The sequence below is a fragment of the Salvelinus alpinus genome, chromosome 24 (genome assembly GCF_045679555.1).
Source record: "Salvelinus alpinus chromosome 24, SLU_Salpinus.1, whole genome shotgun sequence".
In the NCBI taxonomy this organism is placed as follows: domain Eukaryota; kingdom Metazoa; phylum Chordata; class Actinopteri; order Salmoniformes; family Salmonidae; genus Salvelinus; species Salvelinus alpinus.
Genome location: NC_092109.1, coordinates 26,164,535 through 26,225,865, shown reverse-complemented (window position 1 = coordinate 26,225,865; position 61,331 = coordinate 26,164,535). Strand labels below are relative to the sequence as shown.

General features: G+C 41.6%; 4 protein-coding genes and 1 pseudogene across 11 annotated transcripts in view; 3 read left to right on the top strand and 2 right to left on the bottom strand.

The window, feature by feature from the left end:
* Window positions 1-2,035: 2,035 nt before the first annotated feature.
* On the bottom strand, window positions 2,036-5,226 carry LOC139552417 (protein FAM136A-like). 2 transcript variants are annotated; one of them, XM_071364148.1, is made up of 4 exons: window positions 4,876-5,215; window positions 4,534-4,674; window positions 4,213-4,438; window positions 2,036-2,451 (listed from the first exon to the last, which is right to left on the bottom strand). In XM_071364148.1, the coding sequence occupies exons 1-3, from the start codon at window positions 4,960-4,962 to the stop codon at window positions 4,250-4,252; spliced, it is 417 nt and encodes a 138-aa protein (XP_071220249.1). In that variant the 5' UTR covers window positions 4,963-5,215; the 3' UTR covers window positions 2,036-2,451; window positions 4,213-4,249. The 2 variants fall into 2 exon arrangements, with proteins under 2 accessions (XP_071220249.1, XP_071220248.1); XM_071364147.1 differs by lacking the exon at window positions 2,036-2,451 and having other exon boundaries at window positions 3,819-4,438; window positions 4,876-5,226.
* A 161-nt stretch (window positions 5,227-5,387) lies between these two features.
* Window positions 5,388-10,150, top strand: LOC139551861 (prenylcysteine oxidase 1-like; annotated as a pseudogene).
* Window positions 10,151-11,226: 1,076 nt separating this feature from the next.
* On the top strand, window positions 11,227-16,443 carry LOC139552415 (tripartite motif-containing protein 44-like). 7 transcript variants are annotated; one of them, XM_071364139.1, is made up of 12 exons: window positions 11,227-11,392; window positions 11,799-11,852; window positions 12,125-12,160; window positions 12,344-12,376; window positions 12,502-12,540; window positions 12,677-12,700; window positions 12,801-12,833; window positions 12,957-12,989; window positions 13,183-13,209; window positions 13,313-13,330; window positions 13,516-13,563; window positions 16,295-16,443. In XM_071364139.1, the coding sequence occupies exons 1-12, from the start codon at window positions 11,338-11,340 to the stop codon at window positions 16,306-16,308; spliced, it is 414 nt and encodes a 137-aa protein (XP_071220240.1). In that variant the 5' UTR covers window positions 11,227-11,337; the 3' UTR covers window positions 16,309-16,443. The 7 variants fall into 7 exon arrangements, with proteins under 7 accessions (XP_071220240.1, XP_071220239.1, XP_071220241.1 ...); XM_071364138.1 differs by having other exon boundaries at window positions 12,954-12,989; XM_071364140.1 differs by having other exon boundaries at window positions 11,234-11,392; window positions 11,799-11,843; window positions 12,954-12,989.
* Window positions 16,444-16,561: 118 nt separating this feature from the next.
* LOC139552414 (sodium-dependent phosphate transporter 1-B-like) lies at window positions 16,562-33,063 on the bottom strand. The gene is made up of 11 exons (XM_071364137.1): window positions 32,767-33,063; window positions 30,716-31,430; window positions 30,448-30,588; window positions 29,343-29,428; window positions 28,959-29,055; window positions 23,054-23,173; window positions 20,262-20,531; window positions 19,585-20,110; window positions 19,249-19,434; window positions 19,002-19,086; window positions 16,562-18,722 (listed from the first exon to the last, which is right to left on the bottom strand). The coding sequence occupies exons 2-11, from the start codon at window positions 31,074-31,076 to the stop codon at window positions 18,567-18,569; spliced, it is 2,028 nt and encodes a 675-aa protein (XP_071220238.1). The 5' UTR covers window positions 31,077-31,430; window positions 32,767-33,063; the 3' UTR covers window positions 16,562-18,566.
* A 10,990-nt stretch (window positions 33,064-44,053) lies between these two features.
* LOC139552409 (stAR-related lipid transfer protein 7, mitochondrial-like) overlaps window positions 44,054-61,331 on the top strand; it is a 25,198-nt gene continuing 7,920 nt past the window's right edge. Inside the window, exons 1-5 of the mRNA XM_071364128.1 lie at window positions 44,054-45,008; window positions 52,465-52,634; window positions 58,091-58,140; window positions 59,285-59,395; window positions 59,709-59,791. Coding sequence (XP_071220229.1) covers window positions 44,554-45,008; window positions 52,465-52,634; window positions 58,091-58,140; window positions 59,285-59,395; window positions 59,709-59,791 — 869 coding nt within the window. The 5' untranslated portion in view covers window positions 44,054-44,553. The remainder of the gene's footprint in view (window positions 45,009-52,464; window positions 52,635-58,090; window positions 58,141-59,284; window positions 59,396-59,708; window positions 59,792-61,331) is intronic.

The following is a 61,331-nucleotide window of genomic DNA, read 5'->3' as shown; positions in this document are numbered from 1 at the left end:
TGTAACGCTCATTCCTTCGACGATTAACGCGAATCCGACCATCACCCATGGTGAGACAAAACCGCGACTCGTCAGTGAAGAGCACTTTTTACCAGTCCTGTCTGGTCCAGCGACAGTGGGTTTGTGCCCATAGGCGACGTTGTTGCCGGTGACGACCTGCGTTACAGCAGGCCTACAAGCCCTCAGTCCAGCCTCTCAGCCTATTGCGGACAGTCTGAGCACTGATGGAGGGATTGTGCGTTCCTGGTATAACTCTGGCAGTTGTTGTTGCCATCCTGTACCTGTCCCGCAGGTGTGTTGTTCGGATGTATCGATCCTGTGCAGGTGTGGTTACACGTGGTCTGCCACTGCGAGGACGATCAGCTGTCCGTCCTGTCTCCCTGTAGCGCTGTATTAGGCATCTCACAGTACGGACATTGCAATTTATTGCCCTGGCCACATCTGCAGTCCTCATGCCTCCTTGCAGCATGCCTAAGGCATGTTCACGCAGATGAGCAGGGACCCTGGGCATCTTTCTTTTGGTGTTTTTCAGAGTCAGTAGAAAGGCCTCTTTACTGTCCTAAGTTTTCATAACTGTGACCTTAATTGCCTACCGTCTGTAAGCTGTTAGTGTCACAGGTGCATGTTCATTAATTGTTTATGGGTCATTGAACAAGCATGGGAAACAGTGTTTAACCCCTTTACAATAAAGATATGTGAAGTTATTTGGATTTTTACGAATTATCTTTGAAAGACAGGGTCCTGAAGAAGGGACGTTTCTTTTTTGCTTAGTTTATAACTTTAGGAAGCTCATATTCTGAGCGAATCTGAACAACCCTTTAACTGGAACAGAATTTGGAAAATATGACCTTGGCATCCCGTAATCCGAACCATCAATTTATACATTTTAAGATTGTTCGCAGACTATATTTTACACCAAATAAATGTTTTACGACGAAATTGGCCCAAACCGCCAACTGTTCACTGTGTCCCCTAAATCAGGTAGGCACATTCCTTCATATGATGTTGGAGTGCCCTGCAGTTAAATGCTTCTTAGATAAAGTTACAAAATGTATTTCGAAGTGCATGAATGTAAATATTCAATGCTTTGCATCTACTATATTACTTAACGATGAATGCCCCTTGAATCTCTCAATCAGAGATGATTACTAGTCGCAGGCAGCACTGCCGCAAAAAAAATGTGGCTCTTAGATGGCTGTCACTTCAATCTCTCCCAATTCTCCAGTGGATACAGTTACTATTAGAAGTTATAACATGCCCTTTCCATGACATAGACTGACAAGGTGAATCTAGGTTAAAGCTATGATCCCTTATTGATGCCACTTGTTAAATACACTTCAATCAGTGTATATGAAGGGTGGGAGACAGGTAAAGAAGGATTTTCAAGCCTTGAGACAATTGAGATATGGATTGTGTATGTGTGCCATTCAGAGGGTGAATGGGAAAGACAACATATATAAGTGCCTTTGAATGAGGTATGGTAGTAGGTGCCAGGTGCATTGGGTTGTGTCAAGAACTGAAACCTAGTGGGTTTTTCACTCTAAACAGTTTCCCGTGTGTATCAGGAATGGTCCACCACCTTTGGGTGGTGCATTGGAGTCAACATGGGCCAGAATGCCTGTGGAACTGAACATTCAATTCTCTGGCAACAGCTCTGGTGGACATTCCTGCAGTCAGCATGTCAATTGCATGCTCCCTCAAAACTTGAGACATCTGTTGCATAGTGTTGTGTAACAAAAACGCACATTTTAAAGTGTCCTTTTATTGTCCCCAGCACAAGGTACACCTGTGTAATAATCATGCCGTTTAATCAGCTTCTGTCAGGTGGATGGATTATCTTGGCAAAGTAGAAATGCTCACTAACAGGGACATAAAAAAATGTGTGCACAACATTTGAGAGAAATAAGCTTTCAGTGCATATGGAACATTTCTGGAATATTTTATTTCAGCTCATGAAACATGGGACCAACACTTTACATGTTGTGTTTGTATGTTTGTTCAGTGTACAGTACCAGTCAAAACTTTGGAGACCGACTCATTCAAGGGTTTTTCTTTATTTGTACTATTTTATACATTGTAGAATAACAGTGAAAATTCTGAAATAACACATATGGAATAATGTAGTAACCCCAAAAAAGTTAAATCAAAATATATTTTATATTTGAGATTCTTCAAAGTAGCCACCCTTTGCATTGATGACAGCTTTGCCCACTATTGACATTCTCTCAACCATGAGGAAGGAATTTCCAACAGTCTTGAAGGAGTTCCCACATATGCTGAGCAATTGTTGGCTGCTTTTCCTTCACTCTGCGGTCCAACTCTTCCCAAACCATCTCAATTGGGTTGAGGTAGGGTGATTGTGGAGGCCAGGTTATCTGATGCAGCACTCCATCACTCTCCTTCTTGGTCAAATAGCCCTTACACCTCCTGGAGGTGCGTTGGGTCATTGTCCTGTTGAAAAACAAATTATAGTCCCACTAAGTGCAAACCAGATGGGATGGCGTATCACTACAGAATGCTGTGGTAGCCATGCTGGTGAAGTACGCCTTGAATTCTAAATAATTCACAACACCATCACTCTTCCTCCTCCGTGCTTCACTGTGGGAACCACACATGCGGAGATCATCCGTTCACCTACTCTACGTCTCACAAAGACAGCGGTTTGAACCAAAAATCGCAAATTTGGACTCATCAGACCAAAGGACAGATTTCCACCGGTCTAATGTCCATTGCTTGTGTTTCTTGGCCCAAGCAAGTCTCTTCTTCTCATTGGTGTCATTTAGTAGTGGTTTCTTGCAGCAATTCGAACAGTTGATGTTGAGATGTGTCTTTTGACTGGTACTGTATATATATATTTTTTTAAATATATTGTATTTTACATTGTTTGCTTTCAGTCCCACAGGAAGGGGATGGTTGGGGAGGGTGAATGTAAACGCATCCTCAGTTGATAAGCAAACTTGGATGTTTAGTGGGGTAGAAGGGGCTTTTTTTTTTTCAAACCCTAGGTTTAATCTCAATTTGGGATATAATTGTAATAAACATGCCATAATATATTGTAAAGTGTGTTTGACAAATATATTTATTTTGGCATAGCAGTATTGTAATGATCTACAGTGAATGCTTACCTTTATACTTGTCTTCTTTTTAACCAGGCAAGTCAGTTAAGAACAAATTCTTATTTACAATGACGGCCTAGGAACAGTGGGTTAACTACCTTGTTCAGGGGCAGAACAGATTTTTACCTTGTCAGCTCGGGGATTCAATGCTCCAACCTTTCAGTTACTGGCCCAATGCTCTAACCACTAGGCTACTTGTCTTTGCAGTCATTCATGATATGCTGTAATAGCCTCACAGATATACTATAATTTTTTTTTTTTTACCATTGGTGTCTGTGCATACATTTGTACATTATACAGAGATTATTCCACCATGATTATCGTTATTAAAACCTGCATTTTCAAAAGCTGGATGTTAATATGGTGTGTGTGGTGCATTACTATCAAGTTCAACTCTAGTGAAAAAGTTCTGATGAATTGCCAGAAGACACAGCTAGATAAAGGAAAATTCAGGCTAAAAGGCAATACAAATGCAATTCCATCCTTTTTTACCATCTGCTTTCATTTTTATATAAAAACTGATATAGTGATGAGGGAAAGAATCACAGAACATGCATGGTTCCCACAAAACAAACAGCACAGAGATCATGCTAGAGGAGAGAGGAACAGGTTACAAATATTTAGAGCACTGAGGCAGAATAAAGACTCTAATCATACAACAGCTAGGCTATCAGGACATGTAATAAATACCCTTACACACAGTTCACAGACACCGGTATTTTTTATGTTAGACAGTTCTGTAATGGCACAGGTCTGCTGAGTAAGTTCAGCTGGCCTGTCTGGTCTGTAGGTTCAACCAATAAACAGTAAGTGCTACAAAGAAACAGTCCATTTGCAGGGGATGTGTAGTTTCTTCTGACTCTGAGCTGAGGTATATCCCCCACCCTCCCCGACAGCATGGACTCAGATTAACCTTTTACCAGGACCCAAATCTCATTCCTGCAAGCTGTCCCTTTCCCTCACTGAGGTATTGGATCTGCCATTTATAACTCCCTCTTTTACACTGTGATAATAACAAGCCATCTTTGAGTCTGCTGTTTATACTTCCTCTGTGTTATTTGAGTCAGATGACAGTCACTGTAGTATAGAGGCCAACCTGTCTCATGCATCTGAAGTAAGCTATTCCCTCCTCCTCACTGTGGAATAGAGTCCAGGTTCTCTTTGAGTCTGTGCGTCATGCTGGGGATCAGGTTGATGTGGTCGTCCACACAGCTGCCCACGCAGTTCTCCATCATGGCCCGCACGGCTGGCTCCTTGGCACCAGAGTCAAACAGGTCCCTGGCCTTGTCATTGCAATGCATGGTGCACCTGGTCAGCCGGTCCTGGGCATGAGGGAGACAGAATGTTAATCACAATCAATCACTACAAATTCTATGTATCTATTTTCTCATCATAATCAACACCACATGAAACTCACCTGAAATTTCTCTAGTTCATTGGTCACTAGTCCTTGAGCCTGCGCCAGAGGAGCGTGGCAGCGTTCAATACAAGTGTGCACCTGCGACATGGAGTCTGTGGAGCGCTCACAGCACTCTGCACTGCACTTGAACATGAGTCCCTGGATACATTCACAAGGAAGATTTGAACTGTGCATCTGATATAAGTCTAAGTGTTGAAAATAAAAGTTGGCAAATGACAAATGCCTGGAGAAAGAGGGTGATTTGTAAAACCGAAGTTTGTAGATAATGCACTGCACAATATACTGGATTTCATTGTATGTATTGGACATAGCTGAAATTGCATTTCCATAACCACTTACTTGCATCTTGCGGATGTGGTCCCGTTCTAAACTTTGAACCATATCCTCTATGGTTTTCTGTACACGAGCTTGATGCTCCTCTGCCATTTCAAACGTTGCTTTCAGTAGCGTGGGTATTTAAACGGAATTTTAACTGTTAGAAGATACGGTTTGGCTACGTTGCAACGCTAAATAACAGCCACACCAATGACATACAGTATGCTATTGCAAGATTCCCAAGCCTTGTTACATTACTGTTTCAAACTGTAGGTCACCTCCGTGAAACCATGCCTCTTCGTTCTGGTGGCAAATACATCACATCCGCTCTAGCTTCCGGCATTATCTTGGTCATTTCCGGTTCCAAATAAGGTCGCGATGTGACCGAAGCAGAGTTAGTTATAGATGTCTTTGACCGAAGTCCCCACTTAGTTTGAAGTCCTAACTTTAAACTTTTACAACACTGTGCTTATTCTATATATTTTTCTCAACGACTTTGACTAAATTACTAGTTAGATGAGTAATTAAATAGCATGATGCGTTTTAAAGATCCTCTGTAAACTCGTAGTAAAACTTAATCGTGAACTCCTTGAGAAGTCTTTTCCTCTACTGACTTTTGAAATGGTGAGCAGTGCACACGTATCAGTCATTTCTAATTGTTTGATTTTAGCCAACTAAGTGGGGTGATATCATAGATGTTTTTAAAATATCACACATTTTCATTTTTTTTGCCAATAACCATGAAAGACTGCTCCTCAAAATATAAACTGTGTGCTGCCCTTTGACCCCAGACAGAGAGATTGAAATACTTGATAGACCTACTACCCATGTCACCACCAGCAGCAGGCTATGCTATCTGTCCTAAATTGACTCAGCAATTCACACAATCGTATTAAAGTGACAAGTTTCTGACTACTGATCAGTTGTGAATGTAGCCTATGTTATTTTTGTCATTGAATGATGATTTCTTTACTCTCTACTCAGATGTCATTGCTTGGAAATAATTGAAAGGACATGATGATTTCGAAAACCCTGTAATCAGGGCACTCCTGTTCTTGAGACTAGCGTCAGCTTCAGAACTCAGAAATCTACCCAAGACGATAGGTAAACCAATCCTAGTCCAGACTCCACATTCCATTTTCTTTTTCAATGGCATCCAGTGAGGGGGGTTCAAAAACAACCATGAATTTAGTTCCATTGGTCCAGAGAGTATTTCTATTTCAGAGAACACATATTTATGACAAATTTTTTCACTTGTGAATTGTTCATTTCACTCCCCTTGGACTTTGAATGACATTGTAGAGCTGTGGTTGGAGCGGGCATCGGTGGCACTGCAACAGCTTACTTCGTAAGACAGGAGTTTGGGGCAGTGGTGAAGTTCGACGTGTTTGAGCCAGGCACTGTGGGGGGGCACCCAGAACATCGGGGGCTATGAGTACGAGACGGGGGCGCAGTTCTCCACCCCCTAAACCTGCACATGAAGTACTTCCTTGAAAAACTAGGTGAGACATGTTAGCCTATCAGAAATACACTTGTTTGTTCCTGAAAGAGTGCTGTACACATGCACAGATGGACTAATATGACACCCATCGATATTTCTCCCCTGTTTATCTCAGGTCTTTCCCAGAGATGGGACGTCCCATGGAAAGGAGCTTACCTTTGAAGAGAGTGACTGGTTTATTGTGAACTTCCTGCTTCAGCGGTACAGGTTCAACTTCCTGCGGATGCAGATGTGGGTGGAAAGTGTTCTGGACAAGTTCATGAGGTGAGACTTTAGTTTCTGCTACCTGTTTATTTATAGCACGGCAGTCATAACCTTTATTATGAAATAAACATGTTATTAATGAGAGAATGCTAATTGTAGGTATGTGATGTTTTGATTCTTGTTTTTACAGAATCTACCAGCAGTTCAGCTACTCCTTCACCAGTGTGGAGAAGCTTCCTGCATGCAATGGGTGGTGACGGTTTCCTCACACTAGCCAATCAGATGCTGGAGGAGGCCATGTTGGGGGAGGACTTTTCTCAGAGCTTCCTCAACGACGTCGTGGCACCTGTGAAATATGGCCAAAGTGTCCGCATCAGTGTTTTTTTGGGTGCGTTCTTAACAAAAGACTTAAGTGCGATAAGTGGTTTCGAGTGCTCTTATGTGGCCATCCAATGAAAACTAGTGACAGGAAGTTCGGCCCTTTTTACTGACTCGAGTTCTTTCAAATTGTTGAGTCAAAAGAACGACTCATTTAGTTAATTTGATTCAGTATTGCCCAGAACACGTAGGACCTTCCTGAGACAATCATGATTCTACAAGCCTTGTTCACCATAGCATGGGTTTATTGGAGCTGCCATTTTGGCCTGAGACTTATGAAAGTGTGCTTCTAACAATGTAGGCCTACATTTGTGATTGCTAGCCATACACATACAATATTTATTGATACCTTTGAAATGAAGTCTATAGATGTGTCAGCAACCGGACTAGATTGTGAAGGACTCTTGGCGGAATGCAATTGCTTGACTGCCGCGAGGGATTAGTACAATATCGTTCGCTGCAGCCCCCCCAAACAATGATTTGTTCTCGAGTTCAAGCTTGTTGAGCAGAGAGGCAGGCTCTATGTTTGGTTCTACAAAGTTGTGTCCATCATAACATTCAATAATAAATTAATTGCAGTCATTCTTGCACCATGCAATCAATTATCAGTGTCTTTTTTCTTCTCTATGCTGCCTGCTGCATGATACATTTTCCTGTGCGCAATGATAGACAGTTGGTGGTCGGAGCACGTCTCTGGAGCCGCTGAGTCGTGGGAGCACTTATTAATCCTGCTGTATTCATTGCAGCCAGCAGGTCAAACAAACAACTAAAATGAACGATGAGTCAGTAAAAATAGTATTTCAGAAATAACTAATTGTTCACAAACTCACATCTCTATTGAAAACATAAGGGAACTGAACTAATCTTGCGAAATGTGTGGTGTGATGTCTCCAGAGGTGGTGTCTCTAGCAGGGGCAGACCCATGCCTGTGGGCAGTGGATGGAGGTAATAAGGTGTGCTCAGGACTCCTGTACCACAGCAAGGAAGCACTCATCCCAGCACGAGTCACTGCTTTCTCTGTCAAGCTGCAAACATTTAAAGCAGGTACACACTGTATATGCATATATAAATGCCTCAAATAACTAACAGCACAGTTCATTGTAAAATAAATATGCAAATTGTCTCAAATCTGTTCTGTAGATGCTAAGGCTCTACTCGCTCTCCCTTTTACCACAGCCAGTCTTTAGGAGGTGAACTATGTTTGGGAATCTGGCTTCACCCATTCCCTGATTGACATAGTGATTGTGGCCACACCTCTCCACCAGGGAAAGCGTGCAGGCTTCACCTCTCCACCTTTGCAGGCTTCTTCCCTCCTATCCCCTCCCAGTACCCTGGGCACCTCCACCAGACTGTCACCACCCTGGTCCCCGGCCTCCTTAACGTGCCCTACCTGGGGACCTCTGAGAAGCCCTCTACCTTCAGTGTGTCAGACATTCTCACCACAGACTCCATCATCAACAGTCTGAGCTCCATTGACCCAGTGCACATCCCACCAGGCTACTCATGCCCGCCAGTCAATGAGAGCAAGGTGTGGAAGGTGTTTTCTCCTCCGCCTCTGTCCCAGGAGCAGCTCCAGGACATGTTCCTATCATCGGAGACGAAGTATCCCGCTCACAGTCCACCCCACGGCGGGACCTCTCCGTTCATCCTTCATGAACGCCTGTACTACCTGAACACTGTGGAGTGGGAAGCCAGCACCATGGAGATGAGCACCATCTCAGCCAGGAACTTGGCACTGTTGGCACACCACCACGGGCAGGTTCGACCAGGAGGACCTGCACACGTCTGAGGGGAGAGCTATGAAGAGAGAGAGAGGGATAGCAGAGGCGGAGAAGAGTGAATCATGAGAGATGGCAATAATATAATTCTGATATATTCCACAGTAAAACACTCCTGTCAGGTGAATACTAGTCTGGGGTGTTCTGCTTCATTATGAATCTAACACTGAAGAAATCGTGATGTATTTTTTAATTGAAAAAGTTAACTTAAATAATATCAACTGCAACATTAGCGCACAATTTTCAGCAGATGATATTCTTGTACTGTACTGAATAGAATGATCACTGTGACAACAGCATAGGGAACTATGCTATACTACAGGGTAAAAGTAAAATGATTGAAAAGACAAGGTACTTGGGTTTTCAAATATATAGCTGCTTTAGATACTGCTAACTTTTAGAAATGAGTGTCAAATACATCTATATGTACCCTGTGACGAGTAAACCATCTAAACTAGTTTCTGTATGTCTTCCTGCTGTGTCTCAAGCGCTCTACCTCTGGTATAGTGTTGAAAAGATTGTAAAGCAAATTGGTTGGTGAAATTTGTGATTTTGCAATTTAATTGGCCAACAGATAATTGGAAAAGTGTTGGTGTTATACAATGATGAAAACACCCATGAAGAACAAACCCCTGTACTTTTTCTAGTTTAAAATGTTTTCATTTTAGAAATGTAATTAAAGCAATTAACTGCATATTCGCATTGATCATTTGATGTCGTTTGAACATGTACTGTAGTGTATTTAGATATTTCAAAATTGTGCCTTTGAAATTACTAAGCAATGCTTTTTACATCTGGGAATCAGCCTTTCTACTTGCTTTCAGAAAATATTTAGTCTCTGTTTTTGGAATGTTTTTGTCATGTATGCGATGAGCAAATTGTGCCATAAAACAAGTCTTCCATGTGGACCAAAGTGAAGTATAAGAACACAAAGTACATTTATTTTACTGTGAGTGACAAGTATCCTTCAGAAAATAATTGTCTTCTGTTCTGGGAGGTAAATTACACATTTCTCTGTCATTTGTCTAGAATTAGTTTGAGAATAACCATAGTTGGTTCAGCCTTTCTAATGCACTTTTAGAAGTTTTTAGGGTTTCTTTGTGATAATGTGTGATACTGTACAACCATAGTAGATAGTGCAGTTTGTTAGAATACTTTTACAGCAAAGTCCCTAATGTTTAGACGTGTAAAAACAATATTTGATGGAAGAGGGAGAGTATTTTGAGACCAGTTGATTTGAATCCCCAAAGTTGGCACAGATCAAATGCAAGCATTTGTAAACAATTTTGAAATTAGAATTTGTAATTGTGATATGTTTTATGCTCTATTTGACATGGTTTTCTATGGCTTCTCAGCTAAAATAAAATTACTTCAATTTTGTTTTGTTCATTTTAAATAATGGGAGACTTGAAATCACTGTTTCCAATCATAATAAAGAGCCAACACACTGAAGAGATGAATGTCATCTGTAATTATTCAATACATGCCCTGCCAGGCCCGAAGATGCAAATCGCCTCTTGTTTTTCAACAAACTGGACATTGAGAGCCCAAACCACATTTTTCTATTTGCAGATGAGGCCATTTGCTCTGTCACATTTGCAGTGCTAGGGAGTAGTTCCACTACATGTAATTCAACCAGTAATTTAACTAAATTCAAAGCTTCGTAGTGTTTTTATTAGTTAACAAAGCCGTGTAGCTTGCTACTACAACTACCCACTAAATCTCTGGCTGTCACACAGGTCGCACTAAACTGTTAACATCTGACTGCAGAGTTATGTGTTCATGCAGTCATGTTTCTTAACTTTGTATTATATTACATTTCAGATTAGACATGATAATTTGTCATGAGGTAGTTTTGATGTAGTGAGCTACTTTTTCAAAGTAACTTTAGTTTAACAAACTAGTATATTTTTATAAAGGGTAGCTTTGCTGTAGCTCAACTTCTTCAGTGTGAAGTAATTGGTAGCTTGGTAAACTATATTTTCAAAGTAGCTTTCCCAATACTGGACATTGGTCACTAAAAGCTGGGTCATATTGCTTGATAACACAGATGTGTCACTGTGAAAAAAAGTAGCAATGATACTGCGAGAGATGACAGGGGGATTCAAATGTCATACAGATATCCTTCACTTTTCCCAAACAAATTAGAATAAAAACGGAATGCTCTGTACCAAAATTGACATCATCAGGTCTGTGTGCACAATGGATGAATTGTCTCACTGAGGTGGTCTGTATCCCACATCAGAACACAGCCTCAATGATACACAATAAAATACAAAAATGTTATTCCAGAAAGGAAATTAGATTTTCTTTTGACAACATGGAAAGACCGTCCTACAAACACCCCCCTTTCCAAACAAGCACCAGCACCCCAAATAAAGGGGCACCTGACAGAAGAGCCGACAATGGGTGGCATTCACACCCTGAATAAAGACACGTCTGTGTTGTGGCCGGGATGTGCCACCCAGCTGTCCCTAGGTAGGGAGGGACAATGGTACCATAGCCGCCTGTCCATGCAAAGCATGTGATGAAAGTGAAAGTATAAATAGGCCAATACCGACAAAAACACAATACCCAGTTTGGACTGACACTATAGCACCTTCTATAACCAACCACGGAACCAAGATGAGAGTCGGAGTGCCCATATTCCTCTTTTTGGCTGCAGCAGGATTCCATACTGGTATGAGAATTGTGTGGTCTATTTTCTCAATGTCATAATGTTTTAAACTTCTCCAATATATTTTTGTTTAAATATCAGTCAGCTGTGGCATTCGATGAAGCCCTGTACTGCTGAAACTAGTTGCAATGCTGTTTCATGATGTATTGTGCGATGGTAATGTAAATAAGGCCCTCAGCCTTTTTTATGCGATTGGCGTTCAATTGAATCCTTACATTTAATTGATAACATGGCCAGAGGGAAATGTGAGTTGGCTGGATATAATAGTAAAGAACAATAAGGCCCGCACACTCTTTAAGCTCCCAATTCAGCGCTTTCTTTGGTGGGGGGGTTGGATATAATCACATCTATGTTGTGTTGGCTAATATAATAATCAAATTTGACATTAAATTGCTTCTGACATCCCCAGCTCTGACCGCATCCTTGGAATCGGCAGAAAAAGAAGACACATTTGGTGAGGAAGGTGAGAAAGACCATGATGGATGAAGATGATGATGTTGATGTTTTTGAGCGCAATGTCTCCCTGACAACTCATGAGATAAAATAAGATAAGATAGTACTTTATTAATCCCCCAGAGGGAACATTTTATTGCGCCAGCCAATACATACAGTACATGACCAGTAAATACACCATAAAAACACAACACACAGACATTAAACGCAGCACATTATCAATAGACATAAAAAAGTGTTTGTGTTAACAGAAAACTCATGTAACTTTTTCACTTTTTCCAGTGGGGCTGGAGCAGCTAAGCAACCTGCAAAAGAGAGGTACAATGATCAATGTCTCAGAGATGCTCATAGAAGAGCTTTTGCTCCACGCACAACTGCAATGAATTTGACTGAAATCTAGTCCAACTGGAGTTTCTTTTTATCTACTCTGGGGCACTGATGGCTCATAGTGCTAAAGCTTGCATTAATCGAAATAATTTATCTGCCTTTCTCTGTCCTCAGATCAGGAGGAGTTTGAAGCAGCTCAAATGAGTGGTAAGACACACAGTGACACAGGCAACGATTCTGGTTAATGACCTGTCTAGAACTGTCCCAGAAAATAATTTCTAATCATTTAAAATAACACAATGAAAGAAAATCATTTCCATATTGCCATCCAGCCACAGATGATGCACACAGTGAGGATGTACAGTACTTGGGTAAGGGAATCCTAGCCTTCTAAAAAACGAATTAGGGGCCATTGTATTTTTTTTGCATTTAGCCCATTGATAGTGAAATAATACAATTTCACCTCTTGTTTTCCTTTAACAAATGTAATTTTTCTGTCTATGGTAGAGGCTGTTCAAGATGAAAATACTGGTAAGCACTGAAGTCTGCTGTTGACAAGCATAGTATTAATCAACCATACGTTTTTGTAAATGTAGGCCTATTCATCATTTATTGAATGTATTTTTTACAGAGGAGGAGAATGACACTCTGGAAGAGGGCATGAGTAAGAACAGATGGCACATGATATGACAACACTCACAGGAAAAGATTGGTTACTGACAGGCACGCGTTTTTTTCATCGTTTGTTTAAATTACTTATAACTTTACTCGTGTCATTTTCCAGCAGACAGAGACGGAAACGTTGAGGCAGACCAACATGGTAAGGAAAGGTTGAACGGACAGTGTTTAAAGACACCTGTAGATGGCAATAAAGTGTTAGAAGACCGACATGAGTGTGTCTTAGCAAGACATTTACTTGATGTTTGGTTCTTTAGTTATAACTATTTAAAAAAGTATATATTTTAGATTCATGCAGGTACATGTATAAGCCTAAATTTCCTGTTCTCCAACAGAGTCTGAGTCTGATGAGGATGTAGATTGTGAGTAATTACCTCTGTCTTTTTCAAAATGTCTCATGTAATAACACATGCAGGACTTTTCCTAATACACCCTCACAACCTTGGGTTCTCTGTTTCCTTACAGGTATGAGGCAAAAGCGAGGTACGCATAGAACCTTCAGAGTCTCATGTTATCTCAAGTTACATTTGATAGAATCATCTTCTCTGAGTAACACAAAATATCCAAAGAACATTTGAAACTCACATGAAACACAATACCAGCCATTCACTCACTGGTATACAATTTTGTGTTAAAATAAGATGTTAACATCTTCTGTCCCTTCCTAGAACACCTCGAAGCCAACGTTGAAGAAGCAGATGAGACTACGAATTTAAGTAGGATATGAATATCTACTTGTTAGTAAATATTTTGAACAACTGACAATGGTCTTGTTGACTGCCTGTCTTGTTGACTCTGGTAGTAGATACAGTGGGCTCCAAAAGTACTGGCACCCCTGACTGGCAATGCACAAACAATGCTTAAACAAATATAAACAATATAATTATAGAGATAAACTCAAAATACCAACATGTGAGAAATACTGTACTTTATTAATGTTTCAATGGAACCAACCAAAATAATTTATTGATTTAATTAAAAATCATTGTCCTCCAAATCAAGGTTTCACAATTAATGGCACCCTTAAAAATTATTGTAATTAACATCTACCAAAATTAAACCACAAATTAAATTCCACTTATTTAAGTTTATCTAAGTCTTAAGCAACTATATTGAGCCATTACATCACTTCCTGTTTCACTAGGGTATAAAAATTAGGTAACACACATGCAATATCCCGCTGTCATCCAACACCATGAAGAAAACAAAAGAACTAGCAGTTCAAAAGAGACAGATGGTCATAGACCTTCATAAATCTGGTAATGGCTACAAGAAGATCCACAAACGATTGAATATACCACTGAGCACTGTCAGGGCAATTATTAGAAAATTCAAAAGATATGGAACAGTTGAAAACCTCACGGGTAGAGGACGCAAATGCATTTTTTCCCCCCAGGATAGGGAGGATGGTGAGAGAAGCAACAAAATCCCCAAGAATCACTGTGAAAAAATTGCAGGCCTTGGTGGCATCTTGTCACCAGGTTTCAAAAAGCACCATCAGACGCCACCTCCATATCCACAGGCTCTTTGGAAGGGTTGCCAGAAGAAAGCCCTTTCTTACCCCAAGACACAGACACAAGCGCTTGGAGTTTACCAAACGTCATTTAAATTATGACTGGAAGAAGGTGCTCTGGTCAGATGAGACCAAAATCGAAAGTTTTGGTCAGATACAGCATCGGCATGTTTGGCGTCGAAACCGAGATGCATACAAGGAGAGGCATCTCATACCCACGGTGAAATATGGAGGGGGGGGGGGTCAGTGATGTTTGGGGCTGTTTTAATTCCAGAGGTTCAGGGGCACTGGTTAAGATTGATGGCATAATGAAATCTACCAAGTATCAGGCAATTTTGGCTGACAATCTGGTTGCCTCTGCCAGAAGGCTGGGACTTGGTCGTAGGTGGACTTTCCAACAAGACAATGACCCGAAACATACCTCAAGATCCACACTGAAATGGTTCTGTGACAACAAAATCAATGTTCTGCCATGGCCATCTCAGTCGCCCGACCTCAATCCAATCGAAAACCTGTGGGCTGAGTGGAAGAGGGCAGTTGATAAGTGCAAACCCAAGAATGTGAAGGATCTGCATAGAGGATTGGTCCAAAATCCTTCCAAATGTATTCCTTAACCTCATCAAACATTACAGGAAAAGACTCCATGCTTTTATCCTTGCCAGAGGTGGTTGCACTAAGTTCTAAATGAGTGCCAATAATTATGAAACCTTGATATATATCCCCCTTTTTTCTCTTCACAAATGAGCGAGGACATAGCTAGAAACAGTGATAATTTCTTAATTTTACCCACCTAGTATCCATTTTCCATAAAAATGTGTTTGCTCTAGCTGTTGAAATTGTTGAACATTTTCCATTGCTCATAAAATGTAAAGGTTCAGACTGTGTCTCAAGTAGGATGAAGTAAAATGTAAAGGAAAGGGCTTCATCAGGGCTTTCCCCTCCTGTTACCCTCAACATCTCCGTCTGGTAAAACAGGAATCTTACAATACACAATAAACACATAACTTCCTTTACCACAGCTGTATAACAGCAGCCAGGCACATCCTGGCAGTAAAAACATGTTTTTATTACACTCATGCGAACAAGTAATGACATCTTTGTTGTTCCAAAAACTATGCTTTGTAGTGAGCATATCAACATAACATGTTGTTTAATCATTTTATAGTTATTAACAAGCTAATTTTATGGACAGACAGCAAAAACACATTTTATGAACTATGCCAGTCAGAGTCTATGTAAAAATATGAATGTAATACATGTTCATGGTCAATAGTTATTTTTGAGTTGATGAGGACAATCACATCATAGAGCTAGACTTTATTGACTTGACCTCATAACCAAAGCACTCCATGGAGAGACTTTGACCCAGACCATGGAGTCACTGATGTCAAACTAGTTGAACAGGACACCGGCAAACGCAACGTGATTGATTGTTTGAATGCTGGCACCCTTGCTTTTAGTGTATCTAGGACAGAAATCCAGGGCACTCCAAGACACCGGTCCCCAAATGCTTATCTGTGCTTGATTTATTCTGTATCTGCTGTGTCCTGGGTTATTTCTGGACCCGAGATGCGCCGTTCCTTTCCTAGCCAGTATGAGCCAAGGCATGCACATTTTTGACAAACTGTATGACCAAGGTCAATAGTCAAGGTCCTTATCTGCATGTTCAGCACTTCATCTTCTTAAGGCTCTGGAACCCTGAACACAAATTAATATTATGTTGTGTAATAATTTACTAGTTTCTAGATCACCGGGTTAACCTGAAAATGCACTTCACTGGGCATAAAAGGTGCCCTCGTGTTATTGAATCAATGGTTTTCACAGCCAAAGCAACTCTGTGCTAGAACTGTTTTGAGACTCCTGCGGGGAGTAGGATACTTGTGTGTAATGCTCATAAAACAAAGGAATCAATTCTCACTTTTTCTGCATCACAGCTGAGGTAGAGTGAGCCTGCAGGAAGCATCATGTGAGGAGGCAGCGCTTGCAGACCTACCCCCATCTTCTATTACAGAACCTGAAGAACATTGTGCAGCAGAACAGTTAACTGTCAATAAAGAGAAACATCTCTCCCCATTCTATTTCACTGCTGTGTGACTCCATCCTTATGCAATAGGCCATTGAGGTTGATTTAAAATGTAATGGTTTATGAAAAGTGAGTCTTTCGAAACATCTTGAATACATAAGAAAATACAAAAACGTGATAGCTTTGTATTTTTATTTTCTTCCCTCCAAATGTACTCCGTCTGTGCATAACAAACCAGTATTTTCTTTGGTGCCTAAAAAAAGAAAAAAAAGCTATTTTAAGGCAACTATAACTCTAAATGAGTTTAGTAGTGCAGCAGCTCAGTACCGCAACTCTTGGTGGCATCACAGCAGCAATTGATGCCCGCCTCTCTCCAACAGAGCATCTGGGCAAGGTCCACACACACCACCCAGGCCAAAATCATCCACCAGGTTGAGGGTAGTAACCTGATGTCTCTCACACTAATCTCATCAACCAGACATAAAACATATAGCTGTGAGAGGGTGGCAAGAGCAACCTGATGTGTTGGCAAGTACACATTCCACAGACCAACAGTACAGGCAAATTACAATTCTGCAGCTAAATTTCAAAACAGACTACAGAAGGCTTGAGCAGAACTAACGCATTACACCATCTAGTTTAAAACAGGAAATCTAAGGACCTCATTTAAGTGTCTCTCCCCACATTTACCAACATTCTATCAGTACATTTATTCAGATTTACCTTGTTTTCAGGTAAAAGGTCTGCTATCACCATCAATAACACCAAAACAGACCCAGAATAGATACTTATGGTACTAGATCGTATCATATTTTTCTTGCAGCAAAACAATTGGGAAAAGGTTGAGAAAGTCAACTTTTTACAATGATACCATAAAAAAAAAAAAATGTATTTATCAACCTGCCAGATTAAAAATAGACTGTACTGTTTCAGACAACTTATTAACATGTCTTAAAGACATTTTAGCCACTTTCCCAATTAAATAATGATGTCCCAAAAGCCAGGGTGGTGGGAGCTCAACTTTGTAAGGTGAGAGGTCAGGTCACCTAGTAACACCATCTATTCTCAAAACAAAAGCATTATGGTAACTGGATAGACAAAGGGGTCTAATCCACAGCCAGGTGTTGTGTTGTTGACCTACAATGAGGAAGGGATAGATTTGCCTGTCAAATGCAGCCTCTACTCAGTCTGGTTTCCTGTTGAGCAGATTTCAGTTAAATGAGGTTGTCTGACACTGCATAAAATTAGTAATTTCTTTAGAATAACTTTCACAAGAGCCAAATAGTGAAAGTACAGAACCTGAGGGATCATTGTAACAAGTTGAGAAAGCGGATGGGAAGCTGAGAGAACTAGCTCTGAGGGGCGTGCACATCATTTCCTGTACTGATCTACAGACCAAGGGCTCTGTAGAATGGCTGAGTAACAGTCAAACTCAGTTCGATCAGCAAATGGCAAGGGGAAAACTGAAACTCCCCTGCACAAAAGGAAAAACAAGGCAACCAGTTCCAAGTACACACAATTCTTAAAATTGTTTAGTGACAAAACAAACACATTCTCTTGACAATGGCATTTAAAGGTAGAGAAAGAACACCAATAACCTCACTTTCAACCTAAAAATATACGGTTTATTCTAAGTTATTCTGAGCGTGTGTTATGTATGACAGGCGAAATAGATGCTTCACTAAAGGCTAATACTGCGTTGTAATTGTTGTTTTGTCATCCAAACTTGTAAAATAAGATTAAAAAAACAGGAACATGGTATATGTACATAATTACACTGTAAAAAAAGTAAGTAGTGGAGTATAAGAAAAAAATTAAATTGTTGATTTGATTAGCTATTTTTACAAGATCATGAGCATTGAAAAAGAAATTCTGCCAAGTCAGAAAAAAAACAATTACAAAGAAAACGATGTTCCCATTGGAAGTGATCTGGCGCATAAACGAACACAATCATCACTTAAGGTTGGAAATGATGCAGCCAAGAACCACAGGCCCATATCACAATGTCCTTTCCCCCCCCCTTTTAACACATTTTTTATGCATTTCCTTCCTTCGTGTGTTGGCATGGGGTTAGCAGGCTATAACCACCTTCCAACCCCTTCTCTTTCCGCCCCCCCCCCCCCCCGTCACGAGTGGGCACTTGTTCTCTCCTCCCCTCTTATGGGGTGCAGGCAGCCCTGGGCTCACAGGATGACGTAGGTGAAGAGGGCCATGATGGCAGCGCTGATCAGGCCTGAAATGGGCACAGTAACAAACCAGGCCAGAAAGATGTTCCGGAAAAGACGCCAGTCCACACCCTTCCTGGAGCGCAGCCAGCCAACCGCTACCACAGAGCCCACCTGGCAACACACAGACCTTTGTTAACCAATTAGAATCCATGACCCATTAATAAGAAATGGTCAACACTCCCCCTGACAGTAGCAGACTGGATTCAGTTTTTAATCTTTGTGAGTGTAAAAAAAAAAAAAAAAAGAGGGAAAAAAACGTGGAAATTAGAACCAGTTTGAACCACCAAATTCAGACATCCTGTTTACTGCTCCCTGCCTTCCACATTACTAAGGCATACTCCCCTTCATGTCTCAGCATCAGACCACAGTGTCTGAGTCAGAACAGCTTACCTTACAGTGGGTGGTGGAGACAGGCAAGCCAATGTTGGAGGCAACCACAACGGTCAGGGCTGAGGCAAGTTCAATGCTGAAACCACTATAGGGAACGAAAACCAGGCTTGAGTCACCAGATGGTTTTGCCTGTGTATGTGTCTAATTTCACAGATAGTGTGAAGTCTCATGTCTGTGGGGAATGTTACGCTGTAAGGGTGCCATTTGAATGTTTGATTTAGTAGGTTATGTGATGTCTGGCACATACCTGGAGGGAGTGATGGGGGTGAGGTCCTTGCCCATGGTCTGGATAACCCTGCGACCCCACACCCAGAGCCCGAGGCAGATGCCAACTCCTCCGTACAACAGCAGCCAGATGGGTGTCGGGGCGCTGGAGTTGACCGAACCACTATTGTAAACCAGCCACAGAGCTACCAAGGGACCAATGGCATTGCTGAAGAAGAAAAGGGACTGGGTTACTAAAATACTAAATCAGGTACAAAAAGTCCCTTTACATGAACATAGAGGCAGCAACCCTATTGCTAGTCGAGAAATATATTTAAAAAAATAATTACTATTCATCCAAGATGGAACATCTCCCTACCTGACGTCATTTCCTCCATGGGCAAAGGAGCCGAAGCAGGCAGTGAGGATCTGGAGAAACCTGAAGAGCTCAGAGACCTCAGGGCGGTCCCGGTCCTGCCTATCCTCCTCCAGAGAGCTGCGGCTGCTGCCAGCGTCCTCCTCTCCCATCTCCAGAGTCACCTCTGCCTCCCCCAGGCCCTCAGGAGCCCCGTGCTCAGCCACAGCGTTGCAGTAGCTGGTGTAGCTGTCCATGCGTACACGCTTCTTCTTCTCCTCTGTACCCTTGTCCTCGCTGGCGTGGAACTCACCCTCTTTGGGCCGGAAGTCCCCGTGCATGCCGATGATGGCCATGGTGTAAGAGGTGTAGCTGTTGTTGCGGCGGATGGGTCTGTCGCCCGCCTCGCCCATGCAGTCGCCTACCTTGGCAAGGTGGAGCTTGTGCAGCAGGTCCTTGTAGAGGCCAGAGTCCTTGTGCACAGTGTGGTACTGGCTGTAACCGTTGCTGGGGACGTGGGCTGGGCCGTTACTAAACTGCACTTTTTGGACTGAATAAAAATATGTGTAAAAGTCAGGAACAGTGCAAGCAAGCTCTGTAGTCAGTGAGTCATGGAAAATTAATTACTTAATATTTACATTTAAAAAATCAAATTCTCACTTTACCAAGGCAGCCATAACCTCCCCATGACTCACACTTACCATTGACGTTGCCATTCTCAGACTCCTTGCATTCCTTGTTGTCGCCATCATCAGAATCTCCAATGTCAAAGGTTACCCTGCGCTCCTCTTGGGGAAGCTGGGAGGGGGAGTCTGGGTCAGCAGGGAAGGGGGAGTCTGGGTCAACGGGGGAGGGGGGTGAAGGGGGCTCCTCAGGGACAGGCTTCAGGATGGTACAGGGTACAGGCTCCTCACTCAGTTCCCTCTTATCCATCAGTGGGCTCTCAGAGGGGCTGGAAGACTTGATTTTTCCTGGAGGGGAAGAAGGTAGAATTAGACTGCCTGGACCAAGTCCAAACACGGTACAGTAAGGGAACATGAGATGGCACTAGGGATGTGCATCCTCCCCTTTCAAGACAATTTTATACATGGGCTCCGATACAGGAACAGTACATTTTAAACAATAATTTTGGACTGATTTTGTCAAGAGCGAAACCTCTCGCAACGCCCACTCAGACCAAATCAAAGTTCGTCACATGCACCGAATACAACAACCTTACAGTGAAATGCTTACTTACAGGCCCTAACCAACAGTGCGATTTTAAGTAAAAAAAAAAAAAGGTATTAGGTGAACAATTGATAAGTAAAGAAATAAAAACAAAAGAGTGAAAAATAAAAGTAGCGAGGCTATGTACAGGCATTGGTTAGTCAGGCTAATTGAGGTAGTATGTACATGTAGGTATGGTTGAAGTGACTATGCATATAAACAGTGTCCGAGCTGGGAAAAACAGGCGCAGTGATTATGGTCATTGTAAATGTGGTAATTAACTACGCGCTGAACTAGGTTGAATATTTGTTTAATGAAAACTACAACTCTACAGCCCAGCGTCCGAGATAGTTCTGGACTTCTCTCGTGAATTATTTGATTTCTCTGGAGAAACGGCACTTTGGGCTCACAAAAACAAACTAAATGGTATTCAAGGGAGTGAACAAACATTATTTACAAAAAATGAAAATGTTTCCCTCAGCACCATGAAATGACCAATTTCCCAATGTATATTGAAAAGAAAAAACAACTTATGCACAGATTGTGTAAATCCAAACTACCAAAATTGCTGCTGGTGAACCTGAACAATCTAAATAAAAATCTATTGTAAGCAGGTATAGCCAGATGAGTAGTCTCCGGTAGCTTACTTCTATTCCAGTAAAACAATTCAACAGCGCATAGATAACAAATTACCACTCAACTAATAAAGCCCAATATCACAGGCCATCTTAGTGTTTGAATGCTGAAGGTGCCATGCAGATGTGGAAGACCAGGAACAGGCTGCCTACCTTGCATTAGTAAGCGCGCGAAGCTGGGCGCAGTGCGCAGTCTGACTAGGCTACTGATGGTCCCTAGGGATGTTCGGCACGCAAAATGAATTGTCGATCAATGACTGTCAACACAGTTACATGCTTAGCTTGTCACCAAAGGAGAGGATGCATCAGTTGTCACAAAAGATTAGGTATTTTCGGAAGGTAGGGGGGGGAAAGTAATATGAGCAACAAACGTGAATCGTAACTTGTGTATACATTTTCTGACCGATGCATGCTACATTTGGAACAGTTCGGGGTCCACGGACTGATGCAGTTGTATCTTACAAAAAGGTTTGCACCGGGGACCAATGCGCACCGTTACATCCCTAGACAGCACATATGGTTCTTATACGCCTCAGCATTTAAGGTTCACATAGGAATTGCATAACCAGGGCTAATTTCACTACACCCGCAATAACATCTGCTAAATAGGTGTATATGACCAATAAAATTTGATGACGTATTTATATTTACATTGTGCTAGCGACTAAAACCTTTACATGTAGGCCTATGTAGAAAAGGTTTGAAATGTAGGAGGTAAAGGAGGTAAAGGCCCATTAGTGGATCGCTATGATCCAATTAGGCTGCCTCAGTCTGCTGGACTAGAACCATCCCAGACAGTTCATTCATGGTCATCCAGATTGACCTCAGCATCCCATGCATTTCACCTTTCACAAGATGCACCATTGGCCCTTTATAGTGAAGTTAAGATAAAGGGAGGCTATTTAAGAAAGGGTTTTTAACTTTTAAAATCCTGGATTTCAGATCATCATCATGTGATGCAATTGACTTTCACTATTAAGAGAAGGGTCTACTTTTGACCAGCACAACTATCCGCCTGCATTTTAAGCTCATTGTCAATTTAAAGCCGATTAGTATAAAACAGTCTGACTTTAGAAGTTGTCATTTTTTGGGTTCCAAGATAAGTCACCACAAAGAATTAACGTGTAAAAGATAAAAACATCTGCAGCCCTGAATGCATTTGCTGGATTAAACAATTGGCATGAATGATAGAGGCCAGACACGTGCAGTATTAAAAGGAACATTGCAGTTTGTCTACTTAAATCTCCAGCACCACCCCAACATGTGTAAATGGAACATGTTTTGTATTATAAAGGACAGAGGAAGGTAAGCATTTCCAATGACATCAAGCAATTAGACAGCTAGTAGGAAATGCCTACCCATAATTTGTTAAAAAGCAAACTTGTATTCCACCATCTTTTTTTACAAAAAAAACAGGCGAATTTCACATACAGTATATGTTAATGTTGGGGTGACGCTGGAGATGAATATGAAAAATTTTGAAATTTCCCTTGAATCCTTAAAACTTGTTCACTTGTTAATGCAATGCATCAATCTAACCACTCAAAACTTATTTTCCAGGTAAAACCATGGAATGAAATTCTCTAAAATAAAAACACATCAACTTTATAACAAGGGTGCCAAAACAAAACAAAAACAAAATTGAGACTTACGTTCAATCTTCTTCTTGAGGCGTGGGCAGACAATGAACCAGACCAACAGGGCGGTAAGCACACCACAGGCCAAAGAGATGAGCAGTGTGCCCCACCATGGGACCTTGTCAAATCCAAGCACTGGAGTAACCAAGGAGTGACAGAAGGGTAAACGGAGAGAGGAAAGATAGTTTTGAAAAACAAGGCAGCAGGCACTACCTTTCTAAAGATTAAGAAAACAGTTGGCATTGTGACTAAATAGTCTGAATCCTCACCTATAAGTGGTAGAACTACAAAACGCCTGGTCTTATATTTACATTACAAAATATTTCTAAATTATACAATAGGATTTTTTTGGGGGGGACATTGAGTACAGAGAAAAACAATTTAAATGTAGACGGTAAAATGCTAGAACGATCAATTGGAAGCAAAGTCTTTCATGAATTGCACATGATCATATTTCCAGAGAAATTAAGTACTACCTCAAACACATACACCACCACTAGCTACAAGGATGAGCCACAGCAAGTGGCAAATATCCCAGTCAAATATGGTGTGCCCATAGAACAGTTACGCAATGCAGCATGGAAGAGAGCATGTGAATGACAAGGGATGTCGCAGTGACCCAAATGGACCCCTGCCTCCAACTGCACACGCACAGTGAGTGATTGCCTTAGAAGGCTAGATGAGAGGACTTGGGTAGAAAAGAAAAACACAAGGGGGCCTTCAAATTCACTTTAACCGCTGGAGCATAAAGGGCATCTGGTGCCAAGCCTGCAGTAGTGTGTGTGGGGTTGTCAACGTTGTCTTGTGCATGCTGTTGGCAGGGAGAAGGACCATTACAGATCCCCCTTGGGGAACAGCAGCAAGCGACATGTTGGAGAGTTCGCAACATGGTCAGAGTAAAAAAAACAAGTGCTGCGTGAAAATTCAAGTTGACCTTGACCACGCGTAATATAAATAAGTAACTCTAGACTGGGATTTGAACAACAAACAAAAGGAAATGAAGGCCAAGGCCCAGAGACAACAGTGAGTCTGTGTTGGTTAAAGGGCAGAGTGCGCAACACACTCTCCTGGGTAGTCTACTGACTCACCCTCACATTCTGCGACAGAAGACCACAGGCCGTGGCACATCAGCAATGTGAATTTAGTTAAGCAGCAAACTCGCCCCCCTCAGGAGGGACGAGGGAATGGGGTGGTATAATTTCTTTCACGAACGGCTGAGGCTTCTTTCATTAGACTAGTCTCGAATGACTGGCTGTTTTGGGACAGCCCAAAACAGGTGCGGCTGGTAGACATTTGTTGGAGGGGGGGCTGGTGCCAAATTAAGAGTGGGCAAAAAATAAGTGACCCCAGAGAGGAGAGAATAGGGTCTATTATTCAGTATGTGCAGAAGAACATTTCCATGTTGATGGCCTTTTGTGAATCACATCTCTACAGAGAATAAAATAAATAAATAGCAACGACCCAGTCATTTTAAAACAGAGCCACACAAAGGGGCGTCTACACCACAGATTACGCAATGGGATGAATGAGGGCTCAGGAAGTGGAATTTAACCACGTCTGCGTTCCAAACCCCTCCCTCGTAACCTCTGCATCCCGTGACCTACTTTACACAATAACATGGTTTGTTGTCATTTTCCAGCAGCGGTTCAGCCCCATCCCTCATGGCAGCGACAGTTAAATAACCATTTATGACTCATTGTATATTTGGGCTGGTGGCTTTGGCCAATTATCCTCTTCATTGTCCCCATCTATGTGTCACTCCTACAAACTAGTTGAATAAACCGAATGTTGACAGAGACTAAAAAAAGTAACAATGAAAATACTTCTGTTCAAGGTTAAGCGCTCAGCTTTTCCTAACTGTGCAAAAATAAAAAGTTGCCTACTCAAACTATTTCAGCGGCACTAACTTACTGTTGCTTGCCTATTAGGGTCTAATTAAGCTACAAGGCCTGAGAGGGTGTGGTATACTGGCCATATACCACAAATCCCCAAGGTGCCTTATTGCTATTACAAACTGGTTAAAAACATAATTAGAAGAGTAAAAAATAAAATGTCATACCCCTGATATACGGTCTGATACAGCACAACTTTCAGCATTCAGGGCTCGAACCACCCAGTTTATAATGAGTAATTTGAAGTACCATATACACCACGTGTATTCTGAATCACAGCTCAGTTTAATAAACCCCTTTCTCCACTGTTATTCGCATTTCTATTTTACTGATTGTTTAGTGTCCCCTAAGCAACCAAGCCACCAGCCATTTGTTTTTCAAAGGGGAACCGAAGCAGAAAATTTACATTCCAGGTAACGCATACTGAAATGCAGGGACATGGGGGGTGTCCACTGGATCACTCTGTTGTTGTTGAATGGATGGATGTTGTTTGAAAGTACGCAGTTGGTAGTGAAGGACAGGCAGGTTATGTAAGTGAAGAAAGAGATTAGATTTTCTGTAACAAAACAGGACCAGTATTTGCTTGGTTTCAAAAAATCAAATGTAGTCAAAATGTTGACATGGTCATATACATGAGTGACATCACCCTTTCCTCTGTTGGCGAAGCTTTTCAATCTATGGCCCTTCTACAGGGATCATCAACTAGATTCAGCCGCACTCTAATTAGCAGACTACAAACCTTGCTTAGATTTGTATACGATCACACGTCGCTATTATGCATGGCTATACTTTGTAACTGATTTCCAAAATTCAAGTCACTTGTAGCTGATGTGGTGTTTTTAAAAAAAAGTCTTATGTATAACAATACACACGTGTGTAAAATACACAATTTTTGCACAGAAAACATGGGGCACAAATAAGTTATCCACGGGACGAATCGCAAGTTGGGAAACCTTGCGTTACAGCACAGCTGCTGAATGACTAGAGCTTTGCTAAAATGAGGAGTCAGGGTATAAACAAGGTCTCTCCTCAAAATGATCCTCTCTTGACCTATGGCCAGAGTTAATCATTTTTCACTAGTTCCAACTGGGGTCTCTGGCACTAGGATTGGCTATATTGTGTATAGGAAAGTCATGTTATATTGTTTGTGCCTTTAAACCCCCATGTTAAAGTAAAACCAGAGGAACATGGAGTTCTAAAACAGGAGACCAAATGTACAGTTGTCTTGACACCACCCCCCTCTTCACCCATTGAATTTCATACTGTATTAGACTAGCAGATCAGTCACCACTAACTACACTGTTTTACAACTTGGGGTAGAAATGCAGCAAAAATATATATTTTTTTTGGCGTTAACCATTACTTATCCTGTGATTACAGTGGTTCCTCCAAGGACAAAATACTTCATGAGAGCACACAGCTGAAATGTGTTCTGAAATAGTATAACCCACGTAGATATATTGCACCGGAATGATCTGTGCCAGAAAATAAAAAAAAAATGGGGGAAGAGACTAACCATGGACTCCTGTCTCATTTTGAATTCTTAAATTCAGCCACTTGCATTCGTAAAGTACTCAGACCCCTTGACTTTTCCCACAATTTGTTACATTACAGCCTTATTCTAAAAATTGAGTAAATTGTTGTTTCGCTTCTCATCAATCTACACACAACACCCCATAATGACAAAGCAAAAACAAGTTTAGAAATTGTTGCACAAAAGAATAATCTGAAATAAGTATTCAGACCCTTTACTCAGTACATTGTTGAAGCACCTTTGACAACGATTACATACTTGAGTCTTCTTGGGTATGACGCTACAAGCTTGGCACCCCTGTATTTGGGGAGTTTCTCCCATTCTTCTCTGAAGATCCTCTCAAGCTCCGTCAGGTTGGAAGGGGAGCGTCGCTGCACAGCTATTTTCAGGTGTCACCAGAGATGTTCGATGGGGTTCGAGTCCGGGCTCTGGCCGGGCCACTCAGAGACTTGTCCCGAAGCCACTCCTGCGTTGTCTTGGCCGTGTGCTTAGGGTCGTTGTCCTGTTGGAAGGTGAACCTTCGCCCCAGTCTGAGGTCCTGACCACTCTGGAGCAGGTTTTCATCAAGGCTCTCTCTATACTTTGCTCCGCTCACCTTTCCCTTGACCCGGACTAGTCTCCCACTCCCTGCTGCTGAAAAACATCCCCACAGCATGATGCTGCCACCAGGCTTCACCGTAGGGATGGTGCCAGGCTTCCTCCAGATGTGACGCTTGGCATTCAGGCCAAAGAATTCAATCTTGGTTTCAACAGACCAGAGAATCTTGTTTCACATGGTCAGTCCTTTAGGCGCCTTTTGACAAACTCCAAGCGGGATGTCATGTGCCTTTTACTGAGGAGTGGCTTCAGTCTGGCCACTCTACCATAAAGGCCTAATTGGTGGAGTGCTGCAGAGATGGGGAGAACCTTCTAGTAGGACAACCATCTCCACAGAGGAACTCTGTCAGAGTGACCACAGTGTTTTCGGTCTCCTCCCTAACCAAAGCCCCCTCCCTCCAATTGCTCAGTTTGGCCGGGCGGCCAGCTCTAGGAAGTCTCGGTGGTTCCAAACTTATTCCATTTAAGAATGATGGCAGCGATTCTGTTCTAGGGGACCTTCAATGCTGCAGAAATGTTTTGGTACCCTTCCCCAGATCTGTGCCTCGACACAATCCTGTCTCAGAGCTCTACGGACAATACCTTCGACGTCATGGCTTGGTTTTTGCTCTGACATGCTCTGTCAACGGTGGGATGTTATATAGACACGTGTGTGCCTTTCCAAATCATATCCAAACAATTTAATTTATAACAGGTGGACTCCAATCAAGTTGCAGAAACACATCAAGGATGATCAATGGAAACAGGATGCACCTGAGCTCAATTTCAAGTCACACAGCAAAGGGTCTGAATACTTACGTAAATAAGGTATCTTTTAAATGTTTTAATAAATTAGCAAACATTTCTTTAAAAAAAACTTGTTTTCACTTTGTCATTGAGGGATTGAGGGAAAAACTATTTAATCCATTTTAGAATAAGGCTGTAACGTAACAAAATGTGGAAAATTTAAGGGCTCTGAATACTTTCTGAATGCATTGTATAACATGAGGAAGTGACTGACCAAGTGTGGCTAAAGATCAGGATTAGCCTCGTAATAAGCTGGCTCCAGTTACAGGCAGTGACCAGAGTCTAAAAGTGTGCCAGTACGTGTAAGGATGCACGTCCTCCTCAGTGTGTGTGAATACCGTAGACCAAAATGTTAGTATGTAATATCTGGTTCTACAATTAAATCACTCCCTGATCTCTTCTCAGTTGTGTGGATATTCATTGAACAGCAGGATTCCTGGAATGCAATTGCTGTATGAAACTTCATGTGAGGTACCCCAGACTAAAATGTCCCCACGTACAGGACACTCACACGTAGGTGTGACTGACATAACAGTACAGTATGTGACTGATTGCATGTGGTTTCCTCTGAGTGTGCATTTATACACAGTGCATACTCTGGCCTATAGCCTTCATTTAATGGCCCAGGCCAGTTGACTTCTTGAACCGTTCGGTCCTGTAGGTAGAAGAAAACAAAAAGGAGCAAAAGTTGCTCATTTAATAAGAGTTACAAAAACTAAAAAGTGAACAATACAGCAGACCTAAACATTTGCAGTGCTCTCAATGACACTACTGAGACTCAAAAGACTGCCAATGGACGATTTAACGCCCTCTTAACTTCCATTTTCCTCCTCCGTGTGGGAAAGGGACAGACATTGAAGTAAGAGAAAACCTATTTCCAGCTCTGTTGTGCAGTGCTCCTCTCTGCAATTTCATTCTGTTATGACCCACACCACACTCAAGAAAAGTGCCAAAACACAACAGGTTAAAATAAACAGGCCTTCTCTGAGAACAGTAAACAGTTTGGGAAAAGTGTGGGGATCCGGTTGGCTGGCTGAGGGAGGAGTTTATTTTAGGCCGTGGCTGCAGGCAGGCATGCAAGGTGAAGGCAGAGTGTGCCAACGATACTCACTTGGAGCTCCAGTGAAAATGATGGAGAACAGGTTGATCATCATGGTGACAGCATAGAAGACAGGCAGGGCCTTCAGACCGTTGGGCACTGGGTCTTTCTGCAAGGGGACAAACAGAACAGTCAGAAACACTATGCTCTCTATTGTACTGTCAGGTTACATTTGATGGCAGAAAAGGGGTGTCTGTAAATTTGATATGAATTGATGGCCCGTGAGATTACATGGAGAGTGACTTCTTTCCAAAGAACAAGGAATGGCTTTATTCTAATGACCTTGCTTGGGACATCATTTAAGGTCTGGCACATAGCCAACAACAATTTCCAAAAGGAAGCTTCATACAATTTAAGGACAACTAGATTTAGATAAGTGGATTTTACTCAGCTTACCTTGTGCAAGATGAACATACGTACAAAGTAGAAAAGGACGCCTGACATGATGCCAGACAGAAGGGGGGAGAGGAACCAGGAGGCAACTGCGGAGATTAGAACAATTAGCATTGCACCGAGCACCGAGCGATTAGTGTTTTAAACATTAAATGCATTATGAAACTAAAAAGAGATTATTAAAGGGAATTCCAAAGCCAAGAGTGAACATTCAATTGCTATAACTTTGAAAATATTCCATTATCTCTGTCAGGTCCACATTGGGTAGACATCAATAGAAATATTACTATGAAATAACAATATTTCTTGTAATTATTTCATTTTTAACTGGTACTCTCTTTATATAGCTCCATTCTGTGTACTTTATTTTATTCCTCATGTTTGTTACTATTACATTTTTTTAACTGCGTTGTTGGGAAGGTTCATAAGCAAGCATTTCACTGTAAAATGGCACACACATACATTTGTTCATTCCTTAAAGTCATCATCTCACCTCCGCTTAGGCTGGAGCAACCAGCAAGACAACGTCATCTATGCTCCACATACGTTACGTACTTTAGTCATCCTATTTAGCTAGGCTAGCCTGCCTAAGTATGCTGCAGAGCAGTCTGACAAATTCATTTGACTAGTTCTTCAAAATGTATAAGGCATACTTTGCAAACTGTCTATCCACCTCTCATCATTGTGTACATTCCTCTCTCATGCGGTCTGTGTGTATCCAACCTAACGTAGCAGGTGCCTCTGAGCCAGAAGGAACAGGTGCGCAATGGTCATTGTAGTGAATTATCACGTTTCTGTGCTGAAATTTGTGAAATATTTGCTTAGTGAAAACTACAACTCCCTTCAGCCCAGCGTCCCACATAGTTATTGACTTCTATCGTGAAGGATTTGATTTCTTTGAGAAACGGCACGTTGGGCTCACAAAAAATACAAAATAAAATGGACTTGGTCAATTATTTAACTGAAACAAAACTAAATTTTGGTTAATCGCTCAGCACTACCAGACACTGGCATTACTTGTACAAACATGTCTGACTGGAAAGCATGCGACATAACGCAGCGGTTTATTTTACTTAGACAATAACGTCAAAGTAAGCTGCGTACTCACCAATCCGGAGGAGTTCCAGCCACCTGACCCCATGTTGACCTTTGGCCACCAGAGAGAAGCCAATGGTAGCACCCACAATGCAGTGGGTACCTGAGATCGGCAGCTTGAGAAAAGAGGCCACCAACTGCCATACTGCAGAACCTGAGAATCAGCGACAAAGCATTGTTTCAACATTACATCCAAGTAAAATCATACAAGAAATCCAGATGGAATAAAACCCATGTTCTTACATACAAATGTATTACAAGACCCCTTTTGTAACACTCACCAAACATGGCACTGACAGAGCCAGCCATCAGCACGTGTTCAGAGCCGTTGTACATGCCAACATCAATGATGCCCTTGCGGATGGTCTCGCTGACCTTGGCTCCCAGAAGCACAGAGCCAACGGTCTCAAAGATAGTGGCCAGGATGCAGGCCTGCCGCAAGGTGACCACTCCAGAGCCCACTGCCGTGCCAAATGAGTTCGCCACGTCATTGGCCCCCACAGAAAAGGCTAGGATGAAGGCGATGATAAAGCCAACTATGAGGAGCCACATGTAGTCTGTCAGTTGTCCACCAGTGACCTGGGCCATTATTCCTAGTGTGGTGCCCGTCAGGGTGAGGGTGGCGAGAGTTGTCGAAACCATTGTGCGTGATTGATTTCTCTAAAGACTGATTTGCTTCACAATATAAGGGAATGTATATGAAAATAGATGTGATGTTTACAAACAGCGAAATTAAAAGAGGTATGATGTGTGTATACAGTAACTTCTCTTCAAGACCCGAACCCATAGGGATATGAGAGTTAACTAAACTCACTGGGAGTAGCTTATGAGTTGTCCCTGACTGAACAGAAATAAATTATGGTGAGGTAAAGTGTGGGCGTATTGCTATCCTGTAATTTTACTATCTTTGTTAGGGTTTCTTTGGCTCTGGGCTATCATGCAGACTAAACGGTCACCCATTGTTCAACAGTCAATGTAGGTGAATGGCAGAACATCCTGAAAGACAACAGTTGGAGAAAGTCTTAGTTATGTAAACACTTCCAATCTAAAACAAACAAAATTAGTTCTTCCAACTTTAGCACATCAGTGTGCCTCAGAACACATCCATTCATGGCTATACAATAGGAGTCAGAGCTGCTGCTGGTCAATGTATGATAGTCAAATCCCACAACGGCAACTACGGTTCAACTCTCGTGAAAAAAAGCATAACTTAACTACACCACTCCACGCTTGGTTAACATTTTAGCAAAACTACTCAAAATAGCAGTCTGACCATGTCCTCCCTTTTATAGAAGTTAAAAGGGTGGCCAGGCCATTTAATGATGGGCAATCAATAAGAATTTCAGTATGAAAACAAAATCATTTTTATCGTCAACCCTTGCCCTGTAATGCATAAATACAACACTTGCTGTTGTCAAGCATAAATACAACTACCTAGTTAGCAAGCTATGAGCTGCCGGTGTTTCACATTTTGTATTAGTTACGTTACGACACTGAGCCAACTTCCTTCCCATAATCATGTCTCGCTGTGCAATGACAATGGTTACCGTACTTGCCTGACAAGATAAGCCAATAAAGGAAGCCATTTTGGGGATGCACTCGTAGGAAGAGAATCACCAAAGCTAACTTTAGCGAGATCACATAACAGAAATTGCCAACGTAACGTAGCAGAACATTGATATACGACGATGCAATACACACACAAGTTCGCTAGATATACATTTCACATGGTTAACAGTCATCCAAAGTTTGCCAGCTACCGAGAAATCTAACGTTAAACGACGTATACCACGTGTCATTCATTCAATCTTGACTTGCATTAGCAACATGACCAATGTCTAACGTTAGCTAGCTATCCACATTGATGTGTCTATGCGTTAGTTCACACGTGTAGTAGTCAATACGCGCCATACAAGTCATGCTAGCTAGCCATATTAACAAGCCATGTTTCGTAATTGCTATATATTGTTTACGTCGCTGCGTTAATTATTCTAATGAATGATATTAGCTTTGCTAGCCAAGCTAGTAACGTTACAGCTAACGTTAGCTAGTCAGCGCTTGCTATCTGATTTCATAATCATCACGATGTAACGTTAGCCAACCTACTGTCAATGTGATGGAAATATTCCCATAGTAACTTAGACATTTTGTTAACGTTAGTTATAGGGATGTTTATCATGAACTAACTAACATTAGTAAGTTACCTAGTAATAAGTCAGTCAAAGTACTTAATACGAGCAAACGTTAGTTACAAATTGAAACCGCACTGTTTTTACAAACGTAACAAACATAATAATTTGTGAATTTGAAAATAATGACAAGTTTAACTTACCACACGTCGCAAAAGTTGTCAATGATGAAAAGGAAGACTAACAAATATCTAACCCGCGCACAATTTCCTCAGTAGCGCGCGCGGGATCATGAAATATACAGTCACTGGAAACGATTAGTTTGAACTTTAACAAATTTAGCTAGCTATGTAAAGCTAAATAACTATATGAACGTAGCTACTCTTTCCGTTTAGTTATATTCCTATAAATTCAGAGTAAAAACCAGGCGCATCAGCTCTTGATAGTTCCGGTAAAAGCTAGTTTTGATTGAGTCACGAGCCGGTGCTTGTCTTTATGGAGAATCAGAGGGTGGTGCTTTGGTTACACCCTTTATGCCCATACTGGATATACCTGTCAATCATCGAGCTACAACGTATCCTTATTATTCATTGATGACAATTTTCACTATGGCACATTCCCACACAAAATGTAATGTCATAGATTGTAAAAACTAACAAACAGGCAAGCAGCACATTTTCCAGTAGCACGTGGTAGGCCTAGTTGAACTAATTTCATCTTGCAGTGAGTGGAGTATCTTTTTCAAAGCTACATCGCAAGAATTTTCGTTAAGATTTTTTGTATTCTGAGTAAACAATGCATTATTTCCCGTGACTGCGGATTGATAGGCTGATTTTGTTATGAATTCTCAATAAATTGTGTTGTGTTTTTAAAAAATTAAATAAACAATTTTCCTCCGGGTTGATCTCTATTGGAGTCACATACCTTCTTTATCGTCTTATATTTAAGCTCTGACTAATATTTATTCAAATCTTACCGTATTTGTCATTAAGTGTACAGTATAGTGGGGTGGCTAAACAGAAATTTCCACAATGACCAGTCATTTGATGATAAAAGCACCAAATGTTGCATCAAGGTTAATATGCCCCTTCCATTATGTATTTTTTTTTATTCACTCTTTATTATGTGGGCCCAAAACAAGGGAGGAGATGTTCTGATCAGTGATATAGTGGATAAACAAATGTAAACACTGTTTATACAACTTTTTTTGTTTTGCGCAAGCGTTTACTCAGCAATCGTGGGAAATGAATTGAAAATATAGGAAGCGTTACTTCATTCATAGTGAACGCCAGACATTGGCACTGCACTAGCTAAAGCATGTGGGCATAAATGCAGTTCACCAGAACTTGCTGCAAATATTGTGGATTGACAAATTTTCCCCTACAGTGGTGTAAAGTACTTCAGTGAAAATACTTTAAAGTACTACTTAAGTCATTTTTTGGGTATCTGTACATTACTATTTATATTTGACTACTTTTACTATTTTTTGTGATTGAAACTTTATTTAACTAGGCAAGTCAATTAAGAACAAATTCTTATTTACAATGACGGCCTACACAGGCCAAACCCGAACGACGCTGAGCCAATTTTGCGCCGCTCTATGGGACTCCCAATCACGGCCGGTTGTGATACAGCCTGGATACATTCCTGAAGAAAATAATGTACTTTTTACTCCATACATTTTCCCTGACACCCAAAAGTACTAGTTACATTTTGAATGCTTAACAGGACAGGAAAATGGTCCAATTCACACACTTATCAAGAGAACATCTCTGGTCATCCCTACTGCCTTTGTAAATTATGTCTCAGTGTTGGAGTGTGCCCCTGGCTAACCGTACATTTTTTTTTTTACTCAAATAGTTGGTGCCATCTGGTTTGCTTAATATAAGGAATTTGAAATGATTCATACTTGTACTTTTGATACTTAAGTATATTTGAGCAATTACATTTACTTTTGATACTTAAATATATTTAAAACCAAATACTTTTAGACTTCTACTCAAGTAGAATTTTCCTGGATGACTTTCACTTTTATTTAAGTAATTTTCTATGAAGGTATCTTTACTTTTACTCAAGTATGACAAATGGGTGCTTTTTCCACGACTGTTCCCCTCTGCGTTCCCAGAGGGATGTCCAGAAACACCCCTACTGCTTTCCAGTGTAAACATGGTTCTCCTGCCTCCCCAGTCTGACTCTAGTGACATTTTATCAGAACAGTCTGACATTTAGAAAATCTAAACAACTGTTGTGGGAGTTTGCATAATTCTTTATAATTATTAATAAAGGGATAGTTCACCCAAATTACATTGGTTTCCTTACCCTGTAAGCAGTCTATGGACAAGGTATGACAGCAATCCATGCTTGGATTGTCATACTGTAAAGGAGTGTGCGTTCACTGTATGTTGCTAGTCGTACAAAACGTATGATGTTTAATGGTAAATTATGTTGAACACCGTAAGTGTGTGGTTTCTGAAAGTACAGAATAAAGAGGAATGATTAGTAATTACAACAAAATATCTGGATATAACAATAAAACAATATTACAATAATGCAAAATAATAACACTGCCATAAGAATAGTAAGTGACTGGAAAGCTCCAATAGGGGGCAGAGTATAGCTATAGAATGAACAGGCCTAAGGCTTTAAGTGTAACAGTATAACTTTAAACCGTCCCCTCGCCCATACCCGGGCGCGAACCAGGGACCCTCTGCACACATCAACAACGGTCGCCCATGAAGCATCGTTATCCATCGCTCCACAAAGGCCACGGCCCTTGCAGAGCAAGGGGCAACACTACTTCTAGGTTTCAGAGCAAGTGACGTAACTGATTGAAACGCTAGTAGCGCATACCCGCTAACTAGCTAGCCATTTCACATCCGTTACATAAGCAAGAGGCCAAAAAGGCGTCCATGTTAGAGGTCGACCGACTATGATTTTTCAACGCCGATACCGATTGGAGGACCAAAAAAAAGCCAATACCGATTAAATCGCCCGATTTTTATATATTTGTAATAATTACAACAATACTGAATGACCACTTTTATTTTAACTTAATATAACACATCAATAAAATCAATTTAGTGTCAAATAAAGAAAGAAACATGTTCAATTTGGTTTAAATAATGCAAAAACAAAGTGTTGGAGAAGAAAGTAAAAGTTCAATATTTGCCATGTAAAAAGCTAACGTTTAAGGTCCTTGCTCAGAACATGAGAACATATGAAACCTGGTGGTTCCTTTTAACATGAGTCTTCAATATTCCCAGGTAAGAAGTTTTAGGTTATAATTATAGTAATTATAGGTCTATTTCTCTCTATACCATTTGTATTTCATATACCTTTGACTATTGTATGTTCTTATAGGCACTATAGTATTTCCAGCCTAATCTCAGGAGTTGATAGGCTTGAAGTCATAAACAGCGCAATGCTTGAAGCACAGCAAAGAGCTGCTGGCAAATGCAGGAAAGTGCTGTTTGAATGAATGCTTACGAGCCTGCTGCTGCCTACCACCGCTCAGTCAGACTGCTCTATCACATATCAAATCATAGACTTAATTATAATATAATAACACACAGAAATATGAGCCTTAGGTCATTAATATGGTCAAATACAGAAATTATCATTTCGAAAACAAAATGTTTATTCTTCAAGTGAAATACAGAACCGTTCCGTATTTTATCTAACAGGTGGCATCCCTAAGTCTAAATATTGCTGTTACATTTCACAACCTTCAATGTTATGTCATAATTATGTACAATTCTGGCAAATTAATTAGTCTTTGTTAGGAAGAAATGGTCTTCACACAGTTCGCAACGAGCTAGGCAGCCCAAACTGCTGCATATACCGACTCTGCTTGCACAGAATGCAAGAGAAATGACACAATTTCCGTAGTTAAGAAATTCATGTCAGCAGGCAATATTAACTAAATATGCAGGTTTAAAAATATATACTTGTGTATTGATTTTAAGAAAGGCATATGTTTATGGTTAGGTACACATTAGTGCAAAGACAGTGCTTTTTTCACAAATGCGCTTGTTATATCACCCGTTTGGCAAATAGGTTGTGATTCGATGATAAATTAACAGGCACCGCATCAATTTATGCAACGCAGGACAAGCTAGATAAGCTAGTAATATCAACCATGTGTAGTTAACTAGTGATTATGTTAAGATTGATTGTTTTTTATAAGATAAGTTTAATGCTAGCTAGCAACTTACCTTGGCTCCTTGCTGCACTCACGTAACAGGTAGTCAGCCTACCACGCAGTTTCCTCGTGGAGTGCAATGTAATCGGCCATAATCGGTGTCCAAAAATGCAGATTACCGATTGTTTTGAAAACTTGAAATCGGCCATTCCAATTAATCGGTCGACCTATAGTCCATATGCTTCCCAGTCGAAACAGTTCGGAAGAGTTTGTGCATATATAACATTTTGTGATGTTTGTTAGTTTTGGACTTCGTTAAGGGTTTTGTCAGCTGTTCGTGCAAACATGTTTTTTCCTCAAGGCCAGCCGAAATTCAGGAGCCGAAATCTATGCCCCTTCGTTGGTGATTGGTCAACAGGGAATCTTCAATAAAGTCTGTCTTCATTCAACGAGAGAACTCGTTCTCATACACATTTTTTCATTGAGAAATACATCACCAAACATCTTAGCTGTAAAATTGAGTGACTAATATCGCGTACGCCTCTAGGAAGAGGGAACGGAACACCCTGCTACAAATCAACTCCCCGTGGAGTGAAAGAGGTATGGGACTGTAGGTGCGAGTAAGGATGACAAAGGCAGAGAATTTATTCCTTCACACGGTAAATTTGGGGAGAAGGGGCTGGACGGAACCAAAGCAAAGAAAGTAAATGTCAAAGCCCCCTCTCCTACCTAACTAACTAGCATCACCTGGTGCACTAACAAAAATACAAGGGGTGGTCCGCCCAGGTCTTACCTAGTGTGCATAGACAGCAAACTACAACAGGTTATGTATGCCCGCAGCCCTCTTGCCTAAGCACTCCCTAACTAACTAGCATCACCTGGTGCACTAACAAAAATACAAGGGGTGGTCCACCCAGGTCTTACCTAGTGTGCATAGACAGAAAACTACAACAGGTTATGTATGCCCGCAGCCCTCTTGCCTAAGCACTCCCTAGGTCCCTTCCCCCCTGGGAACAAATGAAACAAACGTAAGTAATCAATTTCAAGAATCAAAAACACTGCATCCTATTGACACACACATACCTCAGAAGTAGCAGCTACACAATACTACACAAAAACTCTGAGCAACAACTAACACAAAATTTACCCATCAGCTGTCTCTCGCTCAGCAACAACCAGCATAGGACATAACAAATTGCTCTCTCTACAACAACCAACACAGGACATATCAATCATCTCTTAACAACAACCAACACTGGATATCACCCTCAGCTCCCTTCTGAGCAACAGAACACTGGCTTATATAGCTGGAGAAGGAGTTGGTAATTGAAGACAGCTGTTTCTGACGAGAGGGCGGGGTCAGCTCCAATCATCAATGGGGCCGACCAATCAGCTGCTTGGGGGAATTTCAGGAAGCCATCCTGAAACACACACATACAAAACCACAACACAGAAACTGGGGAACGTAACAGACACCAATTACCGGGCATAGGGCCACCATGTGCAAGTCCATTAGCAATGGAAAATTGTCAATGGAACTCGGGTATGCTGAAGTTGAAAACATAACATAATATACAATAAAGGAAATATCATAATGCAAATGAATAAGGTACTTACTGTTGCATGAATGCACTCATGTACACAGGTATTATTGTTAAGGAAACAAGAGGCAGGGGGAAATGCACTGCTGCACTAACAAGTTATGGCAGGTTCTGACTGGAGAATATGCAGATGTATGCATGTGCAGAACAAGTGAGTGACATAGCAGAATGGCAGGGTTTTTGTAAACATAGTGTAACAACCCTGGGTTTATAAGCACGGATATCTCGAGCATGCTTTTGTTGCACAGTCGATAGCGCGCTGGACTTAGGGCTAGAAGGTCGAGGGTTCGAAGCCTGCTCCCTGCCCGTTTCATTACATTGGTGTCAGAAGTGGGATCGGACCTTGCATCCATGACAGTGCGTGTGCTTGGCCGGTGAGCGCGTTCCTATAAGACGTTGAGTCGCAAGCTAGTAGGAGGACAAGCTCTTTGAAAGGAGGGAGTAATGTAACGACCCTGGATTTATAAGGTGGCTAAAAACAGACCTCCGTCCTATGCTAGCTTGCTACCGATGGCCCGGCTAGCTGTCTGAATCGCCGTTACCCCAACCAACCTCACTACTCACTGGACCCTTATGATCACTCGACTAAGCATGCCTGTCCTTAATGTCAATGTGCCTTGTCCATTGCTGTTCTGGTTAGTGTTTATTGGCTTATTTCACTGTAGAGCCTCTAGCCCTGCTCATTATACCTTATCCAACCTTTCAGTTCCACCACCCACACATGCGATGACATCACCTGGTTTCAATTATGTTTCTAGAGACAATATCTCTCTCATCATCACTCAATACCTAGGTTTACCTCCACTGTATTCACATCCTACCATACCTTTGTCTGTACATTATACCTTGCAGCTATTTTATCGCCCCCAGAAACCTCCTTTTACTCTCTGTTCCGGACGTTCTAGACAACCAATTCTCATAGCTTTTAGCCGTACCCTTATCCTATTCCTCCTCTGTTCCTCTGGTGATGTAGAGGTGAATCCAGGCCCTGCAGTGCCTAGCTCCACTCCTATTCCCCAGGCGCTCTCTTTCGATGACTTCTGTAACCGTAATAAACTTGGTTTCATGCATGTTAACATTAGAAGCCTCCTCCCTAAGTTTGATTTATTCACTGCTTTGGCACACTCCGCCAACCTGGATGTTCTAGCTGTGTCTGAATCCTGGCTTAGGAAGACCACCCAAAATTCTGAAATCTCCATTCCTAACTACAACATTTTCATACAAGATAGAACGGCCAAAGGGGACGGTGTTGCAATCTACTGCAAAGATAGCCTGCAGAGTTCTGTCCTACTATCCAGGTCTGTACCCAAGCAATTTGAACTTCTACTTTTAAAAATCCACCTCTCTAAAAACAAGTCTCTCACCATTGCCGCCTGCTATAGACCACCCTCTGCCCCCAGCTGTGCTCTGGACACCATATGTGAACTGATTGCCCCCCATCTATCTTCAGAGCTCGTGCTGCTAGGCGACCTAAACTGGACCATGCTTAACACCCCAGCCATCCTACAATCTAAGCTTGATGCCCTCAATCTCACACAAATTATCAATGAACCTACCAGGTACCACCCCAAAGCCGTAAACACGGGCACCCACATAGATATCATCCTAACCAACTTGCCCTCTAAATACACCTCTGCTGTTATCATCCAAGATCTCAGCGATCACTGCCTCATTGCCTGCATCCGTAATGGGTCAGCGGTCAAACGACCTCCACTCATCACTGTCAAACGCTCCCTGAAACACTTCAGCGAGCAGACCTTTCTAATCGACCTGGCCGGGGTATCCTGGAAGGATATTGGTCTCATCCCGTCAGTAGAGGATGCCTGGTTATTTTTTTTAAATGCCTTCCTCACCATCTCAAATAAGCATGCCCCATTCAAGAAATTTAGAACCAGGAACAGATATAGCCCTTGGTTCTCTCCAGACCTGACTCCCCTTAACCAACACAAAAAATCCTATGGCGTTCTGCATTAGCATCGAACAGCCCCCGTGATATGCAACTTTTCAGGGAAGCTAGAAACCAATATACACAGGCAGTTAGAAAAGCCAAGGCTAGCTTTTTCAAGCAGAAATTTGCTTCCTGCAACACAAACTCAAAAAAGTTCTGGGACACTGTAAAGTCAATGGAGAATAAGAACACCTCCCAGCTGCCCACTGCGCTGAGGACAGGAAACACTGTCACCACCGATAAATCCACTATAATTGAGAATTTCAATAAGCATTTTTCTACGGCTGGCCATGCTTTCCACCTGGCTACCCCTACCCCGGTCAACAGCACTGCAGCCCCACAGCAACTCGCCCAAGCCTTCCCCATTTCTCCTTCTCCCAGTCAGCTGATGTTCTGAAAGAGCTGCAAAATCTGGACCCCTACAAATCAGACAATCTGGACCCTTTCTTTCTAAAATGATCTGCCGAAATTGTTGCAACCCCTATTACTAGCCTGTTCAATCTCTCTTTCGTGTCATCTGAGATTCCCAAAGATTGGAAAGCAGCTGCGGTCATCCCCCTCTTCAAAGGGGGGGACACTCTTGACCCAAACTGCTACAGACCTATATCTATCCTACCCTGCCTTTCTAAGGTCTTCGAAAGCCAAGTCAACAAACAGATTACCGACCATTTCGAATCCCACCATACCTTCTCCGCTATGCAATCTGGTTTCAGAGCTGGTCATGGGTGCACCTCAGCCACGCTCAAGGTCCTAAACGATATCCTAACCGCCATCGATAAGAAACAAGTATATCTCTCTGGTCACCCCCAAAACCAATTCTTCCTTTGGCCGCCTCTCCTTCCAGTTCTCTGCTGCCAATGACTGAAAAATCTCTGAAACTGGAAACACTTATCTCCCTCACTAGCTTTAAGCACCAGCTGTCAGAGCAGCTCACCGATTACTGCACCTGTACATAGCCCATCTATAATTTAGCCCAAACAACTACCTCTCCCCCTACTGTATATACACTGCTCAAAAAAATAAAGGGAACACTTAAACAACACAATGTAACTCCAAGTCAATCACACTTCTATGAAATCAAACTGTCCACTTAGGAAGCAACACTGATTGACAATACATTTCACATGCTGTTGTGCAAATGGAATAGACAAAAGGTGGAAATTATAGGCAATTAGCAAGACACCCCCAAAAAAGGAGTGATTCTGCAGGTGGTGACCACAGACAACTTCTCAGTTCCTATGCTTCCTGGCTGATGTTTTGGTCACTTTTGAATGCTGGCGGTGCTCTCACTCTAGTGGTAGCATGAGACGGAGTCTACAACCCACACAAGTGGCTCAGGTAGTGCAGTTCATCCAGGATGGCACATCAATGCGAGCTGTGGCAAAAAGGTTTGCTGTGTCTGTCAGCGTAGTGTCCAGAGCATGGAGGCGCTACCAGGAGACAGGCCAGTACATCAGGAGACGTGGAGGAGGCCGTAGGAGGGCAACAACCCAGCAGCAGGACCGCTACCTCCGCCTTTGTGCAAGGAGGTGCACTGCCAGAGCCCTGCAAAATGACCTCCAGCAGGCCACAAATGTGCATGTGTCTGCTCAAACGGTCAGAAACAGACTCCATGAGGGTGGTATGAGGGCCCGACGTCCACAGGTGGGGGTTGTGCTTACAGCCCAGCACCGTGCAGGACGTTTGGCATTTGCCAGAGAACACCAAGATTGGCAAATTCGCCACTGGCGCCCTGTGCTCTTCACAGATGAAAGCAGGTTCACACTGAGCACATGAGCACATGTGACAGACCTGACAGAGTCTGGAGACGCCGTGGAGAATGTTCTGCCGCCTGCAACATCCTCCAGCATGACCGGTTTGGCGGTGGGTCAGTCATGGTGTGGGGTGGCATTTCTTTGTGGGGCCGCACAGCCCTCCATGTGCTCGCCAGAGGTAGCCTGACTGCAATTAGGTACCGAGATGAGATGCTCAGACCCCTTGTGAGACCATATGCTGACATATGCACATTTGTGGCCTGCTGGAGGTCATTTTGCAGGGCTCTGGCAGTGCACCTCCTTGCACAAAGGCGGAGGTAGCGGTCCTGCTGCTGGGTTGTTGCCCTCCTACGGCCTCCTCCACGTCTCCTGATGTACTGGCCTGTCTCCTGGTAGCGCCTCCATGCTCTGGACACTACGCTGACAGACACAGCAAACCTTTTTGCCACAGCTCGCATTGATGTGCCATCCTGGATGTACTGCACTACCTGAGCCACTTGTGTGGGTTGTAGACTCCGTCTCATGCTACCACTAGAGTGAGAGCACCGCCAGCATTCAAAAGTGACCAAAACATCAGCCAGGAAGCATAGGAACTGAGAAGTTGTCTGTGGTCACCACCTGCAGAATCACTCCTTTTTTGGGGGTGTCTTGCTAATTGCCTATAATTTCCACCTTTTGCCTATTCCATTTGCACAACAGCATGTGAAATTTATTGTCAATCAGTGTTGCTTCCTAAGTGGACAGTTTGATTTCACAGAAGTGTGATTGACTTGGAGTTACATTGTGTTGTTTAAGTGTTCCCTTTATTTTTTTGAGCAGTGTATTTATTTTGCTCCTTTGCACCCCATTATTTATATCTCTACTTTGCACATTCTTCCACTGCAAATCTACCATTCCAGTGTTTTACTTGCTATATTGTATTTACTTCGCCAACATGGCCTTTTTTTTGCCTTTACCTCCCTTATCTCACCTCATTTGCTCACATTGTATATAGACTTATTTTTCTACTGTATTATTGACTGTATGTTTGTTTTACTCCATGTGTAACTCTGTGTTGTTGTATGTGTCGAACTGCTTTGCTTTATTTTGGCCAGGTCGCAATTGTAAATGAGAACTTGTTCTCAACTTGCCTACCTGGTTAAATAATGGTGAAAAATAATATATATATATATAAGCACAGATATCGACTCTGCTGCTCGAGCATGCTTTTGGGGCACAGTCGATAGCGCGCTGGAATTCGGGCTAGAAGGTTGAGGGTTCGAGGCCTGCTCCCTGCCTGTTTCATTACAATACTTTGTCCATAGACTGCTTACAGGGTAAGGAAACCAATATGTACTTTTGGAATTTGGGTGAAATATCCTGTTTACATCTAATTCTTTTCATTATACACAAATCTATCTGTGCCACATTTGGTGCTTTTGTTAAAAACTGAACAATTATTATGCTTAGCCACCTAACTAGTTTCAAAGTAGTCAGCTACTTTCCTTTGTAGTGTAGTTTAGCTACTTTCATCTCAAGGATAGCTGTTCATCCCTTTTCACTAAGTATGAAAGTATGATATAAGAACCTAGCACTGAGGTATACAGTTAACGGAAACCTACACGTATTCTCATTTGTATGTCCGGAAAGGAGAGGCGAATCTTCAGAATGGACAAAGCCCTGTACATCATTGGATAAGAGCAGTAGCGTGAAATCTACTGCTCCACCTGGCGGACAATGGCTGTCGTTTCAATTTGATCTATCGTTGACTGCAAATATAATTGCTGTCCATATTACATTTCGCTTTCATTGACAGTATTTGTTTAATGATTCAACTGTATTTTTTTTTTTGTTTAGCATTATTTCGGATTACCTTGCTAATGCAACTGTGCATTTGCATAGACTCCTTTTCACCTTTATCGTGGTCCTTCAAGGCAGAATGACGTCAGGATCACAACTTAACATGCTAGTTGCTAATCAAAATATTGACACCAACTACTGCCAATGAAAATTGCACCCCAACGATGAATGACCAATAATAATTGTGTTATCCAAATAAGGAGGGTCCTCTCGAGGGGCGTGGAAGCTAGGGATCAGGTCGACTGACTGCGATGTGCAAGAAAAACGTGAAATTGGTGAGCTAGTAATTTAACCGAATTGAGCACAATTAAAAGTAATAGCGGTTTATACAACTATTCAAAAATAAATGTACGTAATCTGCCCGCTGTGCAAAGGTAATCTGTTCCATGGTAGATAGTGCTTGGCTCGTGCTCTTGTCTTGCGTAGTTTACGTTAGCTAACTAACGTCATAAATTTATTAAGAGCATGGGACCTTGATACTTTGTTAGGCCTGTAAAGGAACAACCTAGCTGTATAACCAGCTAACGTTGGCACAATCTGCATATTTGTCAGTGTGATTTGCTTCTTATAGTTATGTAAATTATTCGTAGTTTGCCGTCAATATTGACAGCGTCACAGCGTGACATTGTTGGTAACAAGTGTTCCAATCCAACCACTTGCTTTAATTAGCGGCCACTTCTAGTTGTTGAACTTGCACAACCTGCAGCATGTTTCAGTCTATACAATGGCGTCCTATAGCGTTATGTGAAATCAGTGTATGTGCTGTTAGGTTTCAAAGCAGTAATGCACTGAGACAGGGAATTGGCAAGGGCAAATCCGTAACCACCTCGTGGATGGGACGACGCATTGGCCTGTTGTTGTCATGGCTCCAGAGATCGGGGGTGGGCACGAGTGAAAAAGCAAGATCTGACAAGAAGAAGCAAGGCCTGCTGTCAATTTTTGCCAACCATTGTAGCTTTGTGACCGGCCAGAGGCTTCGACGCGCTCATCAGATTGGAGAGCTCTACTCAAACCTGTACTCGGAGCGAACCAGGTGGACTCTGGTAGGAAGCATATGGCGTCGACTCCAGAGCAAGCACGCCTCCACGGGGAAGCTTGTGGCTGCACTGGCTGGTGTATTTATGTGGGAGGACGAGAAGGTTCGAGATGAAGAACTACACAGGTACATGCTGTTACTTACAATTAAGCAATAAGGCCAAAGGGGGTGTGGTATATGGACAATATAGCACTGCAAGGGCAGCTCATAATGACGACGCAACTCGGAGTGCCTGGAGACAGACCTTAGCCGTAGTATATTGGAGATATACCACAAACCCCGAGGTGCCTTATTGCTATTATAAACTGGTTACCAACGGGAAAATACATGTTTTGTCATACCCCTGCGGCAGTTTGGCAACTAACATTCAGTGAATCATGTGAAACATTGTGTGCCTATTGTACTGTGCCAAATTGTTTAATGCAGGTGTGGAATATTAGGCCTATCTTTGCTTCAACCTTGTCCTGCAATGTGAAAGCGGGCAATATGCTTTGTTTCAAATACAATTTTATTTGTCACATGCGCTGAATACAACAGGTGTAAACGGGTGCTTACTCACGAACCCTTTCCCAACAATGCAGAGTTAGGAAAAAAGGTAATAGTAACACAATAAAATGACAATAACAAGACTATATACAAGGAGTACCGAGTCAATGTGCAGGGGTATGTGGAGGTAATTATGTAGGGGGGGTGGCCTTGTGTTAATGGTTGGAGCGGAATTGATGGAATGGTATCAAACGCATGTTAGATGCCATTCCATTGGCTCTGTTCCAGCCATTATGAGCCGTCCTCCCCTCAGCAGCCTCCACTGCAATCAACGTGTAATAAACAGCGTAGCAGCAGCGTGTGAGTGGCGTCAATATGCGTGTATGTATGAGCATATGTAGTTTACAGTACCGTGAAAGTATTCATACACTTTTGATTCATTCCACATTTTGTTACAACCGGATTTCAAAATTGATTAAATACAATTGTTTTCTCACCCATCTACACACAATACTCCATAATGACAAAGTGAAAACATGTTGAATATTAAATACAGCTCTAATTTACATAAGTTTTCACACCCCTGAGTCAATACTTTGTATAAGCACCTTTGGCACCGATTTACAGCTGTGTCTTTCTGAGTAAGGCTCTAACAGCTTTCCACACCTGGATTGTGCAACATTTGGCCGTTTTTTATTTTCAAAATTCTAAAAGCGCTGTCAAATTGGTTGTTGATCATTGCTAGACAACCATTTTCAGGTGTTGCCATAGATTTTCAAGTAGATTTAAGTCAAATCTGTAAATGAGACACTCAGGAACATTCACTCTCTTGGTAAGCAACTCCAGTGGATTTGGCCTGTTTTAGGTTATTGTCCTGCTGAAAGGTGAATTAATCTCCCAGTGTCTGGTGGAAAGCAGACTGAGCAAGGTTTTCCTCTAGGATTATGCCTGTGCTTAGCTCCATTCTGTATTTTTTTTTATTCTGAAAAACTCCCTACTCCTTTAACAATTACAAGCATGCCCATAACATGATGTAGCCACGACTATGCTTGAAAATATGGAGAGTGGTACTCAGTAGTGTGTTGTATTGGTTTTGCCCCAAACACAACACTTTGTATTCAGGACAAAAAGTAAATTGCTTTGCTACATTTCTTTGCAGTATTACTTTAGTGCCTTATTGCAAACAGAATGCATGTTTTGGAGTCTTTTTATTCTGTACCTGCTATCTTCTTTTCACTGTGTCAATTAGGTTAGTATTGTGGAGTAACTACAACGTTGATCCATCTTCAGTTTTCTCCTGTCACATCCTTAATGGATGCTTAACTGTTTTAAAGTTACTATTGGCCTCATGGTGAAATCTCTGAGCAGTTTCCTTCCTATCCGGCAACTGAGTGAGAATGTGTGTGTGTATATATATGTATATATGAGTTAAAAAATAATTATATATATCAATTATTTTTTACCCATCTATCAATAGGTTCCCTTTGCAAGGCATGGGAAATCCTCCCTGGTCTTGTGGTTGAATCTGTATTTGAAATTTGACCTTATAGAAAATTGTGTCTTTGGGGTACAGACATGTCATTCAAAAATCATGTTAAACACTTATTACACACAGTCCATGCAGCTTATTGTGACTTGTTAAGCAAATGTTTACTGCTTAACATATTTAGTCTTGCCATAACAAAGGGGTTGAATAATTGACTCAACATTTCGATAAACATAATTCCACTTTGAAATTATGGAGTATTGTGTGTAGGCCATTGACAATTTTTTTTTCAATTTTTTCAATTTATTTTAAATTCAGGCTTTTCCAACAATGTGGAAAAAGTAAAGGGGTGTGAATACTTTCTGAAAGGTGTGTATTGGAGTGTCAGTGTAGTATGTATGGGTAGATTCCAGTGAGTGTTCATAGAGTCAGTGCAAATAAAAAGGGGGTCAATTCAAATAGTCAGGGTAGCCATTTGATTAATGACAGTTAGTTTTATGGTTTGGGGGTAGAAGCTGTTCAGGAGCCTTTTGGTCCCAGACTTGGCGCTTGGGTACCGCTTGACATGCGATAGCAGAGATAACGGTCTATAGCTGTGTTGAATACCCATACTTAATGAGTATATACTACATACTATTAGTTCATTTTAGTGTACTGTAAACAAATGGTAATCTTTCAGTTGAGCATACTAGTGCTTCGGCAACTTCTTGCTAGCTTGTTAGCATAACAAATGACTAGCTAGACATTTTACGATTTTGGGTGTGTTTGTAAGTGCGAGAGTGCGCTCTAGGTGTTCGTAATTGCAGACCGTTGTTTGTCAGATTTTCCGTTCATAAATTCGGAGCGTTTCGCTCTCGGAGTGTGTCTCTGGCCGAGGAGTAGAGGTGAGGTCAGAACGCTCGGCTCAAAACGACAGTCAAGCACCCAAGCTAACAGCTCCTCGTGCCTTTTGCACACACTGTATATAGAGTTTCTTTTTTCTACTGTGTCATTGACTTGTTTATTGTGTTATTGGCTTGTTTATTGTTTACTCTATGTGTAACTCTGTGTTGTTGTCTGTGTCACACTGCTTTGCTTTCTTGGCCAGGTCGCAGTTGCAAATGAGAACTTGTTTTCAACTAGCCTACCTGGTTAAATAAAGGTGAAATAAATTAAAAAGTTGGCTAGCTTGCTAGCTAATTCCTGACACAAATGAGAGAAGGCCTCAATCTGACCATTTTAATTGCCCTAGCAGAGCTGGTTAGGCTGTTTTCATGTTATCCAGAGCATTTGTGATTGTAACTGTGCTGCTGGCAACAATTTAATTCCACTTTTTTTGCAGATGTTTACTGACACCGGCCATATATTCAATGGGGTTTTTAGCGTTTGTAAATTCATCAGGTATTCTGCGCTCAGGCACACTGAAATCGGAGAAGATAGCCAGATTGAACAATGTCCTTTGTGGACGCACAACGACTATACATTGCTCAACATTTTCTTAACATTTGTCATAAAGCAATGAGTTTGTATACGCTCTCGTCGGACTTCGGCTGCATATTTTCCACTATTTTCTTAAAATCTGAAAACGTTGTGAAGCCACGCCCATTTTCTGAATTGCATTACTTGCCCTGAAAGCAAGGAAATGTATTGTGCACTGCTTGTATACTTCGTATTTTGGCTAATTTAGTACGACATCTGGGAACTTTTGGCACACTAACTATGACCAATAAGCATACTACATACTAAATTTGTCAGAAATAGTACGGTTAGTGCGGTTTAGTATGAGTATTCGAACACAGCTTATGACTTGGGTGGCTGGAGTGTTTGACACATTTTAGGGCATTCCTCTGACACCGCCTGGTATAGACATCCTGGATGTCAGGGAGCTTGACCCTGTGATTTACTGGTCCGTACGCATTACCCTCTGTAGCGCCTAACGGTCGAATGCTAAGCAATTGCAATACCAATCTGGGATGCAGCCAGTCAAGCTGCTCACAGTAGTGCAGCTGTTGGACTTTTTGAGGATCTGAGTGCCCATGTCAAATCTTTTTAGCCTGCTGAGGGAGTAGAGGTGTTGTCGTGCCCTCTTCACGACTTTGTTGGTGTGTTTTGGAACATGATAGGTCCTTATTGATGCGGACACCGAGAAACTTCAAGCTCTTGACCCGCTCCACTACAGCCCCGTCGATGTGAATGGGGGGCGTGCTAGGCCTTCCTGTAGTCCACAATCTTTTGTCTTTTTTGACGTTGAGGGAGAGGTTTTTGTCTTTGCACCACACTGCCAGGCCTCTGACCTCCCTATAGGATTTCTCATCGTTGGTGATCAAGCCTACCAGCATGCCTTTATATGCTGTATATCGGGGTATTTGGAAATAGCCACAGGATGGTTTTTCAGTACCGTTAAACTTAAAAAAAGATATATATATCGTTTTCAATAAATGTATTTTCTAAGTTTATACTAGGGTTGAAGGGTGGGAACCTGGTTACTGAGATTTACTGCCCCAAACCACTCCCTGTTCCCAGGATAAATAACTGTGAGAAACTGGTACATTTATAATTAATTATTTATATGAACATTATGGTGTGAAATGGAACTGTTAAATTTTATGCGATAATATAATTCTGGCTTCTCTACGGCCTCTGCATGATGAATAAACACTCAGGGTGGGCACAGACAGCCCATCCCAGTATGGAGCTGAGTTCACAATGCATGTAGACCTCATGTTAACTTTTTTTTTTATTGTGACTGGTAGGCCTACATTTGCTGCAGCATAGCCTATACTACAGTAATATAAAGACTGAATGCACTTCTAATTTACACATCTCCATCTGGCTTTTGGAGGTCACCTTGTTTTTTTTAATTGTAAAGATTTTTTAAATAAAACAGCCTATTATAAGAATATCGTTGCTTTAAATAAGTGCACATGCAAGCACTCTCTCGCAATCTTCCTATCGTTCCATCAACTCCATTGAAATTGCATCCAAAATAGATAATCCTGTTCTAGATTGAGATAGACGCATGCATGCATACAGTACCGGTCAAAAGTTTGTACACACCTACTCATTCCAGGTTATTCTTTATTTTTACTATTTTCTACATTGTAGTATAATAGGGAAGACATCAAAACTATGAAACAACACATGGAATCATGTAGTAACCAAAAAAGTGTTAAACAATTCAAAATATATATTATATTTGAGCTTCTTGAAAGTAGCCACCCTTTGCCTTGATGACAGCTTTGCACACTCTTGGCATTCTCTCAACCAGCTTCATGTTGTAGTCACCTGAGACGCATTTCAATTAACAGGTATGCCATGTTAATTTCTGAAAAGGAAAGAAATTCCGATGTTGTGACAAGGTAGGGTAGGTATACAGAAGATGGGCCTATTTAGTAAAAGACCAAGTCCATATTATGGCAAGAACAGCTCAAATAAGCAAAGAGAAATGACAGTCCATCATTACTTTAAGACATGAAGGTCAGTCAATCCAGAAAATGTCCGTTTCTTTCCAAGTGCAGTCGCAAAAACTATCAAGCGCTATGATGAAACTGGCTCTCATGAGGACCGCCACAGGAAAGGAAAACCCAGAGTTACCTCTGCTGCAGAGGATAAGTTCATTAGAGTTACCAGCCTCAGAAATGGCAGCGCAAATTAATGCTTCACAGAGTTCAAGTAACAGTTACATCTCAACATCAACTGTTCAGAGGAGACTGCATGAGTCAGACCTTCATGGTCGAATCGCTTCAAAGAAACCACTACTAAAGGACACCAATAAGAAGAGACTTGCTTGGGCCAAGAAACACAAGCAATGAACATTAGACCGGTGGAAATCTGTCCTTTTGGTCTGATGAGTCCAAATTGGAGATTTTTGGTTCCGTGTACCACTCTCTGTGTCTTTGTGAGACGCAGAGTAGGTGAACGGATGATCTCTGCATGTGTGGTTCCCACCATGAAGCATGGAGGAGGTGTGATGGTGTGGGGGTGCTTTGCTGGTAACACTGATTTATTAAGAATTCAAGGCACACTTATGCCATACCATCTGGTTTGCGCTTAGTGGGACTATAATTTGTTTTTCAACAGGACAATGACCCAACACACCTCCAGCCTGTGTAAGGGCTATTTGACCAAGGAGAGTGATGGAGTGCTGCATCAAATGACCTGGCCTCCACAATCACCCAACCTCAATCTAATTGAGATGGTATGGGATGAGTTTGACTTTGGGTTCAAGTCCGGGCTCTGGCTGGACCACTCAAGGACATTGAGACTTGTCCCGAAGTCGCTCCTGCGTTGTCTTGGCTGTGTGCTTAGGGTCGTTGTCCTGTTGGAAGGTGACCCTTTGCACCAGTCTGAGGTCCTGAGCGCTCTGGAGCAGGTTTTCATCAAGGATCTCTCTGTACTTTGCTACGTTGATCTTTCCCTCGAGCCTGACTAGTCTTTCCCTACCGCTGAAAGACATCCCCACAGCATGATGCTGCCACCACCATGCTTCACCATAGGGATGGTGCCTGTTGCCTCCAGATGTAACGCTTGACATTCAGGACAAAGAGTTCAATCTTGGTTTCATCAGACCAGATAATCTTGTTGTCATGGTCTAAGTCCTTTTAGATGTAAACAATTGTTGGAAAAATTACTTGTCATGCACAAAGTAGATGTTCTAACCGACTTGCCAAAACTAGTTTGTTAACAAGAAATTTGTGGAGTGGTTTATTTTTTTTAATGACTCCAACCTAAGTATTTAAACTTCTGACTTCAACTGTAGTTTAGGCTTAGATTAGGCGTATGATTCCTACCTTTTTGAGTAGCATACCCTTTTCCTTTCTTCCTGTGCCAATTACATTTGCCTAAACCTACTGTCAAGTTACCAGGTTGTTAGCTAGCTAGGTAACATGACTGAACAGTCTTATCAAACCAATAATTAGCGACCCGGGATTAGTATAACACGGCCTGCGACATGTTTGTAAAATTATATCAAATGTGCACGAATCCCATTTTAAAGTAGGTATCTCCAGTAGTATGGTTCACTTTTTAACCATTTAGGCTCGAGACAAGCCGTTTTCTTTGCTGTGAACTGCAAGTAGGCCTGTAGCCAAGCAGTGCTCCATTTTACCCCTCTGACACTGAGGCTGCATGACAGTGAACTTCAAACTCAGACTGGTCTGTGCTCTTAGTTATAACAGGCTATTTGAAATCATACAATGTATCAACATTGCTCGCTTTGCGCGCTGCTCCAATGTAACAAATGTACAAATCTAACAGACTCATCTGGGTCTGCATCCCTGCTCTCCATCACTGCTAAATATGTATATTTTGTTTAACTGACTGAGGATGCGCATGAAGAGCAGAAGGAGAGAAGCATGTGAGGGAGGGCTGGTAGGGGGTTATGCTGGCTGATTACAGCTGCTACACGTTATGTGAGCATGGAAGTGAATATGATTGGACCTGTGCATACCAGAGACAGTTGCTTCAATTCAACTGAATTTATAAACATTTTGTAGCAGGTTTTTTAGATCGCTAGGGCTGGAAAAAGTATCATATTAAATGGTGCTACGGTATTCTAAAATGTTGGTATCATGACATTTTGGTACTGTGATATTACCGTGTTAAGATCTCTATCCCTGCACACTTCCCCAGATGTGGACTAGAGCTCCAAGCTTTGGAGAAGGTGAAGAATCTGAGTGCATCTTCAGAAAAGGAGAAGGCTGCAGGGCTGGTGGAGACCGGCTGGGAGGTTGTCATGGAGAAGAATAACTTCAAAGTGTGGAGGCGGCCCATTGAGGGAAGCCACTTGTGGGAATACAGAGGTCAGCCTGCATTGTCACTTATAGCTTTGTGTTGTGCTTGTACACCTGCATTGCTTGCTGTTTGGGGTTTTAGGCTGGGTTTCTGTACAGCACTTTGTGACATCAGCTGATGTAAGAAGGGCTTTATAAATACATTTTATTGATTGTTGACACTCAGAATGAGTATTCAGACCCCTTCACTTTTCCCAAATTTTTTACAGTCTTAATCTAAAATGATGAGGAAATGTTTATTTAATCCAATCTACACACAATACAACATAATGACAGGTTTTTAGACATTTTTGCTAATAAATAGAAAACTTTACAAAAGTATTCAGACCCTTTGCTATGAGACTCCAAATTGAGCTCAGGTGCATCCTGTTTCCATTGATTGGACATGATTTGGAAAGGCACACACCTGTCAATATGAGGTCCCACAGTTGACAGTACATGTCAGAGCAAAAACCAAGCCATGAGGTTGAAGGAATTGTAGGTAGGGCTCCGAGACAGGATTGTGTCAAGGCACAAATCTGGAGAAGGGTACCAGAAAGTATCTGCAACATTGAAGGTCCGGTGGCCTCCATTCTTAAATGGAAGAAGTTTGTTACCGCCAAGACTCTTCGTAAAGCTGGCCACCCAGCGAAACTGAGCAGCATTACACACTCCTGCCACCATCAGTACTCCTGCCTTTCCCCGTCATGCGCATCAGCGTATTATTGGACTCACCTGGACTCAATCATCTGATTATTACCTCCCCTATATTTGTCAGTTCCCCATCTCTGTTCCCTCCTGCTGCAGTGATTGTTGAATGTCGTTGTTTTGCCTGTGTGCTGACGCTGTGCCTGTCTTGTTTCATGTCTGTTCCTTATTAAATGTTGACTACCCGTACCTACTTCTGATCTCTGGCGTCAGTCCTTATGTAACAGTTTAACTTTATGGCGTCCCCTCGCCCGAACCAGGGACCCTCTGCACACATCAACAACAGTCACCCACGAAGCATCGTTACCCATCGCTCCACAAAAGCAGCGGCCCTTGCAGAGCAAGGGGGACCACTACTTCAAGGTCTCAGAGCATGTGACGTCACCGACTGAAAGGCTGCTAGCGCGCACCACCGCTAACTAGCTAGCCATTTCACATCGGTTACACTTACACAGGGGAGAAGGGCCTTGGCCAGGGAGGTGACCAAGAACCTGAAGATCACTCTGACAAAGCACCAGAGTTCCTCTGTAGAGATGGGAGACCTTCCAGAAGGACAACATCTCTGCAGCACTCCACCAATCAGGCCTTTATGGTAGAGTGGGCAGAAGGAAGCCACTCCTCAGTAAAAGACACGACAGCCCGCTTGGAGTTGGCCAAAAGGCAACTAAAAACTAAAAACTCTTAACTCTCCCATGAGAAACAAGATTCTCTGGTCTGATAAAACCAAGAATGAACTCTTTGGCCTTAATGCCAAGCATCATGTCTGGAGGGAACCTGGCACCATCCCTACGGTGAAGCATGGTGGTGGCAGCATCATGTTGTAGGGATGTTTTTCAGCGGCAGGGACTGGGAGACTAGTCAGGATCGAGGCAAAGTACAGAGATCCTTGATGATAACCTGCTCAAGAGCGCTCGGGATGAAGGTTCACCTTCCCAACAGGACAACGACCCTAAGCAGACAGCCAAGACAACCCAGGAGTGGCTTCGGGACAAGTCTCAATGTCCTTGAGTGGCCCAGCCAGAGCCAAACTTGAACACGATCGAACATCTCTGGAGAGACCTGAAAATACCTGTGCAGAGAAACTACCCATCCAACCTGACCGAGCTTGAGAGGATTTGCAGAGCGAATGGGAGAAACCCAAATACAAGTGAGCCAAGCTTGTAGCGTCATACCAAAGAAGACTCGAGGCTGTAATAGCTGCCAAAGGTGCTTCAACAAAGTACTAAGTAAAGGGTCTGAATACTTAGGTAAATGTGATATTTCCGTTTCCGTTTTTTTTATATATACTGTACGTTCGCAAAAAAATCAACTTCTTTTTGCTTTGTCATTATGGGCTATTGTGTGGATTGAGAAATTATTTAATACATTTTTAAATAAGGCTGTAACTTAACAAAATGTGGAAAGTCAAGGGCTCTGAATTAGAGGTCGACCGATTAATCGGAATGGCCGATTTTAATTAGGGCCGATTTCAAGTTTTCATAACAATCGGTAATCGGTATTTTTGGACACCGATTTAGCCGATTTTTATTATTTTTTTTACACCTTTTTATTTAACTAGGGAAGTCAGTTAACCTCTCTTGGGTACGTGAGACGTTAGCGTCCCACCTCTTCAACAGCCAGTGAAACTGCTGGGCGCCAAATTTAAATACAGAAATACTCATTATAAAAATTCAGAAAACAAAACATATTTTACATGGGTTTAACGATTAACTTCTTGTGAATCCAACCACGGTGTCAGATTTAAAAAATGCTTTACGGCGAAAGCATACCTTACGATTATTTGAGAACATAGCCCAGCAGACAAATCATTACAAACAGTAACCAGCCAAGTAGAAGAGTTACACAAGTCAGAAATGGAGATAAAATGAGTCCCTTTGATGATCTTCATATGGTTGCACTCAGCAGACATTAATTTACTCAAATGTTCCTTTTGTTCGATAAAGTCTCTTTATATCCAAAAAACTCAGTTTTGTTCGCATTTACTTCAGTAATCCACAGGCTCAAACGTAGTCAAAACAGGCAGACAAAAAAATCAAAATTGTATCCGTGAAGTTCATAGAAACATGTCAAACGATGTTTATATTCAATTCTCAGGTTGTTTTTAGCCTAAATAATCGATAATATTTCAAAAGAAAGGCTATCTCTCGGTCGCGCACATGAAAAAGCTCTGACACTTTAGGGTACACTCATTGACTGCTCTTACTTCCTCATTTTTCAGAATACAAGCCTGAAACAATTTCTAAAGACTGTTGACATCTAGTGGAAGGCATAGGAACTGCAATTTGAGTCCTAAGTCAATGGATACTGTAATGGCATTGAATAAACTACAAAACCAACAAAAAAAACTACTTCCCGAATAAATTTCTCAGGTTTTCACCTGCCGAATCAGTTCTGTTGTACTCACAGACACTATTTTAACAGTTTTGGAAACTTTAGAGTGTTTTCTATCCAAATCTACCAGTTATATGCATCTCATATCTTCTGAGCCCGAGAAGCAGGCAGTTTAATTTGGGCATGCTTTTCATCCAAAATTCCGAATGCTGCCCCCTACCCTAGAGAAGGTAAGAACACATTCTTATTTTCAATGACGGCCTAGGAACGGTGGGTTAACAGCCTTGTTCAGGGGCAGAATGACCGAGTTTTTCGGGGGATTCAATCTTGCAACCTTACAGTTAACTAGTCCAAGACTCTAACCACCTGATTACATTGCACTCCACGAGGAGCCTGCCTGTTACGCGAATGCAGTAAGCCAAGGTAAGTTGCTAGCTAACATTAAACTTATCTTATAAAAAACAATCAATCATAATCACTAGTTAACTACACATGGTTGATGATATTACTAGTTTATCTAGCGTGTCCTGCGTTGCATATAATCGATGCGGTGCATATTGTTGCTCCAATGTGTACCTAACCATAAACATCAATGCCTTTCTTAAAATCAATACACAGAAGTATATATTTTTAAACCTGCATATTTAGCTAAAAGAAATCCAGGTTAGCAGGCAATATTAACCAGGTGAAATTGTCACTTCTCTTGCGTTCATTGCACGCAGAGTCAGTGTATATGCAACAGTTTGGGCCGCCTAATTTGCCAGAATTTTAAGTAATTATGACATAACATTGAAGGTTGTGCAATGTAACAGGAATATTTAGACTTATGGATGCCACCCGTTAGATAAAATACGGAACGGTTCCATATTTCACTGAAAGAATAAACGTCTTGTTTTCGAGATGATAGTTTCCGGATTCGACCATATTAATGACCTAAGGCTCGTATTTCTCTGTGTTATTATGTTATAACTAAATCTATGATTTGATAGAGCAGTCTGACTGAGCAGTGGTAGGCACCAGCAGGCTCGTAAGCATTCATTCAAACAGCACTTTCGTGCGTTCTGCCAGCAGCTCTTCGTTGTGCTTCAAGCATTGCGCTGTTTATGACTTCAAGCCTATCAACTCCCGAGATTAGGCTGGCATAACCGATGTGAAATGGCTAGCTAGTTAGCGGAGTGCGCGCTAATAGCGTTTCAAACGTCACTCGCTCTGAGACTTGGAGTAGTTGTTCCCCTTGCTCTGCATGGGTAACGCTGCTTCGAGGGTGGCTGTTGTCGATGTGTTCCTGGTTCGAGCCCAGGTAGGAGCGAGGAGAGGTACGGAAGCTATACTGTCACACTGGCAATACTAAAGTGCCTATAAGAACATCCAATAGTCAAAGGTTAATGAAATACAAATGGTATAGAGAGAAATAGTCCTATAATTCCTATAATAACTACAACCTAAAACTTCTTACCTGGGAATATTGAAGACTCATTTTAAAAGGAACCACCAGCTTTCTTATGTTCTGAGCAAGGAACTTAAATGTTAGCTTTCTTTTTAAAATATTTTTTTATAATAAATACATTTTACCCCCTCTTCTCCCCAATTTTCGTGGAATCCAATCGCTAGTAATTACTATCTTGTCTCATCGCTACAACTCCCGTACGGGCTCGGGAGAGACGAAGGTCGAAAGCCATGCGTCCTCCGAAGCACAACCAAACCAAGCCGCACTGCTTCTTAACACAGCGCGCCTCCAACCCGGAAGCCAGCCGCACCAATGTGTCGGAGGAAACACTGTGCACCTGTCCCCCTTGGTTAGCGCGCACTGCGCCCGGCCCGCCACAGGAGTCGCTGGAGCGCGATGAGACAAGGATATCCCTACCGGCCAAACCCTCCCTAACCCGGACGACGCTAGGCCAATTGTGCGTCGCCCCACGGACCTCCCGGTCGCGGCCGGCTGCGACAGAGCCTGGGCGCGAACCCAGAGACTCTGCGCCACCCGGGAGGCCAAATGTTAGCTTTCTTACATGGCACATATGGCACTTATACTTTCTTCTCCAACACTTTGTTTTTGCATTATTTAAACCAAATTTAACATGTTTCATTATTTATTTGATGCTAAATTTGTTTTATTGATGTATTATATTAAGTTAAAATAAGTGTTCATTCAGTATTGTTGTAATTGTCATTATTACAAATAAAGAAATAAAATCAGCCGATTTTAATCGGCTTTTTTGGTCCTCCAATAATCGGTATTGGCGCTGAAAAATCATAATCGGTCGACCTCTAGTCTGAATACTTTCCGAATGCACTGTACCTTTTCTATCTGGCATGTCATAATTTCATCAACCTTTTTGATGTACATTTGCACTCTTTTCCCTCCTTCTTATTGCCATGATCATCATCTACATGTCTGAGTGTCATTATTAACACTCAACACCTTTTTCCCTCTAATCTTTTCACAGTTTTGGGTTCTTACAACGATGTCACCCCCAGACAGTTCTTCAATGTTCAGGTACTAAGCAGGTTTATTTTATGCTAACTGTCTTGACTTGGTATAATAGTTTAATTTTGAATGTTAAAATGTGTGCAAGAGAACTTGTACCTTCACTAACCAAGTTTCCATCCCAACTTTTTATGCGAGTATAGTATATGTCGGATTTAAAAAATGTAATGTCGCGCCTGATGAAAACAGAACATTTGTATGTAAACTTTCCAAATGTCGACAATAATACTTTTGATGTCGATAAAATAAATATTATGCGTGAAACGCTTTTATGCGCCAATATTTATATAATAACCATCATCATGCGCCAATATTTATATAATAACCATCATAACTTGGTGACATGTATTGTGGTCCACCCACTACAACTTGTCAGGAAAGAATGTGGTTTAGTAGGGTACAGATTAAACAAGTGATGAACTTCACAGGGTGGTGAAAGTTCAAGGTTATGAGCTTGATGCTTCTTTCCAATAAATATGAAGGGTCTTATTCTGGTGACAGGATCATTGATGCTTGGCTGCCATTTGACAAATAGAAATAATATCGCTCTTTTGTCCATAATAATCTCACTGTATCTGCGAGCTGTTGCCTAGAGTGCATGTGCCAATAACAGAGTGGGCGAACACTATTTAACGCAAAAAAAAATGTGTGAGCAAACCATCAGTGTTAAAGGCAATGGAAACTAATTTCATTTGTATTATTCGGTACATGGAAATGTAAGTGCAAAAGGTATTTATGTGCACTGTCACACACAGCCTTTTATCCCCAACAAGTCAATTTAACGGAAAAGCATCTCTGTGGGGAAAATGTGCATATTGTTATGCGGATTTTAGAATATTCACATGAAAATCTGTCGCCAATTGGATGGAAACCTAGCTAATGAACCTGTTAAGAAATGATTCAGTAGAAAATGTGCAAGTGGCTTGTGTGTAGAAAATGTGCAAGTGGCTTGTGTGTACATTCAGCACCTGAAGTCCTGTATGTTCATACACTCCCTTTGCGTGTCTGTGCTTATCGCCGTTCGTGTCTGTCTACCCAAATGCCCTTGTTGGAGTGTAAGGTTTGTGTGGAGATATGTAGCTCTACGTGTTGTATGTGTGTGCTAAATTTAAACCTCTGTTCCTCTCGTCTCACGCACTGCCCTTTGCCGCAGTTGGACACTGAGTACAGGAAAAAGTGGGATGCTCTAGTTCTTAAGCTGGAGGTGGTGGACAGGGACGTCAACACAGGCTCAGAGGTTGTACACTGGGCCACGCATTTCCCTGTAAGTTCCCCCTGCCAACTCACACACTAGAAATGCAGAACTCGTGCTTATCAAAGTCATGCACTTACGATATGCTTTCATTTCCTCGGTGGTTTCTCTGTTACATTGTAACATTTCTAGACTGAGTGCTGCATGTTTTTGCCTTGTTCATGTGTTCTCGATTTGATTATTACAGATATGCAAGCATAGTGTTGTATTTTATGGAAGAAAGCAATGTTTTTCCTGAAATAAGGGCTGTGTCATAGTCCACAGATGACAACAATTAGTTATCCTACGTTTTGGTTTTTTGATTTGTTGTATTATCTTCCCACAGTATCCCATGTACTCAAGAGACTATGTTTATGTGCGTCGCTATGACGTTGATGTGGAGAATAATCTGATGGTCCTGATCTCCAGGTGAGTGACTTCATGTCAAGTAGTTATATTGAAATGAAGGCTGTCAAAAATGATACAAATAGTTAATCGTATGGTTTTCTGTTGGTAACTAAGATTAATCACATTTGTGATTGTTCAAATATGACCCTAATTAAAGATGTTTCCATTTTAAACCATATTGGGTTGTAGGTATAATATATTTTGATTATAAGGGAAGAAAACCCCAAATAAACTCCAATAACATCAGCCAGGTTCATGTAAAATAGCATACAGCTAGCTACTAAATTTAGCCTAGGCTTCTTCTAATCTGTTCTTCAAAATTAACTAGTCAAGCTTCTACCTACTAGCGAATGAGGATAATTTGCTTAAATCTTTTGACCTGAGAACTATAACAAAAACAGTAGCTGAATGGAAGTTCTGTTCTGATTTTAAAATCTGTGTGAAATCGAGTTGAATCTAGAGGCATTCAGCCATGGCATTCTACATTTTCTCATTTGGTTAGCTTGGGGATTTTGGCAATGAAGCCATTTTTCTACTTCCCCAGAGTCCGATTTAACTCATGGATACCATTTTTATCTTTGCATCCAGTATGAGAAGGTAGTGAGGTAGTTTGTGAGCCAATGCTAACTAGCATTAGCACAACAACAGTCTGTGGCATCTACTAGTGTACTAGCAGTTACTATAGACTTCCAGTCATTGTGCTAATGCTAGTTAGCAATTTAATTTAAACTGCACGCAGAGACATAAAAATGGTATCCACGAGTTCATCGGAGTCTGGGGAAAAAGATAAAGGGCTTCATTGACAAAATCCTGAACTATCCCTTTAACTAGCTCGCTACTTCTGTGCAAATGTTTTTTTTCTTGTTATCTAAAACGCTTGGGAATGTGTTTATGGTTGACATTTCTGTACGTTTTCTTTCAAATGTGTTGGGTGAACAGACGTCCACGATTTTGGTGGTCTGTCCCCGAAATTGTCCCCAATTAGCCCTAAATAAACATTTGAAAGGGCTAGCAAAAATTGATAGTTAAAAAACGATGTCATGGAACTATATTTATTTATTTATTTATTTCCACACATCTAATCCCCCATCGCCCTCTAATAAAAATAAACAAATCATAGATTTTCATTTCCAAATTCTGGTCACCTAAGCATAGTTGTTTGAGTTTCATGAGACTTCTAGCTGCTGTCCGAGAGGACAAGAACGTGTTGTTGCACAAAAGTGTCTGTGCGGAAACAGACTTTTGGGTAAAAAAAAATGTAACTTTGTTAAATGCATCAAATGTACAGCGTTACTCAACTTAACTAACGTATTAACTTTGACAGCCCTAATTCAAATAAACTGCAAAAAAATAAATGTCCCTTTTTCAGGATAATTCGTAAAAATCCAAATAACTTTACAGATCTTCATTGTAAAGGGTTTTAAACAATTAATGAACATGCACCTGTGGAACAGTCGTTTAGAGTTTAGACACTAACAGTTTACAGACGGTAGGCAATTTAAGGTCACAGTTATGAAAACCTAGGACACTAAAGAGGCCTTTTACTGACTCTGGAAAAACA

What these genes read in the sequence shown, in the direction of transcription:
- LOC139552417 (XM_071364147.1), bottom strand. Translation starts at nt 4,962, where the DNA reads ATGGCAGAGGAGCATCAAGCTCGTGTACAGAAAACCATAGAGGATATG. An exon ending in ACCACATCCGCAAGATGCAA is followed by an intron (nt 4,675 to 4,875) that starts GTAAGTGGTTAT and finishes GAATGTATCCAG; the next exon opens with GGACTCATGTTCAAGTGCAG. An exon ending in ATGAACTAGAGAAATTTCAG is followed by an intron (nt 4,439 to 4,533) that starts GTGAGTTTCATG and finishes CCTCATGCCCAG; the next exon opens with GACCGGCTGACCAGGTGCAC.
- LOC139552415 (XM_071364138.1), top strand. Translation starts at nt 11,338, where the DNA reads ATGAGAGTCGGAGTGCCCATATTCCTCTTTTTGGCTGCAGCAGGATTC. An exon ending in TGTTCAAGATGAAAATACTG is followed by an intron (nt 12,701 to 12,800) that starts GTAAGCACTGAA and finishes TATTTTTTACAG; the next exon opens with AGGAGGAGAATGACACTCTG. An exon ending in CACTCTGGAAGAGGGCATGA is followed by an intron (nt 12,834 to 12,953) that starts GTAAGAACAGAT and finishes GTCATTTTCCAG; the next exon opens with CAGACAGAGACGGAAACGTT.
- LOC139552414 (XM_071364137.1), bottom strand. Translation starts at nt 31,076, where the DNA reads ATGGTTTCGACAACTCTCGCCACCCTCACCCTGACGGGCACCACACTA. An exon ending in CATGGAGGAAATGACGTCAG is followed by an intron (nt 19,435 to 19,584) that starts GTAGGGAGATGT and finishes TTTCTTCTTCAG; the next exon opens with CAATGCCATTGGTCCCTTGG. An exon ending in ACCCCCATCACTCCCTCCAG is followed by an intron (nt 19,087 to 19,248) that starts GTATGTGCCAGA and finishes CGTTCCCTATAG; the next exon opens with TGGTTTCAGCATTGAACTTG.